This window comes from Ambystoma mexicanum, chromosome 3p (genome assembly GCF_040938575.1).
Source record: "Ambystoma mexicanum isolate Mex_15411 chromosome 3p, UKY_AmexF1_1, whole genome shotgun sequence".
Taxonomy (NCBI): Eukaryota; Metazoa; Chordata; class Amphibia; order Caudata; family Ambystomatidae; genus Ambystoma; species Ambystoma mexicanum.
Genome location: NC_090925.1, coordinates 232,070,589 through 232,142,677, shown reverse-complemented (window position 1 = coordinate 232,142,677; position 72,089 = coordinate 232,070,589).

Here is a 72,089-nt window from a genome sequence, read left to right as displayed (position 1 = left end):
CAGTCAATTAGACAGCTAATGTAGTCTCCTGTAAATGAGGCATTTCAAATAAGAGAAAAAAGAAAACAAATATGTATATATTCTGGTGCTTTTAAATCTGCAGCCTGTCTCTATTTGCATACCCATATGTTACACTAGCGACATAGGGCTGGCTATATGTGCCACATTATTGCTGGCAATAATGTTATCATATTCAGTGGCGCTGTACTCCAAAACACAATAATTTATACTACAACCCATGCCCAAAATGCAAAGTTCTGCTTGCAGCAAAATCAACACTATCTCTGTTTTGCTGAAGTCACCCTGAGTGGGATGGGTATGCCCAGACGTGGGTCCTTTGACCACAGTGCCGATAGACTCAAGCTACTGCTCACTGATGAGGCCCAACACAGCCGAAACCTGTTTGGGAATGCCTGTTTTCTCAAGCAGAAGTGATGTGATTTAGCATTTTGTTCTGGACTGCCCCTTTTAGGGTGGGACCAGGCCTGATTTTCATATGTTCTTTCCTCTTTCTGTAATGGCTTGGCAGGTGAATAACGATGGTCTAGAGGGTTGCCCAGAGCAATGCTAGATGTTAAGATTCACTCTAAATCTTCCAGCTATCATATCTTTTGTTTTTCTGAAGTCACCCCGAGTGGGATGGGTATGCCGAACGTGGGTTCCGTGCCTGCTGGGCATAGAGACCCAAGCTACTCCTCACTAATAAGGCCCAACAAGGTCAAAATATGTTGGGAGATGGTTGTGGTCTCGAGCAAGGATGTGATTTAGCAGTTTGGGCTGGACTGCCCCTTAGGGGGTGGCACCAAGCCTTATTATCATATGATGTTTCCTCTTTCTGTATTGGATTGGCAGGCGAAGACCGATGGTCTGGAGGGTTTTGCCAGAGCAATGCCAGAGGTTAAGATTAATTCTAAATCCTCCAGCCATCCCCTCTTTTTTTTGTTGCTGGGGCCAAGATAAGACACCACAAAAAGTACTAGAGGAAGCATTGAAGAGAACACACAGAGAGTAGGCCATGTGGAGAAGAAAAAGGAAAGAGGGGATGGACAAAAGACACCTATCCGCTTGGACACATAGAGGGCAGGGGAAATTTGGTTCAGGATCGACAGCACCACCATCAAGGACATGCACACAGAGAAAGAAGACAGGGGGGAGGGAGACAGCAAGCAGGAAGTTTGGATTACAGGACGGTGTGGTCGTAGGATGTGATGGGAGCGGACCCAGGAGAGGAGTAATGGGACACTGTAGATGCTTATTATATCACCATGAGTGGAACATTTTTGGGGGATGGAGGTTGAGAAACTGGTATGGGCACATAGCAGTGGCAAAAGGTAAAGTGATGGAGAGGAGGAAGGTGCAGAAGGTGATGGGGACGCAGTTACCCTTATTACATAAAGGACCTGCGAAAGTTCAGTATGTTCCGCACATGGAAAATAATAATCTAATTAATGAACTGCCGTGCAGGGGCAGTGAAATGGATCTACACATTTGAAAAACAAACTCCTGGTATTACTCTGTGTGTAGGTGATTTAATGATTGTATTTGTCGCGATACTGGGAGGCCTGTCAAACAACATATGGATGAAAGCAGGGTACCTCATAGTGTGGTTGTGGGATGACATTCATGATGTGCCCATTTTAATGACATCACTTCCAAGGTGTGGGCAGCTTTATGCTGCGCCTACCTTGACACCCCAGATCTCCAGTCCATCATACAACACAAGGTGCAAGATGATGAAGACCCCTCCCAGTATATTTTACAGACACAGGAGATGTGAAGGGCAGAAACAGGTGGATCCTTGGATTGGTCGATACCATTCTTTTCTTTTTTTTATTAAAAAGTGGCTTCCCAAGGAAATACAAGGAAATCAACAAGATAGTGGGGATAGATGCAAAGGGGTGAGCAGAGATACAATCCATAATTATACATCATTGTGAACGGTTATGAGAAAAAGAGAAGGAAATGGACCAGTGAGTACAAACAAAGGAAGCAAAACTGGTGCAAAAAAGGTTAGTGAAGATATCAGTATAAGGTGCGGCAGTAGCAACCTTACAGGACACACAGACAGAGCACAGGATGGTCCAGACAGACATGATAATGGCACATGCATGGGCAGGAGAATACGAATGGAATGGTAGGTTTCAGAAGCAGTATCGGGGGGTAGCAAGGAGACTACCCACAGGGGAGAGGGGGATTTGCAGGGTCGCAAGGGGCGAGAGGAGGCTTTCGGACGGATGGGGCTAGGGAAGGAAACGCTGGTCAGTGATGTACATGTGGGAGGATAGGACATTTTTTGTGAGAATTTAGGAGCAGGCTAGGTGTTGCTGATAACCAGATACCACTCTACACCCCAGGACCAACAGCCCAGTACCCATAGCAGTATGCCCACCCATTTTCACAAGCCCCCCCTCCACCATTTCTACAATTGCAAGCACAGGTTTGCAATGTCCCGGCTCCTTAACCGGCACCTCCTGCCCCACCCTAAGCTCCTCAAATGCCCAACAACAAAGCAGTCCCTAATGGTACTGTCATGCACTATCATGGGTCGAGCATGATGCGATGAAATCCTTTTGTCTTTCCCGGGATGAATACATATCCAGATTAGGACAGCCCACACAGAGCCTTAGCATGTCCAGTCCTGTCAGTCACCACCAACCCAGAAGACAAACCTTTGGTGGGTGAGAAACCTTTTATTTTCATGGTGGACACAGGTGCAACTAAATCATGTATCAGCAAATGGAATTTGCCGCTGTTAGGTGTGGTTATAGATGTGCAGGGCTTCTCTGGGGGAGTGAAATTGGTTCCATTCACAGAAGAATTGGTCATCAAGGAGGGGGGCAAGGTGGCTCAGGCTCTGTTGTTGTTTTCAACAACATCCCCTGTCAACTTGCTAGGATGAGACGTGCTCAGCAAGCTGAACATGACAATCTCATTTACCAAAATAGTGGTGGTGTGTTCAACCCCAGTGATGTGCCACATAAGGTTATGGTGATCATCCACTCCATAAGGAGCAATATGCCTGCCTGAGGGATTCCAGTCCACCCTGATCTGTTCATTTACAGCGTTACAGTTTTTCTAAATGCAATTCCCGAAGTAGGTAAAGAGTTTTGCTGTATACCTTTCAATTTCATATTCAGGGCCACTGTGCCCCAAGAACACGTAGCAGGGACTATTCTTACCTTGGACATAGAGGGGTGGCGGTGTCAGAGAAATGAATTGTCCTAACAGGGGCAGAGACTGATGGAGGGGAGAGCAGCATGGTGCTATGTATAGTACTAACTCTACCATTGAATGAAGTGACTGATGCTGATTTGTTTGAGGATAAGGACACTGATAGAGACATTTTGCTAGCATTATGTGTCCCATGTGAGATTATCGTACATTATCTCCAGGTTCTGTTCCCCATGTCTGTGGCAAAAAATGTCCCATCCTTTTCCCAAGAAGACCTAGCATGGGTTCCTGACATTTTGTGGATGACCAACCCACGCGATGTAGGGCTCTTGCAGAGCATGACTCCAATACAAATAACCCTTAAACCAGCATCAGTATTGCCCTGAGTGAAGCAGAAGAGGGAATACATGACACCATTGCTGCCCTCCTACGCCAAGGCTTTATTGGACCCAGTAAATCCCTCTGCAAAATGGCTTTATACCCCATCAAGAAATCAAAAGGGTCTAGCTAGAGAATGATTCAGGACTTGCGCCTTCTAAATGACATAGTGCAGGCTGAGTTTCTAGTAGTTACCAACCGTTCAACAATACTATGTAATATACCCGCAACAGCAACCCACTTTACTGTCATTTTTCCCTCATTATAACTGTGCCGGTCCGGAAACAAACACCTTTGTTTCCAGAATGGCACAGTAGGGGTTTGCCTGCCGGAGCCACTGCGCTCGACAGAGCAGACCCTGCCGGACACAGCGGCCATGGTAAGCAAGCGGTAATGGAAGCACCGGCACCGTTATTAACAGTGCCTGTGCTTCTGTGTGCCTTATTCCCATTGAGTCCTATTTGGCTCAATAGGAATGGGGAATTACAATTTTCCAGCGTCTGACTTTCCGGAACGCCAGGGTTGTAATCCCCCGGTGTTACCGGCAAGCCAGGCACCAGTAAATCTTACAAGTCAGGTGGCAACCCGCCGATAGCACCGGCTGGGTTACCGCACTACTTGTAATGAGGCCCATTGACTTAAAAAATGCATTATTATCAGTTCCATTACAACCTGGCCAATATTTCACAGTGTTCAAGCATTGTGGGAGGCAGTTACAGCACACACAATTTCCCCAGGGGTACTGTGGGTCCCCAGTATCTTTAACATGGTACTACATGCCGACTTGCGGAATATACACATGCTGAGTACCATCATTCAGTACATCGAAAAGTGTTATGTGTTAATGACCCTATATAAAGTAAGATCATGGACTTTAATGATACTTTTGTGACTATTCTTCAACGATTTTACCTTGGCACTGCAAAAACTTCACAACACACACACAAATTGATCAACTTCAACAACCCAAATTTTGGAAGGGTTTGCTGCTAAAATGTTTACAGCCTGTTTTAATGTTATTTTTCCTGCACTGTTTCCATTATACAGCACTTTTCAGAAGGCAAGTGCACACTATTTTCACTACTGCCGTTGGATAACATACATATTACTATGTTTATGTTTTGGTATTCTTCTAGGAGTTAGTATCTACATAAGCATGGTGGAGCCATATAAAATGGGGGATGATACGGGTGGGTGTGTGACTATGAGAAGGAGTACATTTTGGAAGGACACCATGGAAACTGACAGCTATTCAGGCATACTTATTGATGTACAGGAGACAGAAGTGACTGGAAATGCTCACCATCCAGAATTCAGTAATGTGTGGTACAGACACATGCACTCAGTGGGGAAACAGAGGGCAAACAGAAGCTACCATGTCTGCTCCTTGATTCACCCACATGTCAGGAGCACCTATAATGTTAGTGCCCCAGGAAACAGTATCTTTAGATGCTCAATGTTTAGTCCATCTAACACTATGTCGAGTTTGCAACTTGTTCTAGGGGCACAGAGTATACCCTATGTTGATGGACAAGCACAAAGCAAACTGTGCCAAGAATGCGGAAGACCCACACTGCAAAGCACGCCCACTACTGAAAATGGAAGATGTGCTATTTGTATCTGATAGATGGCAAGAGGTGATGGTACGCTGCATGGCAGGGGTACTGTTGGGGATCGATGAAGAAGTAGTATGGGACGTTAATAACAAGTGCTGTGCTATCTGGACAGCATATGTTCTGAAGTTAACATTTATTGACACCAAAGAAACACCAGTGCAAGCACCAGAAGAATACCGCCTGTGCTTCCAAGGGCTCAGAAATACTCCAATGGGTACAAACAGTAAATGCAATAAGACTCTGTACATCCCAGACATAAGCAAGGGAACCACAGCACTAATGAACATGCACTGGCAATGCGGCCAGCATGAGTACTTGCACCTCCTACCATCCTGGAGTGGTATATGTTCATTGGTGATATTACATTCAGCCATACTTGTAGTTCCTGAAGCACACCTCACCATAGCACCAACCCAAGTTGGAACCCAGTGAAGGCAAACCCCACCCCCACAGATGATTAGAAAGAAGATGCTGTGAAGGCAGAAGAGGCCTGTCTGAAGATTCCTCCAACTTGTTGAAACAAATAAACAGCATATATCGGTTGTCCACCAAGACAGAGGTGTTCTTCACATCCATACTGTTACCTGGGGTCCAGGCCTCATCAAACTCAAAATGGTTCCAAATAGTGAAGTGGGAGATGATTCAGTTGGCGAAATGATACAGAGGAAGGACTGAATGAGATTAATAACAAAATGTCGGCTGATGACTCTGTGAGGGGTCCGAAATGTAAGATGGACAAGTAGATAGAGTTTTCTCACAGGTAGTCATTTTACTAAATAATAAGTGTGATATAGATGCCTTGCTTTCCCTAACCGTACCAGGATTTCCCTACCTGTCAAACTAAGACCAAAGGATAAAATTCAAATGTAAAAGGTATCTGTTTCTCGCATTTGTACGAACAGCAAAATCATACAGGTAAATATTATACACTTTTTTACTTTGGCAATGGTGGTTATAATGTTTCTCCACTCAGTCGCTCTCAATATGAGTGGTATGTCAAAATTGCTTAAAGTCTTTAGTTTGTTATTCAAAAAGGTTGCTTTGATTAAGTGGTCTATTGCGGAGCGACCCAGTGTTACCTAGTGATGGCCAACTCACTGGTCTTTGCTTGCACTTCTGTCTGACCAACTGCTACTTTAATTTCTTCTCTCTTCAGAACTTGGGTGTCTGACAGCTCCAGTCACACTCTCTTTGCTCCCGTCTTCTTTAAAGGAAGCCTGCTTTGCTCCTCACATACTCTGGTGAATACCAACCACCGGAGTAGGAAACAAAATTAGGATAGCTTCTCTCTCTCCTATGGGGCAGCTAGTCTCAGCACTGCTTGCAGCTGGTGGATCTCTGAATTTCGGATTCCTGAGTCCTGTGACTCTCTCGACACCATATTCAGCTGGAAACACAGCAGCGCTTCAGACGTCGTGTTCCTTCTCCTTCTGCTTCTCCCACTACTGTTGTCTAATAGCCTGCACCTGAAGGGGCTTTCAATATCTTACGTGTCCCACTCAGGTATGGGTCATGAGAACCATTAGGCTGCACACTGCAGTTCTGCACCTCTGAGTGTCTCTTCTTCGTCTCAGTACCTAGAGAATTATGGGACGTGTAGTCCCTAATGTTCTGAAGCATTTCAGCCTTATCTAATTCACTCTGTTTTAATGATTTATATAATGTTCCTTTAGGGGAGGCTTTCAAAGTAATTAATGGTTGGTTCTTGGCTTTATAATTCCAACCTAAGGTGGAATTATAACTATCAGAGGTAATGGTATTCATCTCTGATCCTTACATATATCACTCCCAGGTTGACCATGAGGGTTTTCACCACTGAAAATGTGGGTAATCCTGAGAAGGGAACCCTTACTAAGACACCAAGCCATTAGATATTCTGGTTTTATGGAAACCTGATCCTCCAAAGAAGATGAATACCATGACTCCCCTAACAGAATTATCCTGTATCCTTGGTGGTCTTCTACTCCCAGGTGATCCACCCAGCTAATACCACCCCCAGGGTTAGGATCAGGTAGTGGCTTCCTTCCCCAGACCACCTGGGAGGAGACTTTAGGCTGGGATTCTGTGAGGGATCCATAGGAATCATCACAACTCTCAAAAATCAATATGTTGTGGCTTTGTTGATGGCCATGGAAGGGGGGTATGTAAATAAATTGAAATGTCCTGTTGTACCTACCTACCCTCAAACAATGCAGAAAATGAATGTCTGTTACACATCATAGGGGCCTTTCACAGGCTGAAGACTGGCACGGAAAGTGAAGGCAGAGTTCAAGTGGACGATTGTTTCAATACAGTGTTTTCATGGGCACCATCATGGCTGGGAGCCATGGTGAAGATTTTGGTCCCTATCATACTGCTCCAGTTGGTGATGTTCTGTACGTGCCAGATGAATTTTCGATCTTGTGTAAAGACTCTCCCGTATAGCGTGATGATGATGATGCTTTCAATTGGGGCAAGTAGTGCACTTTGTGGTACAAAAGGTGGGCAGGCTCCAACAGATAATACGAATAAACCCTATGGATGGTGAGAATTGAGAGAATCATAGATCCTCCTGGGACAGTGGCCACACCACCACCCAACCCAGAAAATTATATAGTATACTGGGTCACACTATCAGGTGATGGAGAGTGCATTTACCTTACATGTACCCAAAAACAGTTTGGCCAAGAGGAGAAAAAGTTTGCGTGACATATGTAGAGTTTGTGTACCAGCTGAATTAGTTAATGTAGGATTAACTAAAGGGGGGAATGTTGGGATGCATGTCCAAGCACCCTAGCCCCCCAACACAATTCAGGTTGAGGAAAATATATCAAGTATCTGCAGATCCGGAGAAGGTCAGATGTAGGGGGGAGAAGATAGGCCATTGGTTATGTAAGGGTAAGGAATGGAGACAGGTGTACTGAGGTGGGGGGCCTAGGAAGGACTACAGGGAGTGGTTAGGGAATACAGTTGGAAGTAGTGTGAATGATTACAGCAATAGTTATCCCCAGTTCACAGTAGAACACACTGGAGCTCCACAATTTATTTTAATATTGGAGTTTAGGAAGTCCCAGACCACAATAATAGCAATAGCATGTCTTGGCACTCAGTGAAAAAATACACTTCCCACCCCTGTCCCAGCCCAAGCAGTAGATTAAAAAGGCCATCAAGCCACACTAACATACCTGCTATTGCCTAGTGTTGCAAGCCCATGTAATAAGAAAGGAATGTGAATAGCTCAGTGCGAGTAGGGATGCACCTGTCCCTGAAGGACAATCTACTGGGAGCAAGATCAGAGGTCCAGCACAGCTAAAACAGCCCAAACACAGATTTAGGACACTAGCATCCCCCAAGATAATGGTCTCTGTATTTGATCTGCCAGATGCCCACACACTGAACTCTTAAATCCCTCACAAATTGACTGATTAATGGTGGCCTGGAGAAACCCAGGTGAAGCTTTGGGGAGGGGGCATCTGCCAAGGGAGGAGGTCTTGAAATTTGTACTGTGAGGTGCATGGGGCGATGCCAACAAATCTAGGTCAGTGCCAGGGAGGCACGCTGGTGGTTCCTGTGTGTCTGGGATCCAAAGTAGCTCCTCTTCTCTCAGAGGGCCAATTTGTATCCAATGAGCTCATGTCTAATTCCCAGGTGCACATCACGTGAGGTGTACGGGGTGAAATAAATATTCTTAAGCGGGCCATCAATCATATCTCTAGAACCTATGGTGGCAAGGCCGAAGACCATGTGGAAGGGGATTGGCACAAATGAAACCACGACTAATCATCAGGCATCCCATATGGAGTGGTTGGTTTGTACATAGGGTTTGTCCAATGAGCGTTGGGAATGGGTACCCCATATTGTATGCATCATGAGGGACTAATAATGTCATTATAATGCGCTGCTTTGTTTGAACTAACCATTGCACTCCATGGCAGTCAGATTTGAATGCCCCTACTGACATGTAATTTTGTTTCTTCTGTATGAGCAATTCAATTGTATTGGTCTGGTTGTCCAGTGGTCTGTCTTACATTACAAAAAAGAAAACTCACACACATGGCACGTTAAAATGTTTGTAGCCCACTTTCTTTTCCATCACTGTTTGATGAGTCCTTGAAAGGCTGCACATAGCCGTGACAATACCCTGAATATAACATCTCATTTCAATGGCACTGCTAAGTTCATAGTTCTTTGTATGATAGTTAATGTTGAAGGATACCATCCTCATAATGAAGTAGATACAAGGGCCTTCCATTGTGAACAGAACATTGCCTCTGCCACCAATCGGCCTGCACTTTGTTACTTTTCACATGCACTCTGCCTTGCCTCTACTAATAATTGAATTTAGACTGTGTGTAGATTTCAACAGCGCACCGCTCTTGCAATATGCTTGTTCTTCCGATAAAACTCATATTTAGGTTGTGTGTACTTCTACAACCATGCACCTCTCTTGCATTGCTTTTCTGCCTCCTTTAAAAATCGAAATTAGGTTGTGTGCACTTGTCTCCTGAAATTCTATTCCTCTCTGGATTGCATGTTTGCCTTGTGACTATTCCTACTTGGCCACCTGGTGAGTTAGCTAGACCTGCGCTGTTCTGCCTCTTTTCTCTTCTTTCATTCCTCGACTAACCTCTAGCGCTCCTATGGTCAGTCCATCTCACCCATCTTCTCTTACTGCTACACTATCAGATAACCCCCTCTCTCACAAAGTCTGGTAGGAAAAATCACAAAAAAGTCATCATGAGTGCAAACCCTGGACTTCCCATAGCAAACACCTATGTCAATGGTTCCGCCAGAGAGTTTTTCACAGATATCCTCTTCTCTGTCCCCTCTCCAGATCTATGGACACCTCAACTCTTCTTCACTCTCTCTCCTTCCACATCCTCTACCATTAACAGTGGCACCAGGTGGGAAGTCCTCTTGGCCAGGCTTCTCATGTTCACGTTGCTTTGAAAATGTCTATCACACAGGCACTACCTTGGTTCAGGGCCCACAACCCAGTCTTCTTCGCTTTGAATGGATCCTGCCTTCTCTCATTAACTTGCTTCCTTCTCCTGCATCTCCCCCTTATACTCGCTATCTCCCTCCTCTAGCTGGCATACAATGCCTCTGCATGCCACCTCATAAAACCTTCCAAGTCAGAGACCTCCTCCATCTGGCAACTGTTAACTCCTGCTCAGCCAACAAACACTTTGCTGACATCTGCCCCCTTCTTGAAGACATTGACCCTGACATTCTCGCTCTTACCAAGACCTGGTTCAATGCTTTTGACTCCCTCCTCCCTGACAGCTTCAAAATCATTTCAAAGCATCAACCCCACTCCACTGGTGTGGGGGGGGGGGTTGCCTTAATCCTCCTTGAGTGGGTTATTACTTCCATCCAACCCATCCAGCTCTACTCTTCCTTTGAAAGCCTGGTTTGAAAGTTGGTCGTCTCCCCATCTCTACCCTGACCAGTGCTACCATGTACAGGCCTCCTGGTGCCACCATCCTGTTCCTCTCTGAATGGGCTTATTTCTGCTCTTCCTTAATTTCATCCACCTCAAACTTCCTCCTCCTGTATGATTTCAACATCCAAGCAGACTCCCGAGGCTCTGCATCCACTCATTTCACTGACCTCTGCACCTCTCTTTCCCTCTCCATTCTCCCGACCCGGCCAACCCACTCAGCTGGACACACTCTGGATGCCCTCATACACTCTGACCTCTCTCTCTCCACTCCACTAGGCACCCCTCTCTCCTGGTCAGACTACTCTCTTCTCTCCTCCCACTTGGGTCCCTTTGGCCCTCTGACCACCCCGAAAAAGCCCTGCCAACCTCGTTCACTAACACCCACCCAGTGAAACGAGTGTCTGCCACTGCCTTCACCTCCACCTTCATCCCCCCTAAACCCCTACCCTTGGTACTACCTCTGACTCTGCTCTCAGCACCCTCCATCTTTCCATCACTGAAACACTCTTGACATTCTTGCCCCAATCATGAGTATCTGCCTGAAACCTGCCTCTAAGCATAACACCTGGTATGACTCCAAACGTGCAGCCCCGAAACAAAAGTGCAGGGTGGTGGAATGGAAGTTGCAAAGCTCAGGCTCATCCTCTGACAAACTGGACTGCCGCCTGCTCCAAAGGCAATACAGACTCCCATCCATGCCAAGAGAAGAGTCCACATGCAGGCACGGATTTCCAGTGCATCCAACAACATGGCTGAACTTTTCAAGATCTGCAGGGAATGAGCCAAACCTTCTGCAGTCTCCTCCTCCCCTCTTCTTACCAGGCCCTATGCAACGCACTAGAAACACACTTCATCACCAAATCTCAGGACATCCTGAACACCCTTGCTACCCACCCTCCCAAACCCCCCTGCTTCCCTTGGCCCCTCACCCTCCTTCTTCTTCCTTCTCCTCCTTCTCCCATGTCACACCTAAAGAGGTTACCAGAGTTGTCTGCTCCATCAAGATCTCTTCTAAACAGGTTTCCCCTTGCTCATCCAGGACCTTTAAGGATAACATTGTCTCTCTTGCCCATGAACTCACTGCTTTCAGCAATCACTCTTTTGACACTGGATCTTTCCCCTCCTGCCTTAAGCACTCCCTTGTGTGACCACTCCTGAAAAACCCTTCGGCAGACCCTACCTTCCCTGACAGCTACCACCCTTTTTCCACCTACACCTTGCCGGGGAAGCTGCTGGAGAAGTTGACATTGCCCCAATTAAACTATCACAATGAACTTGTTGATGGTCTCCACAACCATCAATCTGGATTCCGAGCATCCAGTGGCACAGACTCTGTTCTTCTGAACACCTGTGAAGAACTGCTTGCGTCTCTGGACTCCCCTGCTGTCGTCATCCTTCTTGATCTCACCACTGCCTCTAACACAATCAACCATTCCATGCTCATTCAACGACTCCACAATACCCTGGGTATCTCGGATCGGGAACTGGACTGGCTGACATCCTTTTTTACTGACCGCTCTTCCAATCATCTTGGGCACCTTCTCCTCTCCTACTGACTTCTCCACCTATGGTCTCCCCAGAGTTCTATCCTCTCCCCCTTGCTCTTTAACATCTACCTTGATCTGCTTGACTGCCTCATCTCCTCCTTCTCCTCCAACTTCCAGTGTTACGCAGATGGCACATGTTAGGAGGAAACCTGTGCAGTTCCCTCTGGGACCACTGCAAAAGATTTAGGACTACAGGTGTTTGGCAGTAAACCAACTTAGTAGCAGTCTGTACCACACAGATTCACTTGGTAGCTGTGGCTGAGCAGTCAGACTTCTCTCAAGAAGAGTTAGGCAGTATGTGGAGTATACAAAATAGGGCAATTTACACAGTAGAACAAGCAAACACGGAACAATGCTTTGGTGTAAAGATATATAGTTATTTATTTATAAACACACATCTATGAAAACACACTGGCACAAATACGGTAAACACTTCAAGCACAATTACTATAAGAAAAATCAATCCGCCTAACAATAGTTCGACAGGTCTAGGTTCAACGGCACCACTTATTTGCAGGCAGAGGTGAATGCTTTAACCTAGATGGCACTCTAGTATTCGTTAGGACGGGAGGGAAAAGGCAGGGTATGAAATCAACTCGGTACCAACACTTTTACGAACAAATGCAAGGCAAGTAAGGCACGGTCTACTGTGGATCGCAAAGTTCAGAGGCCAGGCCCACTCGGAGAGAGGCAAGGCGATGTGTCCAAAAAAGGTATCACAGTGGAAATGCACTTCAAGTCTTTGTCGCAAATTGTTATCGAAAGATTGGACCAGTTCAGAACAGAAAGATGAGAAAGCTTGGAGGCGACCCAATGGAGAGGCGAGGATTCAGACACCTCACACTAACCGACACAAGGGAAGCCAGGCGGACACGGTACCTTGTTTGTGGAGAGACAGCTCCGGCGGGGGCAGTTGTTCCTGGTGGTGGATGCACGTCGGGTCTTTGCCAAGAGAAGAGATGATCTCGTCGTCGAAGGAAAGTTGAAGATCGTTGCACCACTAGGGAAGAGACCAGCCGCGGAGTGCTCCATCACAAGGCACCACCTTTTGGTCGCGGTACAGGGGTAGTGGCTATCCGGTTGCCGGGGTGCTCTGCATGGGCAATTCAACCACTACGTCCTGGAACGAAGAAAAATCAAAGGGGACTGGTTGTTCCCACCAGTCAGGGGAAGAGACTCTCCGGCGGGGAGATCTCCTCTGTCGTCGGGAAGTGGTGAGTCGATTCAGCAGGGCTCCACCGGAGGTGTCGTCGTTGCAGGTCGGCTCAGCTTTACCCTCGTCGGATTCTTAGGTCCTCTGGCGACTTCTGAGGATCCAGTCCCAAAAGCCCTGCTTTTATGCAGAAAACCCCCATTCATTCAGCCTGGCTGTCACTCAAAACACGCTAAGTGGTGATTGGGGTGGCTCACCACTTGGGCCAATCACACCAGAGTGCGACTTGAGTTGGCAAGGCAACTCAGTCCAGGGTGCCTAAACCCCCTCCCACACCCCCTGTGGTACCCAGACAGAATGGCACCACTTTGGAGGGCCTCTGTGTAGAGGCCCGCCAAAAGTGGAACAAAGGGCTCAACCTTTGGTTTAGGAGTCACAGAGACGAACACAGACGCCATTTTACAAACCGAGTTCTGGCAGAAAATACCAACCGATAGATTTATTTAAGATAAATAAACCGGTGGTATGTTAGAGATTAACGAGAAAAAGTATTAACCTCCAACAATGGGAAGAATCCCATAGGGTTATATTCGGGGTCGAATGTAACAAGTAGTTTCCACTGCCACCAGCCAAAACTCGACGAGGGGGGACGGGACAGTGCCCCCTTGAATAACAGACCCAGGAGTAATCGAATTACCCCTACTAGTATGTCCACAATAGGATGGTTTGTACTAGTTCTGTTAGTAAATTTGGTCTAGTAAAGCCAATGGTGACTTTACATGCCCGGGGAGACAGTAGTCAGTCCCCGGGTATGGAGTCTATGATGGAGGTCCGCTAGGACGCCCCAGTGCTACGGCACGGAGGGTGTGGTGTAACACACACAGAAAAACATATGAGACCCTAAGGAGTAAAAGACCCCATAGCCCATAGAACACATTGACATTCAAAGGAATTACACACATTCATGTCCAAGAGTGGGAGAAAAAGAGTCTCACTCTTGGCAGGATGGAAAAAAACAAACTCCAGAAATCCAGCAAAGCTGCTGGGGGACTCACTAGGTTAGGAAATTCAGCCTAAACAGAGAATTCTCCCTAACAGCACACAGCTCTTTTTTAAACTTCCTGCTGAACCTATTGCACCTTCTGTCATCCCTGACTGCCTACCTAGAAGTGTTCTACTGACTTTTGCATCTGTACTCGCTCCCCCCTCTTCTTCTCTGCTCTTTCCACTGTTTTACTCTCCGTCCTCCTTTACTCTCCCCTCCCTCCCCCTTCTTTCTGTTTCCTCCCCCTTCCTTACTTTTTCTCTGCACCTGCTATATTGGAATTGTCCCTGGAACTAGCTTGATGGTTAAAATTGCTTTACTCCCCCCCTTACTTAGTCCCCTGCTCCCCCCACCCGCACTGCCTGAGGTGTCGTAGGGCCAGTGGGTTGTGCCTGTATTGTTCCTCTCCCTCCTTTCTCCTCCCCTCTCCCTCACCTCGTGTGATTTTCCGTAGATGTCCTCAGGCCTAATGCGGTAATCGCCTGATATGTTCCTGTTTCCCTCCTGTCTGTGTCTTGACACTTGCACTGTCTGGGTTGTTGCAAGGCTGCGTGCGATGTTTGGCACTCTTGCTGTTCATGGCCTGTAGGCATGTTTCTGTGTTTTCCCTTGGTCCCTCCCTTGTCGTGGTGTACGTTGAAACACATTGTGTGTGAGTGCTGTATAAACAAACCATTATATCATATCACTATGCTTACTCTCTACTCTACACCATCACACAATTAGAGTGCAGCTACCCCCCCTCGATTAATTCGGCCTAGCTGCTCACATACGAACACTATCCAATGAACACCTCATCATACTAATAAAAAGCAGCTATATCCCACGACAAACCAGCCGAGCTGCACACATAAGAGTCCCACAGGCCTAACACAGCCAGAATCCAGTCTTGGTATCCACCTGCGTGACTGCACACATTGAACCGATATCAATATCACCACGCCTAATGCTAGGATGCAGCTACCATCAGACAACAACATCAGCTGCACACTTAACTGGTGCACTAAAGCACCCTTCAACACCCACTCTCTCAACTGACCTGGACTACGGTCCCCGAGGGCGATCAAACTACCAGCGCTTTGAGGTCATACCAATGATATATAGAGCGCTACATAAATGCCAAAATAACATAACTTAACATACCATCTGCCATCCAGTCCTGATGCACCTCCAATGATCTCCGCCTCAACACATCTAAAACTGAGATCCTTCCCATCGGGATCCCTGCTCCTTCCAACTTACCTTCATTCTGGCCTTCATCATTGGGCTCTCCCCCTGCTCCTTCTTCTGAAGCCAGAAACCTTTGAGTCATCTTCGACTCCTCTCTCTCCTTCCACCCTCAATCTCAGGACATTGCCAAAAAGTCTCACTTTCAGCTCTTCTTTCTCAAAGGCATTCTCACTTTTCTCAGTTTCCCCAGAGCCTCAATGTTACCCAAGCCCTGGTTCTCTCTAGGCTTGACTATTGCAATAGCCTCCTCCTGAATCTACCTTCTTCCACTCTGTGAGCCCTCCAGCTAATCCAGAATAGGGCTGCAAGACCTATCCTCGCCTTGATCCCAGGGACTGCAACTCTCCTGCACTAAAAGGTCTTCACTGGCCCCTGGTTGCTGCACAGATTACATTTAAATCCCTCTGCATCATCCACAAGGCTGACTGGGCCGGGGGACCACACCACCTTCAAATTTATCTTACTACATACTCTCCCTCCAGACCACTACGTTCCACTGGCACCAACTCTTTGTGTGTAAAGTGTTTTGTTAAACAGAGGGTTGGTCGTCGATCAGTTTCCTCAGCTGGCTCCCTTCTATGGAACAGCCTCCCCCTGCCTCTGCACCTTGAGCAGGACTTCCTTAAATTCCAAAAGTTGCTCAAGACTTTCCTCTTACATCCTCCTTCCATTCTTCTCTTCTCTTCTAATGGCACGATTGCTTGATTGGGGTCCGGGACCATTATACATCCTTGGGGCCCCAGACCTCCCACACCCAATCGGCCCAGCTCCTGTCTTCTTTCAGGACTTGCTTTGGCACACCTTCCACCCTGGAGGTTTCGCGCTTACCCCTAATGTGGCGCCTGGCTGTGTAGCAGTCAACAACCCAAGCACTTCATCTGTGATTCACCCATCAGCCCGGAGTCCCCAGCACTTACGCCCACTTCCCTCTTCCTTGCTGCACTTGAGCGTTGTGAATACTCACACAGCATAGTAGGTTCATCCTTCCATCCTTTTCCCTTCACTGCTCTTATTAAATATTGTGTCTTGTAAAGCATTTCACTCCCGTGTTTCCTCCCCTCGTGCTGTGGGCGCTTTGAAATGAAATGGTATTTTACTTGCTGTATATGCGCCTAACAGGCAAATAAATAAAAAAATAAAAAATGGATGTACTCAAGTACTTTATTGTTGCTTCCGTACCAGCTGAGTACTAGGACATGATGCAATCTGATGTAAACTGCTCTTGAATAGAGGGGCCTCTACAATATTGATGAGCTCCTCTCTCTAGGTCCTGTAAGAGAGAGGCACTAGTTTTTAGAGGGAAGAGAAAAAATGCACAATTTAAAAAGTGAGCTGTTGGTGCATGCAGATCAGTAGCACCCATATCTGTGTGCTAATACGATTATGTGTGATTTTGTTGCAGAGGTGAGTACCAGGTATTGTTGATCTGCGCAGTTGCATGCTAATGTGTTGTACCCTGCTAGCATGGCTTCTATGGGGGGCTAGCCTGTGGTCAGATAGTCCGAGAGGGATAGATTTCAACATCTCTCCTTCTACAAGCACTTCTCTCTTTCCCTATAATGCTAAAATCCTTGAGAGGGTTTCTTTCAACTGCAGAGTCACCGGTTCCGAAGTCATGTATCTCCCCGACGCCAACACCCATAGGTGCTGAGGAAGGATCAGTCTTAGGCCACCTCGTCCTTACCATATAACCCCCTCACACCCTGCAAACTAATGTTCTCTTTTGGTTTTAACTTTCACCACTTCACTGATGATACTCATAGTTTTCTCTCCTCTATTAACCTACTGCATAACTGTCATCCGACACTGTATATGCTCAACACATTAAATACATGTATCATCTTTCCAACTACCTCCAGTTCCAACCATCACTCTCCCTTCTACCATGTATTTCTCCCTTAAGCTCTTCCAAACCTCACCCTTACCCATGTATGTTGCAACCTGGGTTGCTCTTCGATAGTGTTCTGAAACTTTTCCAGTCATGGCCACTGCAGCCAGACTGAAGCTTCTAAACATTAGGAAAATTCACCAACACCACACGCACAACTCCACTAAGACCCTTAGATGGGTGAATACTCTGTAAGTCTTCCTCTTGATCTACCTCTCTTTTCTCCCCTCAACAATGTCCTCAACCTTTTGGCACGCATCCTTTTCAACCAACCAGGATCTTTCTCCACCTCTCCATATTGTCATCACACTAGACTTCCTGCATACTCACTCGCTCTTTATAATCCTGCTACGTCTTTAAATTCCTTGCTCTGCACTTCCTTGCTGAGTGCATGTCGCTATATTCTCCCACTCAAACTATCTTTTCCTCATCTCTATATGATATAAAAGTCCCTTTCCCTGTGCGCCATCTCTCACATTTGCTCCTCTTCCTTACTTGCTCCGCTGAAATTCTCTGGTTACTCTTCAAAATAAGCCTCAAACACTATCTGCTAACAATCGAACGTTCCGCTCAAACTTAATTTGCCTTTGACACAACTAACCGACAAACGCACCTCTGCATATATCTGCTCTTAGGGCTACTCTATGCTAATTACATATAGATCCTGAGGTTCACAATATAATAATATTGGTGTGATGTCCCCCTGTTGCTGGATTCCATGTGTTAATAACCCCACAAAAATGTCACCATTCAAAAATATTGTCATATTTTTGCTGCAATATTAAGGCATGGAGCCTGCGAGGGACACCCCGCAACCCCCTTATTATTTTAAAAGGAGCAGGGGGACTCCCCCGCAACCCCCACTCCCAAAAAACCCTAATATTATCCCCACTTAAAATATTGCCTATGGCCCTTCCCGACGACCATATATATGATGTTATTTTTGGTGGGGATAACATTACCTGATACCCTGTCGCTGGCATAGTCCCTCACTTGCGCCCTTCCTTTACCCAGATTGCTCTTTCAATCAAACAATGTTTTGTCTTTTGTGAATTCATCTTACTCAAAGACTACCTCTGATCTCTATTACCACCTATTTTGTATGTCATTTCTGTCCTAAATGACTCACGGATCTTCATTCAATGCATAGATAAACAGAGTACTCTAGATTGAATCAGTAGCATGCTATGGCTTGGGAAGGTGTAGCGTTAAGAACACAACATGCCTCCAGCAGTGGTGTAAATGTGGCCAATGCACATTGAACAGCATGCTTCCATCAGCACTTTCTCACAGAGTATGATTTTAGGATATTGATGGACATAACATTACATAGAATGGGTCAATACCTGTGTGAAAACCACATTTGATTGATCCTCTGCTATACCGAAAGAAAATCATTGTGACAGTTTTAAGTCAGGCTATCTGCTGGCAGTCCCAAAGGCCCTCTTAGTAGAGTTGTGTTGGAGAGTGTCACCGGTGCTGCTTATTGCTCTCCTCTTTCTGCAGCAATCCATCCACTCTCCCACTACCAGTAGCTTATAACTGGCACTGCTGCAACTGCTGGAAAAAGAGCTGTGAGAGGCAAAGGACCCATCACACCTGAGAAAGGAATTCTGAGCTAGTAAGCATTCTTTGCATCTACACAGTTCCTATTTGATTAACTATCAAACCTACTGGATGGTAAGATTGGCAACCACTGTTCTGCCAAGTATGGAAAACACACACCAATTAAGCAGCATTCCTTGTGATTCACCTCTGCATGTCATCAGTTGTAAGGATGTTTCAAAACAGATTTTAAAAACCTTTTATATGCTCACCCAGTTCACGATGTAAGAGTCGTTAGTTGCACACTATTGGATTGTGCACAAAGGCCTGCCAGCCTCTGCACATTTGGAATGCACAGTTCATCTTCCACCGGGCGCTTCACCTTGTGTCCAGTGCTTGTGATGTAATAAACATTTTGACGAAGCTTTTGCTTTGACCTTGTAGATCAGGTGTTTGCAAACTTTGGCTAACAAGATATGTTGAACTACAACTCCCATGCTCCCTCGCGATTGCCTATGCTGGATATGGCTGATGGGAGTTGTGGTCCCAAACATATGGAGAGTCAAAGGGTGCAGACCCCTGTTCTATATCATGAACTATTTCGGATCATTCAAAAACACTGACCCTATCATTCTAGTACAGAGAGATGCAGGACCACGTGCCGCAAAAACAACTCTGAATTGCATGTGTTACTGTCATCTACCGCAAAAAGGTCAAGCCTGAAACCCAGGGAAACTTATATCAAGATTTAATGGGTGGTTATCCCTTGATGAGTTGCAAAAAACACGAATCTCCTAACTCACTCTCGGTAATGACACCATATATTGTATCTGACTAATCTCATCTGAATGACCTCCTTGACAAACCGCTCCTGGGAAAGGTTACCGGTGGCAAACTCTGAACCTGTGTTCCAGGAATATCTGTATTATTGACTCCCGCTCGCCCAGAGCTGAACATTGCTGAAATAATGAATGAACTCGGTGTGAGAAAAGGCTATTCATCAGGGATACGAAATTATTGGAAGAATGCGATTGTTAACCCTTGATCTCCTCGCAAAAACCGAGCCTTCAGCTATGGTGTGGCAGAACATTCGCAGCCATCTGCAATCATACAAACATAACTTTCCTTTGAAACCCACATTTCAACCTGGAACATGGTGACTTCTGTGCCTTATGATGTCATAAAACATGTACTGTTTCTGTTTAAATGTTTTAAAAGCTTTATGAACAGTGCCTAGAAGCAAACATCTTGATGTTAGGGCCCTGAATGTGTGAAATTACCTAAACTAATGATTTTATGCCAACACCACTAGAAACATGTTTATGGAATTTATTTCAAAAGAAAATTATATTCTAGAGAAAGCAGTTCAGTAGAAGACAATGCTGCCTGGCAGATAAGACTGCTTTCTTATCAAAAGAAAGCACAGCATTTTGGAGTTACAGTCTCACAGTGCCACCCTGCTGGCAAGGACCCATGCTTACAGGCGACGTGCACCGAACCACGCCGGCTCAAGCTCCTATACAAGGAATACCATAAAGAAAAATGGGAAGGGTCAGGTGCTGGTTTAGACACTCGATAATGCCAGTGTAATCTGAGCTAAATCATCAATTTCCTTATAAAGTGCATGCAGTTGTTTGCATCATCACTCTTTTTTTAACTTAACCTCTAGCCTATTTTGTTTTATTTTTTTTAATGTTCATGTTTGGTGCTACCTAATGCTGGGTGTATGAGTAAAAGGTAACAAGTTTGGCAATTTCACGTGGGACTATTTTCATGTTAACTGATTTCACTATTGTATTGTAGTTGTGATTTATATAGAACCTTTTACCATTATTATAGCCTCAATGCGCTGGTGGTGGGTGCGCCCTCAGGGACCAAAGTCCAGAGTGTTGGAGGTCGTAGAGTATGGTTAGAATGCATGTGTGGGGATTGTTTCCAAATAAGGCTTAGCAGGGCTGGCCAGGCTCTAGTGGAAAGCAGAGCATGAGGTCAGGCATGGGGATCGGATTGCTGAAAGGAGTCAGGAGATGGCACGAGTACTACTACATAATCAAGAAAAGAAAGGGTGACCACACGCACTTGTGCACTCAATGCTTGTGATCAGTCGTTCAAAAAATGATTATGTTCCCTGTTAGTTTTACTAGAAGTGCTTATTTAATCCAGTAACTTGCTATGAGAAGGTTACACGTAATTATCAGATGTCTACTCATGCAATCACAATCAGCCATTGCATAAAATGCAGTAAGAAACCGTCAACAATATCCTCTTGGTGCATGTGCTTCTTGTTTCGCCAAACAATGGCTTCCTCTATGCTACATACACAATATATGGCTCTCGCCAGGTTCCTTCCTGAAATTATGGTGTGTTATCTTTTGTTTGCTTACAGTTTCATAGTAACATACAGTAAAAGAAAACGTTCATTTTATGCTTAGAAATGTATATTATAGAACAATCTTGGAGTTTTTGGTCTGTAGTGATAAGGGAGAGAAGGAAAATGGTCCAGCATGAAAATAAAGAGCATGGTTTCATTTGAGGGTGTGGTTAGAACTGCATGCTATGCTAAGTAGTAACAGTTATTTCATGGTGTGACGGGCTGTTGTGCATCACGTGTTTAGTTACACCCCATAGATAGTGAAGGGGGAAAGGTGGATGGTGTGGATGAACTAAAGTTTTACACAGAGTGCCTGAGGGGGGTGGTGGATTAGGGTGTGGGGGTTTCGTGGTATGAGCAATTGTGAGAGTTGCTGTGCTAGGTGACTAATGAGGAGCTAAGGTGTGGAGATTGATGCTGAACAGTGTTTACATGAGATTGAATGTTTCATCCTGTCAATAAGCATTCCAGTGCTAGAGCTAAGCGCAGTGCCACTCTTACCTTGTGTGGGTTAAGATTGGGTGTATCCCTGTGAGAAAATAAAGAGGCCATTTTGAATGATCACATGGGAGTAGTGTGAATCATTGTGGGGATGAGTGCCCACAAGTGACCATCATTACCTATACAAACTAACACATTTCATTCATGGTATCTCCTAGTGAGTCCTCCGGGTATCTGTAAGCAAGGTACTCCTGTTTGTTCAATATGTGGGTAACAATATGTCTCCTGGCTTAAGGTGTGTCTGTGTTTCAGGTTTCTATGCAGACAAATGTCAGGGGTCAATTTCACTGACAATAGGTGTGCGTGGCTCTAACCGTTACCTGGACAATGGACCAGGATTGGTATTCTAGAGTGAGCATTGACCAAAAAGTGAAGGGGGCAAAGTTTTACCTCAAGAAGAGCTGTGAATAGAGTGTGTATCTTCTCCTAGAAGGCGGCTGTGTTCCACTTGGTCATTCTGCCGGCATCAGGTAGCTGGGGAGCAGGTGTAAGTGGATCTAGGTCACCTGGCTTAAGCCCCGCCCACCTGGTGCCTTCCTGGTTGCGGCTCTTTTTCACCACTTAGCAAGCCCCACCCACCTGGTGCCTTCCTGCTTGCCACCCATTTCCCTACTTAAGGAGCCATCCAGCCTCTTTTCCTTTGCAGCTGGGGAGCAGGTGTAAGTGGATCTAGGACACCTTGCCTAAACCCCTCCCACCTAGTGCCTTCCTGGTTGCCGCTCTTTTTCACCACTTAACAAGTCCCACCCACCTGGTGCCTTCCTGCTTGCCGCCCTTTTCCCTACTTAAGTAAGGTAAGCATGCACCAACATGTGTTTACACCCTCTGTCCCCACGGGCCATCCCCACCCTCTCTGGTCCCCCTGTGTTGTTCGCTTGTACCCCGCCCCTTCCTGCACACAGGAGTCTGTCCTGATAAATTCTGGTTTCACCATCACCGTCTTGTGGCCAAGGCTGGATTTTACTTTTACGGACTTCATCGATTCACGGTGCGTTACCCTTTCTGAACTCTCATGCTTGGGCTTCCTTTGCATCTTGTTCTCATGGTGGCCCTGAATCATGCTGTTCTCATCTTCATCTTGTTTCCTGGCTTGCAACATTGTGTGTTACTACTGGCTTCTGCAATTGTATTCGCTCTCCCCTCTTGCTTCTCCACTCTTTTTGACTGCTTACTTTCTGTTCTCTCTCCCTCTCTGTTTTCCAATCTCCTCCCCTCCTCCCTTTACCTTCTTCTATGCACTTACTCTATCAGAATTGTCCCAGGACCTAGTATGTTAGCAACCTTGTCTGTCGCTACCCCATGCCCTTACTGTTCTCCCCCCTCCCTCCAGCACTATCTGAAATGTTGTCAGGCCTAGTACGATAGTCGCTTGTTTTGTTCCTCCCCTCCCTTTCTGCACCTCTCTCCCTTACCTTTTGTTTTTCTCCGGCTCTAGCAGAAATGTTGTCAGGCCTAGTACGGTAGTAGCCTGTCTGTTTCCATTTCCTTCCCACTCTCTCCCTCCCTTCCTTATCTATGTCATAGCTCTTGCACTATCTGAAATGTCATCAGGCCTAGTATGATAGTTAATTTCACATCCTTACTGTTCATGGCCTGTACGAATGTCATTGTGTTTTCCCTTGTTCCCTCCCTTGCCTTGAAGAGCTTTGAAACACATTGTGTATAGGCGCTATATAAATAAACTATCATATCATATCATATCTTGGAGTAGTCTATTTATGCTGAGTATGATCCGTGATGTCATATTGGCATTAGGACCCAGGTATAGGCTTCCATTGCTAGTGCCTGTCTAATTTTTCTAAGGATGGCATTAAGACCCGGAAGTATGCTTCCATTGCTATTGCCTGTCTAATATTTCTAAGGAAGATATTAGGACCCGAGAGTAGGCTTCCATTGCTATTGCCTGTACCATTTTTCTAAGGATGGCATTAGGACCCGGGAGTAGGTTTCCATTGCTGTGTTCTGTCTAATTCTTCGAAGGATGGCATTAGGACCTGGGTGTAGGCTTCCATTGCTATTGCCTGTCCAATTTTCTAAAGCAAGATATTAGGACGTGGGAGTAGGCTTCCATTGCTATTGCCTGTCTAATTTTTCAAAAGATTACTAACATGGGCAAATAGATTGGCATACTGATAGTTGGCAACCCACACCACCCATTTCTTTAGCAATTACTACATAAACAAGTATTCATTAAACATCAAAGGTAGTATAAAGGAACCATACTGTCCAGATGCATACACAATTAGTAGGTGGTGGAGGGTAGAGGAGAAATTGTTAGGGAAAACAGCAGGTTACATGAGTGGCCTTAGAAGACTGAGGGGTCAGTGGGATGTTGGCAGTGGCCAAGAGTTCTGAGGCTGCCTTGTAAGACATGTTGGATGGATTTGTGTGCCTTATGGTGGGCATTGATGGTTTTCTTGTATGTACAGCCTAAGTCATTACTGCTTGCCATTGTTACAATTCCATTCAGTTAGGAGCAATGCTGAAAAAGAATGTTTGTAACTATGGGACTTCACCAGGCTTCAACAGGGGGATCCCACAATATTATCGGGAAGCAGAGGGTAGGTTGAGAAGGAGAACAATTAATTTGTAATTGCTCCCCCCATATAATTTACCCATGATGTTGAAAAAACAAATACATTGGCTTTGCCGCAGGAACCCTCCTCCATCTCACCGTGCCCCATGCACCTTCATGCACCTTCACATAGACACACACACACACCTCTAACCCTTACAATGACTCCCAGACACATGAACCTCTCACGCTTGTCCACCTTTTGGCACAGTCCTTCTGCTACTCAGCCCACATCCAGTGTCCCTTGAACAGGAGCAATGTGGTGTTAGCACAAGGAAGCCATGTTTCTGAGCCCCAAGCACGCAGAGAGTGCATATGTCAGGATTCTGCAACTTGCTGCTCTGGCGCTTCCTGATCAATGCAGGTGCATTGTCCACTGACAGTTTAGAGAAGGGCTTTTGGATTTTTCTGGATCCAAGATCAGGGAAGAAATGATTTGTTGGATCCCAGATCCCAGAAAATCCAGCCCAATTCCAGCTCTGGCAAGGAGAGCAAAGGTTTTCTTGGTCAAAGAACATTAGGAACAAGTAGTCAGCTGAATGCAAATGTTGCTGCTGACAGTGGGTGGGTGGGTGTCGAGGGGTATTCAAGTTATTAGCTGCTTTGAATCAGTGTATGGAGAAGTTTTAATAGATAGTTCAGTTTCTGCTGAGAGTTCCTGACTGATTGTGACAGTATGTAATGTCCTACGAACATTAAAGCGGGTGCAAGTGGCAAAACAAAGAATCTGTAACTGGTAGGAAAGTTATGGGTGCACAAAAAAAATCATTTTAGTTGGGTTTCGCTCCTGTACATGAAAACAAGGGACAAGTAGTTGCCAAATGCTTGGCCTCTGCAAAGGGGAGACATAGTTGCAATATCGCTGTTAGTTGTCTCAAAGTAATGTATACTACATCCAGGGACCAAATAGTTCCAATAACACCCATTCTGTTGCAAACTATGCTTGACTGCTTCTACAAGCCCTATATAGAAAGTCACAGAAGAAACCGCAGCAGGAACTGTACATCTATTATTCCAATCCTATTTTCAGATTATGGTCATACTTCTAAATAGCTACACCTGGCATAGCATTTGCAGATCTATTTCTCTTGTTCTCTATGTATTATTCTCTCTACCCAATGTAGTTCTCTCACTATGCTCACTCTGCTTCACTCAAAGTTAAGGCCTCGTTCCAAGTGTGGCAGTCCGGAAACAAGGGTGCTGGTAAGATTACTGGCACCCTTGTTTCCGGGCGCCACACTACAAGTCTGCATGTTGGGCCAATGGGCCTGGCAGATCTGACCCTGCTGTGCGCAGCATCCCCGGCATGCAGAATGAACATGGAAGCACGAGCACCGGCAGTGCTTCCGGCACCATTAGTGAACTTTCCAGAAGATCTGTGACTATAGGAACAAGTACCTCTCTTTCTAGGAAGGACAGTTTCAGCATCATTGGGCCTCATTATAACTGTGCTGGTCCGGTAATAACTGTGCTGGTAAGCCTACCGGCACAGTATGACTCTGCGGGCGGGTGCCCTGCCGCCGCCAGTTTTAGACCTTCCGGGCGGGGTGGCACCTGCTCACAGAGTTCTCACAGGAGCATTGTCACCATGGTTAACGGAGCCAGTGCTCCCGTGTCCCCATTCCCATGGAGTCCTTTTTGACTCCATGGGAATGGGGACTAACAAAATTACTGGCGCCTGACTTCCTGGCCACCGGACATGGAATAGCCCGGTGGCACTAGGAAGTCAGGCACTGGTAATTCATTACAGGACGGTGGCTACCTGCTGGTTTTACTGTTACGGCTACCGCTGGACCCGTAATGAGGCCCATTGTTCCTTTAAAGTATGGGAACTGAACACAGTCCCTGAAAAACATAGAGGACACCACACAAATAATCAATGTCGTTTGCTAGAGCCAGAAACATTATTGAAGAAGAGGTTCTGTGGATACTTGTTACGACTTTGCTGGTGTGTTTGTGCAGACCTCGGGAATATGTGAAAAGTTCCTGTGTGGCCTACAGACAGACTTTGCAACTGTCCCTCTGACTATACCGACAACTCTCATTTTGTGAGTGCAAGAGATTAAATCATGTGCCCAATACTTTCTATATTTTCAAATACTGGACTCAATTAAGTAGCAGACCATAGTTCCTGCAGCTCATTGGAGACAACAGCAGTGATCTACATGCAACCAAGGTGGCAGTGCTGTGGTTACCTATGGATGTTGGGACAATCAAGCTGTAGGGAGTAGAGTTTAGTAGTTAATTGGGAAGAATGAGGTGGACTTGAGAAGAGGTGTGGCTAACACCAGGAGAAAATCAAAGAATGATTTAGGGACGAGGGTAGTCAACATCAGAAAGAGGTGGAAGGACTGAGTAGGAGGGTGGTCAACATCATTAGGAGGGGACAGAAAAGGAGGCTGTAGAAGCCCTGGGGCAGGTCAAAGAAGGAGTTATGGGGGAGCATGATCACCACCGGGAGCTGGCAATAGAAAGGGTGGTTGGTGGAGATGAAGCAGCAGTGGAATAAGGTGTTCAGTGGAAGGTTGATGAACATTATGGGGTATAATGAAAGGCGGTTTTTGAGTATCAGTATGTTATGGGGGGAAATCAGATGATTTTGATTAGCATCAGGAAGAATTGAAATAAGGAATTGCAGAGAAGGTTGGTGAACATTGTGTAGAAGTGGTTGGCTAAAGATCTTAAAGAGGTGATTGAGGTAAACCAAGAGGAGGTAGGAGGAGCAAGGCAGAAAATAGCCCAGGAAAGCATGAGGGGCCCAGTTGGGCTCAACGCAGTGGGTAGAAGGAAGACCAACGCATATTGGTTTGGGTCATTGGTGGGAGTAGGCATGAGAGCATGGGCAATATCTAGGAGAGTCAGGCTCAACATAGAGACATTGGAACTTTCATAATTCAGCAAATCAGAGACCATTCTGTGTGTTGCTGGAATAGAGGATTCTAGACCATGCTCCTTAGCTCTACCTAATGCTCTGTGAGTTTCTCCTGGTGATTTTCCAGGCTTTGATGGCAGAACCCTATTGCATGCGACAATACTTGAGCACCAATTAATGAACAGAACCAGAAACAAGAGATGAGAAGGAGAAGTAGTAAGAAACTCTTAAGCCTCACAGGCTAAAAGAGAGAGAAGGATGAGGCAAACCCTCAACTCCAAGTCTAAGAGAAAGTATAAGGGTACAGAATGTCCTGAATCGCGGGTTATGGCAGTCAAGGAGACCATAGAGGGAGATTGGAATAAACAATGCAACTCATTCCACTTTTAACCTGAATTCCATGACACTTTGGACAGTGTTAGAATCCGCAGCCTTGAGTTGGCTATCTTTAACTGTGCACCATTGTTGTTATTTTGGAACATACTGTTTTGAACCAAAGGTTTGTTCTCCATAATAAAGTTTTGGTATGACTTCTTATATCTGTCCACCTTGTGACGGGGATTAGTAAAAACTAGTGCAAATATAACAAAAATAGGACATCTAAAACTAGGATGATAAAAAAGTGTGACTTTATAATATATTGTGAGTCTAGCAAGAATATTAAAAAAATAGTGCTGTCCTAAAATGGAATAGCAGAAAAAATATATCAAGAAAGCCAAAGGTTTAAAAAATATTTAAAAAATATCTATAGGACCTCATTACATGTTTTGCCGTTCCGGAAACAAGCATGCCGGTAAACTCACCAGCACCCTTGTTTCCGGACTGGGTGTCTTCCTGCCTTGCCCGCTGTGCCCGATAGGTCTGCACCTACCGGGTGCAGCGGTCATGGTAGGCAGACCTTTCACGGAAGGGCCGGCACCATTAACAAGGATGCCGTCGCTTCCGAGTCACCACTGCCATGGTGTCCCATGGGACTCTATGGGAATGGGGGCTGACTTTCCGGGTCGCTGGACTTGTAATCTCCCGGTAGCACTGGGAAGTCAGGTGCAGGTAAACCATTACGAGTCCGACGGCAACCTCATTACGAGACTGGCAGGATTACTGCCAGTCTCGTAATGAGGCCTTATATCCTAGTAATAATTCTCATAAGATGTCTGGGAATTCACACAGCTCCATAAATGTACGTACATCCTTATGTGGGACAGGGCTTGATTGCACATGCTGCCCTCTTCTAACATTTAGCATGGCTCGCAGTTTAGGGGAGAGGAAACTTTATCTCCTGAAACAAGAACAAGCACAGCATTTTGTACCCCAATAGAGTGGTAGATTTCACAGCCATTTTATCCCCATATCCAAATTCAGAGGCAGCCTGAATTAGCATCTACGGTTCTTTATGGTGAGTGTTGCTGTGTTATGAAATTGACACCAAGCCCTATATTCATTGTGTCCTTGGTAACTGTCTTTTCATCACAGACATGTTTGTCGAATATAAAGGGCTACAGTCATTATTATGTTCTCAACATTCTTTTGATGTTATGCAAAGCAACCAAGAACCCTCTTTGATGCTATTAGGCCCCCACTCACTTTCTCATAGGAGTTTTTCAAAAAGGACTAATCGGTTTAATTTGTCAAGTTATTCAAGGTTGTATTAATGAAAGAGAAAACGTTAGAAGGCATTGTATGGCGATATACCAAAATTACCAAAAAAGGCCTTGGCACTGGGGGGGAAACCCATGGCATTTGTGCTTTTCTCATTAAGACATGTGTAGCATTCTTATTATAACTACAATACATATAGGCAGTGCTCAATTGAAATCAACTTTGTGCGATTTTCAAATAAACTGATTTAGAATGTTTGTAAAATTAAAGAATGTCCATTGTTAAAAGCTTTTTTATATTATCACAATGTTGTTTTCTTGGAAAGGATTGTGCGCAAAATCAAAACAATGATCTATGTCTTCGGTGAGCACCAAGTCAATGCTTCCTTTTCTGTGCTGTGTTGATAGTGATGCCGACCCTGTGTATTTGTTACAGTATGCAAAAACCATGAGTTACAACAAAGTAAACAACAAAATTAGTTGTAGAACCTGTATATTGATCCACTGGTGCATGCAAGATATGTGTGACCCACAGCACCAGACACATAGTCTATACGAATAGACGCAACTTCCCTTGCACTGAAAACGGGTCTTTGGTGTGATGGTGACATTCCTGAATGGCACACGTAATGATATTGTATGTCCCCAAAATACCAGACTGGACCCATTTTGGGTATGCCTCTTTCATGGCAAAACTGAAGCTCTCTCCCTTTTTCAAGATATCTGTGTATTTGTTCTGGCCATACGGCTGTTAGCAATGGCTGTGCAACCTCTAGCAAACAAGGAGCAAGCAAAATGTAAGGAGATTTGGAGACACTGGAGAAGATGGGAAGTGGGTGATTACAGAAATCTTACCCTCCCACATGAAACCCTAATGATCTTCCCTGAGTGGATTCCTGCCTCTGGGACTCCTACACAGGCATGCTTCTGGTACATCCTCTGACAAACTGGCCTGCCGCCTGCACCAAAGGCAATACCGGCTCTCTGTCCGCACCAAGAAGGGAGCCCACATTCAATCCGTGCCTCTGCGGCATCTCACAACTTGGCTGAGCTCTGCAAGGAACTGTCCAATCCTGCTGCAGTCTCTACCTCTCCTGTCCCCTCCCATGCCCTCTGCATGACCCTGGCTTCTCATTTCATCTCTAAAACTCAGGACATCCTGTCCTCTCTCTCTCTTCCTCTACCCCTCCTCCCTCTACTTCCTGCTCTTCCTATAGCCCTTATTTGGCAAACTATCCCCCCTCAACGATCACATTGACAACCGGGCTCCTGCTCTGGCTGACTTCTGCAACCACTCATTCACCGGTGGAGTCTTCCCTTCCCCCTGAAGCACTCCCTTGTGCCCCCTCTTTTCAAGAGAGCATCTGCCGACCCTTCCTGTCTGGCTAACTGTCGCCCAATCCCCATCACTCCTTTCCTGGGCAAACTCCTGGAAAAGCTGGCCATCTCTCAGCTTAATCTTCACACTGAATCGATTGGTTGTTTCCATAACCACTAGTCTGGCTTCAGAGCTGCCAGAAGCATGGAAACTGGTCTCCTCAACATCCGTGAAGATCTGCTCTCCAACCTTGATTTCAACACACCCTGTGTCCTCATCTTACTTGATCTCTCTTCTGCCGTTGACACGGTCAACCATGCCATCATGCTCAATTGTCTCTGTGATAACCTGGGTATCACCTATCAGGCCCTCGATTGTTTGACCTCTTTCCTCTCCTATCGAACTTCCCAGGTCTAACTTTGGTCCTTTCTCTCCTCTATCTCTATCTCTAATTGTGGTGTTCCCCAGCGGTCTAAACTCTCTCCCTGGCTGTTCAACCAATTCCTGGCATTTCTTGCCCACCACCTTGCCGCTCTCTGCCCCAACTTTCAGTGCTATGCAAATAACACTCAACTCATTTTCAGGCTCCCTTCCGCCACCTCTTCTCCATCTCTCATCTCTGACTATTTGGCTGCTATCCAGGAGTGGTGTACGGCCAATGATCTCTGCATTAATGAAAGTAAGACTGAGATTTTCCTCATTGGCACACCTGCTCTCACCTTGCCCGTCACTCTCTGGCCAGCCTCTCTTGCCCCTCTTCCTGATCCCACCTGTGAGGCTACCCACCCTAGGGGTCATCTTTGACACCACCCTCTCTTTCTCTCCTCACATCTCTGATGTCTTTAAGAAGTCACACTATCAGCTGCACATCCTCAGAGGTATTCTTCCTTTCCTCTCCTTCCCCAGAAGCTAACTATCTCCAGAGCTCTGGTTATCTCTAGGCTGGACTACTGCAACAGCATCTTTCTAAATCTGCCTGCCTCTGCTCTCCGTCCTCTGCAACTCTTCCAGAACAGGACTGCAAGCCTTGTACTTGGCCTAGAGCGCAGGTATCATATTTCTCCAGCACTGAAACTCTGTACTGGCTCCCAGTGGTGGTGAGGATTACGTTCAAAATCCTGTGCATTGTCCACAAGGCCTTCTGTGGCCTGGGGCCTGAATACCGTCAACTCTCTCTTCCTAAATATCTTCCTTCTCGAGCTCTTCGCTCATCTGCCTCCAACTCCCCCAGGGTCGTTCACTTCTTCAAGCAATGAGTTGGCGGTAGATCTCTTACTTCTGCTGGGGTCTCCCTCTGGAACAGCCTCCCTGCCTCTCTGAAACTTGAGGAGAACCATCACTGGATTCTGAAGCACATCAAGACCTTCCTCTTTGCTTCTGCTCTCCTCATCTCCCCAGCTGATGTACTGGCTGATAATGAACTGGTTACCTGGCTACCCTCTGATCTTAGGCCCAGGTGCCCTCACCGCCAGTTGCACACATGCTCTGCCCCACTGGCAACTCTTGTGTATAGGGACAAGCCCCCCTGACCCCTCAAACTAAATGTATAAAAGATAGGCCCCACGCCCCTCAAACCAAATGTAGATAACCTGTTGGGTTGATCAATGACTCTAACACTGCGAAAATCAGAAATATAGTGCTTTTCAGAAAAACACTTTAAAGGTGATCTATTTTGTGGGGTCAGAATGTCGTGCATAGTAAAGTAGTACATGTTTATCATAAATTATCAAACAATCTAGATTCCAAATTGAGCAGGGACCCAGTTTTGAGTAAAAATAAGTTGGTCTGGCATTTCGTAATTTGGACAGGGCTTTTCGATAAAACAAGTCAGGCTACTCTAAAATGGATGCTTGAGCATACAAAATGGTCGATTTCTGCTAGTCATGATGAGGTCAGTTGATAATTGTTTTCATAGAAGTTCATGAAGAGGCCACTGGTTTAGAATGAGTTACTTAAATCCTGTTCAGACTGGGTCTGAGTGGATGTAAACCAACTAATCACACGCAGGAAAAGGGGTTGTACATTGATCGTTGTATTACCTCACCTTTCTAGATTGTATACAAGGGGCTCAGAATCTAGGGAAAGTTGGGAGTTCCAGAATTTTCTTCAGTTTGCTGTATGCTGTGTCCTGCTCTATTGCAAAGAAAAAACAGATGACTTTTGAACTCCAGTTTGAGTGTCTTGATGTGCTTCAACCTCCCTTTCCTGATACCAGGGTGCATAGACCCAGAGAAGGTGTTGGTACCTTCTGTTCATTTGGAGAGCCATAGCCAGGAGTCCTAAGATCATTTTTCTGCAGGACCACGAATCTGGAAATACAGGTGCATGCTATCAGGACTGAGCGAGAGTGAGAGATAGGGGGGCACACTGCAGGTCCTGGCACATCACAAACGTAGAGGGAACTCACAGGCCTGATAGCATGGGAAGGTGCCTTGGCACCAGGGGATTGGAGGGGGCTATTTTTTGGAAGTCTTCCAAGAAAAAAAAATATATGTTATTTTTTGAAAATCTTCCAAGAAAAATTATTGTAAGTTAATTTTTGGGGGTGTTCCGGAAAATTATTTAATTCATTGTTTCATCATTTTTGGGGACCCCTCTTAGAAAGGTTATTTATTATTTTTTTTAATTTTTTGTTTGAAGGATTATTTTTGGTGAATGTTTACAAAAATGTTTTTTTTTGGGTAAATCAAGAGTTTAGAGTGTAATTTAGTAGTATTAGAAGTAACGGGAAGGTGGGGTAAAGTAACTTAAAAACGATGAGTGTTGAATATTAAGCAATTGACTTGAGGAGAGGCCAAGTCATTGAGTTATGGAGTAATTGACTTGAGGAGAGGCCAAGCAATTGAGAGTTATCATGAGGAGAGGCCACGATAAAGAGTACGCCCAGGTTTCCTTTGTTTTAAAGAACTTAACAGAAGAAGTCGCTCCTAGAGCCCTATGGACGGGTGACGTAGACTATGAACTCGGTTAAAGGCGAGTTTGAAGAGGGCGATTTACATCCTAATCGGGATATTTTTAGGGGTAGAAAAAGGTCAGTCTTGAGGAGAAGACTGAGCTATGTGTGTCCAGCTATTCTGTTACGTTTGTCAAAATTGTGTTGTGTTGTGCACAGTACATTAGTTTATATTGAAGAATTAAGAAAATGTGTTTTTATTGAGTTGAGAATAATTGGCACCAAGCCAGAAATTAAAGTGATCAATTATGGAGGAAATAGGACATAAATATGAGCTAAGCATGAGGATGTAAATGCAGGGGTCATTTAAATCATGGAAATATATAATATTAGCTGAAAAAAAATGGGGAAACGTTTGAAAATGTGTTCATTTTATTATTCCTTGTAAAAACAGGAATATGGTAGATACAGGGTTCATTCTTGTATTTGCCAAAAATAGACAAGTTAAACTATTTAATTAACTTCACATGACACTAAACCGCATTAGCTTTACTGGAAGACCAAATAAAATTTGACAAGGTATGAAAGATGGTGGCCTGCGTTAGGCTTTTTTGCAGCAAGCTGCTTAGCTGACAAGAAGGGGCTGTACATCTGCCAACACATGCCTTTCTTGTTTAAACAAATGCAGATAAAAAGACCGCAGCACATAAGATTGTTGGAGATTGAATATATTCTCTTACAAAGAAAAAAAATGAAGTGTGTAGCTTGGCTGAAAGTAGGACAGTGTTTGTTTAAAGAATTAAAAGATAACAGCCAACACAGTTCAACAAAGTGATTTATGATCATAGTAAAAGTTTTCCTGAGTAAAATACAATTCAGGTAATGTGTGCGGACAAACATGACAATGAATAATGGTGAAATGAACAGATGTGAGCAAAGGCCCTTGTCTGAGAACAGAGCAAGTTAACTCTTCAGTGATAGATATGTTGAAAAAGCTGACGTTCTAAATTGAAGGGTTGAAAGTTCTGTTTTGTTTAGTATTATTGGAACACTTTTTTTGCATGGGCTGTGTCCCATTGTGAGAGAAGTGCTTTGGTCATTTTAGCTAGTTGGTGAAAATGATTTTTGTATGGGTGCACTTTGAGAAATGTCCCTAAAGTTATTGGTTTTATATGTGGCAACAATCTGGGACATTTAGAAATGTCCATAGGTTATTGAGTCATGCACTGGTTGACTGTGTAATTTTGTCTTTGTGCCATGGAGAGGAAAGGCAACAGATTGCCAAAAGGAAACAAGAGGGTGTTTTAGATAACTAGAATGAGGAGAAGACTGGGGGTTGGGAATAGAGAAATATTTCACTGCAATGGTAGCATGAAGTATACATGCATGCAATGGTTAAAAAGTGTATAAAATAAGTTTGGGACACAGTAGACAAGTGCCAAGCAGGGGAGTGATGTTTCAAGTGCTGTACATTATGTCTGTAAAATGTGAGGACATTTGGAGGCAAAATCGGAAATAATGTATTTAGAATCACACAAGTTGAGAGAAGTGTAGCTGAGATTCAAATGTATTTATGTGTGCAAAATGCAGCAAAAAACAGACCAAGATACTAGGAAATGTTTCTTGAATTAGGCACAGTGGATGTTTGTGGGAAATAATAAAAAATAAATGAGAAAACACATTGTTTTGACCAACCTTTTTGAGATACATGACAACATTGGAAAACATTGAATTTAGCTTACAGAAGTGGTAAAGCATTGAAGGAAGTGCTCACAAGCTGGTACGATATGAGCAGGCATTCATGTAGATGCACTGACATAAGAGAGAATGCAGACACATACACACACACTCATACAACATTGCTTGTACAACACACACACACACACAGGAGGCAACAATGAAATGTGAGACTAGGAACAGTATTTATATTTTACTGTGGTCATAAGCAAGGACTGTTTGAAGTAGATATGAAAGCATTTTGGGAACAAGTAGGAGTACTGGTGAGATCACCAAAGAAGGATGCAACAGTTATCATACATTTAAGGCAGCCTTGAGGAAAGTCTGCAAAAATCAGGGCTTGCAAGTGATGAAGAAAGTTGGGAATTGGGCAATCAGTGGGCATGCCATGGGCAAATAATTAAGCACCAAACGAGTTAAGGAAGGGATGGGTGTATGCTCTAAAGCAAAGGGAAAAGATTTGAAAGGTGGAGATGGTTTGCAAAAAAAAATCAACATAGATTTCAGAAATATGCAGAATGATGAATGTGCAAACAGGGCTAACCAAAAGAATTGCTCCTGTGCATTAAATATATGAGATGACTGACTGCACAGTGCATATGCATATGAAAACTAAGAATATGATATGCAGGATGGAAACATTTTAAATAAGAGAGTCTTCTTCTGCCTTAAGCATAAGAGCCTTGTCTATGGAGAGGTTGAGTTAAAATAGAGACTAGAATGGTGAGAGTGACATTAGTTGGGGACATAAATATGTCAGCCCAAGTAGGGGAAACCTTTCAAGAAAACAGGGCTAACCAAAAGAATGGCTCTTGTTCATTAAATATATGAGATGACTGACTGCACAGTGCATATGCATATGAAAACTAAGAATATGCAGGATGGAAACATTTTAAATAAGAGAGTGTTCTTCTGCCTCAAGCATAAGAGCCTTGTCTATGGAGAGGTTGAGTTAAAATAGAGACTAGAATGGTGAGAGTGACATTAGTTGGGGACAAAAATATGTCAGACCAAGTAGGGGATACCTTTCAAGAAAAGCAGGGTCCTAGTGCATGTAATCCCAAGGGGAGGGGTGTTCTAAATCAGAGAAAGAAGTGAGATGTTCAGATATAGATCTACCCAAATTGAGGGCATCAGAGTCCCTGGTGTAACTAGATCAACCTAAAAGGCAGTCCCAAAGTGAGAGGCAAACTCACCACCTTATGTACGCAGGTTAAGATCGCTGCCAGGAAGGAAGCAGTGCAGAACCATTGTCCCTGCTGTGGACAGACAGACAATGGGGGATTAATGTGAGTTTGGTAGCTCACAGTTTCCCTTGTTAGAGAAAGGGGGAGCCAGGCCACAGTATATACCATGACCACAGATTGTCTCGGGAGAATAGCTCAGTGGCAACATGCTCATCTTGGAAGCAAGACGACACAGAGCAACACAGGTTAGATCCCCCGGGTCCGCACTTAGAAACCTCTGAGTATTAAGCACATTATAAATAACCTATCATAGCATATCATATCAAGGATAATTTAAGGTGTAAAATCCAAAGACTAATTTCTGGCACTGGGTAATGGATACATAAGTTTGAAAAAATGACAGGAGGAAACACGTTAGCTATAAGAGAAATGATGGAACACTGTTAAATAAATGTAGGGCAGCAGTCTGGAAAGCCCTTAGAGTACTTCATCCGGACACGCCAGATATGGGAGCTATAATGATGTCAGGGATTGCCAGACCTAGTACAGAAGCAGTTCATGAAATTAGTCCGTATGGAAGCAAAGCCATGGTCAGAAATGTAGCTGACTATTGCGTATTATTGTAGATTTTTGCAAAAGAAGAATCGGCAGAAAGATGATGTTTGGGAAGGTAAAGAAGCAAAATTAGTGTAGAAATAATTGTCAAAATACGCCATAAAAGGGGCGATGTTGACTAGTGGGGAAAGGTCAGGTTTGTAGCAAACTAGGCATGCCACAGGTGAACAATGAAAGGCAGTTGGATCAAGGTAAAAATTGATTCATACAACGAGGTAGGGGAGGCCACCGAGGTACAGGCTTCCAGGATAATCAGGGACATTTCCAGAATAGTCAGAGTGGATTTTTAAACATGCAGAATGATAATCAAGGCATACAGGGAAGGCACATTTGGGGACCTCCTTATGTTGAACATATGGAATGACAGGACACATTGTATGCATGTGTGGAAGTCAAGGGCTTGTGCAAAACTGGCCATTCTAAAGTGGGGGGACCGCATACCCGCCTGAATACATTCCAAAAAGTGGAGTGGGGTTTTTGCCGAGGATCAGACATTTTATCAGACATGAGCACTGGGAATGCAGCAGGTACAGCAGTTTAGGAAAGGTTAGGAAAGGTGCAAACAGATTCATTGCAGAAGGCAGGTGCATTGCGCCCATATACAGACTCAGCAATATGTAAACATATATACAATACAATAAATAGTGATACACAGGAATGAAGGTGTCATTATGAAAGGAAGAAATGCTTTCACAAGAACAAGGTTATGCATGCACCCACAGTGGGAAAGCCTCATAGGGTGACTTGGTGTGTTCAGAATTGTTAATGGCACGAATCCTCAACAAGTGCCAAAAATGGCACGAATCCTCAGCGAGTGCCGAAAATGAATATGGCAAAGGGAGAACAATTTTTGTTCAAGTGGTAGACAGTAGGACTGTATGTCCATACAGCAAAGACAGAAAAGTGTTGAATGATTATTAAAACAACTGAGGATTTTTTTGAAAACTAAAAACACAGTCATCCTTCCTAGTGATGAATTAGTAGTCTCTGGAGGAGAGTGTGTTATGACACATTTTGTTACATTTGTCACAGGCACCTGTCAATGTTTTGAGAAAGGGATTGGATGATACAAGCCTAAACATGATGATTTTGTTTAGGTGATTAAGGGAAAGTGTGTTTTAGGAATGCACTATTTGAATATGGGTGAGTTCATAGAGGCAAGTACAGGGCAAAAGGCATGATGACACGTTTCTGGTAGAAGCAGAGGTTTTTACTGTTTTAATGAAACCAAGTAGATAGCTGTGTGACCTAGTAGAAAAGTGATGAGAGTATTTGATGAATTTAGTCTCAGTCCACAGATATTTATGAACAAAGAGGGGGGACAGATGGCCCCCATAAAATTAGAAACAGCGATAGTATAACGGACATGGCAAATGATCAAGGAATGAATAATAAAAATGGACCAGAGAGCTCAGTGGTGGTTCTCAGGGGAAAAGTCCAGGTTGATTAAACATCACTATTGATGACATATTTAGGTAGGGTTTACAGAAGGATGAATTGGTGTTTCTTTAGGAACATCACACACTAAAAAGAAAGGAAAGAAAACATTTTTATTACATATGGCAATAATGTAGCAGCATTCAGTATAATATAAGGAAGAATTGGAGAGAGTGTCAAAATGTCAGGTGGACTTTGAGCCTTTTTGGCATGGGTCCAGAAAAATGAATTAAGAGAAGAAAAAAATATATACATATATTTTTTTAAACAGTATGGGAATAAGGAGCTCAGTAAAAATTGATGTCATTTGGATTGAATAAATAAATAAATAAATTTAAAAATTAATGAACGGAAAAATGAATTAAGAAATGATTGGATAAATAAATGAATATATAGTAGAGTAACAGGGAGCATAAAATAAGCAAAACATTCAAATTTGGAAAATAAACAGCAGCAATGAAGATTAAAGGCCAAAATTGAAAAAATATGCATTTCAATAAAAAAGAATTATGGGATTAGTAAAGAACCGAAAGGGATATCGTTGACCAAAATCGGGTTAACCGTACCAGAAAAATGTTCTACAGAGCCAATTCAAGAAGAGCATACAATGGTAAGTAAAATATCATAATTTGACAGTATGTAATGATGTTGGTTTATTTTTAAAGATCATGGACACTTCTTGAACACAGGAGGAATATCTGCATGGCCTTAATAGGGGAAGATACAGTATATCATGACACAGGTAAGTGCTAGTGAATAGGGAGAAAAGAAAAAATAGCTACGAACTGGTTCAAACCACAGGGTGTGGACACATTGTTGATCAATATTAGGAGTATGAGAATCCAGGTGAGTAACAGAAAAAGAGGCAGATATAGACATAGTGTTTCAATTTTGTAGCCATTTTTCCCCACGATAGGTGTAAATCGGTTTGAATAGAGTACCATATAAATTTAATTATGGCCACCTCAGACAAACTCAGGACATAGAAGACGTCAATTAAAAGGTGGGTAACATTTTCATTTTTTGATATCTGGCAGGATGCCAACAAGGGTAGATTTGGCAAATGTATAAGAAATGTTTAGAATAGGCAAACAATGTAATTTCATGATAAAATGGGAAGGCACATCGTAAGAATTGGTGCCATAATCTAGAAAAACTGAGGTAGGCTAGATTAGTGTAGTGGGCTAAGGAGGAGATAATGCGGAGCGAGATGTTTATTGTATCTCAAACAGGATAAAAATACAGCACAGAAGGAAAACGACCATGGTCCAACGCGATCGAAAGGAAGATGATGAAGAAAAGGTGAAGCACATGCAGCAAAGCAGGTGGAGCACATGCAGCAATGCAGGTGAAGCACATGCAGAGAAGCAGAATGAATAATTTACGGCAGAGCAGATGAAGACCATTCAGCTGAGCTGGGAAAAAAACACCAAGAACAGGTTCAAATATTGTATAAGTCCAAAGAACATTATTTTAATTTGTATGTGCACAAGCGAGTCAGGAAAAGCCTATAAGTTAAATGGGCTAAAAAAGCTCAACTCAAGTCTAGTAAACATTTTTTGTTAGCAGCACAGTGAATTAATTTAGGTTATGAAGAAACTTCACCCTCTTCCCAGTCCCCTATTATTTTTGTCTCTATTTCAATTTTCTACAGACAACAGATGGAGAAGACGGCAACATGTCTTTTTAAATGTTGTTTTTAAAATGTGCGTGTTTGTCATTTATTATTTTTAGCACCTCTACATCTGAGAATGTCGATGTAGAGGGAAAATGACAAAGTCCCCTGAAGGGACAAATATATTCGGTAAAAACAAGCCCAGAAGAAATAAGGGCAGAGATAAGACAGGCACATATATTTATTGTCTAAACAATAGATGCAGCTGAATATGTTTATTGTAAACAAACCAGGTCAAGAAGAAAAGTAAATGTGTATGCTAGAGATAATTTGCAGAAATCTGCCAATTCCCTCTACCTTAGAGACCGCAAGCAACTTTGCTGGATTTTGAGGACTTGTTTTTTTTAACCTGTAGAGAGTGTGACGCTTTTTCCCACTCTCTCATGTAGTTTAATGTGATTTTGTACACTGTGTTTCTTTTGGTTCTGGAGTCTTACAATCTCCATAGGCATCACCGTTTACATTGTGTCACACAGCACCTTCAGTGCAGTGTCACAGGGAAGTCTTTCAGATTTCCCCAAGGTTTAAACTACTGTTTCCCAGAGCAGTAAAGTGAAATTGACTTTACTTACATTTGCAACTTTCTAGACCCAGCACACACTATCTTACAATCAGGTGCTAGATGGGTTACTTAGTATCCCATTTGTCTAGCTTCTCATGTAAAATATTTATAATACTCTTTCCTCGAGGAATGCCTGGTGGCAGTGGTTTACTTTTGACTACCATTATGTGATTTTACCGCAGGCTGCGTTCACCTGCGGTAAAATCACATACATCACGGTAAAAAGTGACCAACAAGTTCTGAACAGCCTACCATCCCCAAACCAATGCTCTTTAATAGGTTTAATAGGACAATGAAGAGCATGATAGGTGCTTTAGAAGAAAGTGGGACGTTCTACTGCCATCCCTTCTCTTTGCTTATAGAGAAGTCCCTCAAGAAAGGGTTGTATTCCGACCGTTTGTGCTTCTCTATGGTCATCCAGTTAGAGTTCCATTGGCCTTTATCAAGGAAGGGCTGGAGAGTGCTCCTTCCCACAAGCCAGTGTGAGTCACTATCTATGTGTTAGGTCTCTGAAGGAGAATGACACACATGATGACAGAAGCTTCTGAAAACTTGAAAAGCAGGTCAGGCTCTGGTGAAACATTGGCATGACCAGAAGGCCAACATGGATGAGTTTACTCAAGACCAGCTAGTTCTAGTTATGGTACCTACAAGGCATAAGGCCTTAGAGGACACATGGATTGGACCCTTCAAGGTTGTGGGAAAACCTGGAGAGGTCAATTATTTGGTGGACTTAGGCAATCCTAAGGAGGCCCCAGGGTCTTTCACACCAACCGACTAAAGGCCTATGTCTCTCGACCAGAACTATGAGCTTTGCTTCTAGCATCTGCTCAGGAGGAGGAGAATGAGCCTCTACCTGACCGCCTCAGGGTACAACCTTTAGATGGGAAGATAGAATGAGTCAATCTCTCTTCTGATCTGACACTTTGCCCTCTTTTTTCTCTAACACCAGGCCTGATCCCTTGGGACCAGTATGAGATTTTCACTGGTGACTGTTTACCTGTTAAAAGCAGTGGATACAGGATGTCAGACCATGCAAGAACCCCCATAAAGGAAGAGGTCAAGAAGATGCTTGATCTTGGGGTAATAGAGCCCTCTACAAGTCCATGGGCTAGTCCAGTTGTACTGGTGCCGAAGCCAGGATCCAAGGAATAGAAATTATGTGTGGACTAAAGAGCTCTTAATGCAGTCACCACGCCTGATTCCCAACCTTTACCTAGAACAGATGAGCTGGTGGACAAAATTGGTTCAGCCAAGTACCTCAGTACATTTGACCTAACATCAGGCTATTGGCAAATAGCTCTGACACACCATGCCAAGGAGAAAACTGCATTTTCAACCCCAGGAGGCCTCTACCAGTTTAAGGTTATGCCTTTTCGACTAACGAATGCACCTGCTACATTCCAAAGTATGGTGAATCATGTTCTGAATGGGATGGAGGACTTCTGCAAGCCATACTTGGATGACATTTCAGTGTTCAACCCTACTTGGAAGGAACACATTGACCACTTAGAATATGTATTGCAGGTCTCGAGCAGGCCAATCTGACCATAAAGGCAAGGACATGTCAAATTGGTCAGAGTAAAGTGGTGACCTTGGACATGCGGTAGGAGGAGGTGAAATAAGGCCTTTGCCTAGCAAAGTACAAGTTGTACAGGACTGGTCTACCACTACTACTCAAACCCAAGTGAGAGCCTTTTTAGGTCTCACAGGTTACTATAGGAACTTCATTGAGAACTATGGGACCATAGCTTCTCCCTTGAATGTGATCTCCTCACCCAAATTCCCCAAAAAGTTCAGGTGGAATGAGAAGTGCACTAAGGCATTTGAAAGACTTAAGAAAGCCCTTTATCAAGCTTCAGTCTTAAGAGCTCCTGACTACAACCAATCCTTTATTGTACAAACAGACGCTTCCAATACAGGTATAGGTGCAGTTCTGAGTCAGCTGGATGAGAAAGGCAGGGAACTACCAATCTGCTTCATTAGTAGGAAACTGAAAGAACCTGAGACAAGGTGCGCAACCACAGAACATGAGTGTTTTGCCATTGTGTGGTATTTTAAGAAGTTTAGACCATACATGTATGGATCTACTTTTGTGATTCAAACAGACCACCAACCCTGAGATAGTTATTGAAAATGAAGGGGGAGAATCCGACATTGTTAAGATGTTCAATCGGCATACAGGGGTTTGTTTTTACCAATGGAAACACGTCAGGGTGTAATCACTGAAATGCTGATGGCCTCTTCAGAAAGATTGACCTACTGGAGAAAGGAGATTCATCCGGGGGTGGGTTAAAACCTCCTGTCCCTTAGTCTGGGGGGGGGGTGAGTGTTAGGGAGAATTCTCAGAAATGTGTCAATTCCCTCTACCTTAGAGACCCACAGCAACTCTGCTGGATTTTGAGGACTAGATTTTTTAACCTGGAGGGAGTGAGACCCTTTTTCCCACTCTGTCATGTATTTTAATGTGATTTTGTACACTGTGTTTCTTTTGGTTGTGGAGTTGACAATCTCCATAGGCATCACCGTTTACATTGTGTCACACAGCACCTTCAGTGCAGTGACACATGGAAGTCTTTCAGATTTCCCCAAGGTTTAAATACCTTATCGGGGATAAACTACTATTTCCCAGAGCATCAAAGTGAAACTGACTTTACTTACATTTGTAACTTTCTAGACCCAGCACACACTATCTTACAATAGGGTGCTGGAGGGGGTACTTAGTATCCCCTTCGTCTATCTTCTCATGTAACATTCTTATGTTACCCTTTCCTTCGAGGAATGGCTGCTGGCAGTGGTTTACTTTTTACTACATTATGGGATTTTACCGCAGGTGCGTTCACAGCCATGATAAAACACCCATGGGTGCCATTTTTGTCAAAATTGCCCCAGTCTTCTTTGTTCGCCATTTATTTGTGGAAAGGTTATTCTTGAGATTTACTCTGCGTGCCAAACCAGGTTTGGTCCTTTTGTTTGCCTTGTATTTGGCAGACTTCACAAGTGAAACCTGCCTTTGCTCCAGGGTGTCTGGCGGGGGCAGGAAGTGAGGGAGGTGCCCAAAACTCCCTGTGATTACTCTCCTAGGGGACCCAAATGCACTCTGTGCTGATTAGCCGGCTAGCTGTCCAGAAAGGACTGCCACCCTGCTGGATGTCTGACACCTAGGCTGGAATGAATGTGAACACCCTGCATAAAAGATGATGCTTTTTGACTTGTGGGGTCAGAATGTTGTGCATAGTAGAGAATATGTCGAGTAGTACATGTTTATCATAAATGATCAAACAATCCAGATTTGAAATTGAGCAGGGAACATGTTTTGAGTAAAAATAAGTTTGTCAGGCATTTCGTAATTTGGAGGGCCATTCTTGATAAGACAAGTCAGTCAACTCTAAAATGGGTGCTTGAGCATACAAAATCATCAATTTCTGTTAGTTATGATGAGGCCAGTGGATATATATATTTTTTTTCATAGAAGTTCATGAAGAGGCCACTGGTGTAAAATGGGTTAGATGAAACTTGTTTAGACTCTGTCCGAGTGGCAGGTAGGCCAAATAATCAAACACAGGAAAAAGGGGTTGTACATTGATCATTGCATTACTGTACCTTTCTAGATTGTATAAAAGGGGCTGAGAGCCAGGGAAAGTTGAGAGTTCTAGATTTTTCTTCGGTAGGCTGTGTCCTGCTCTGCTGCAAGGAATAAACAGATTACTTTTTAACTCCAGTCTGAGTGTCTTGATGTGCTTCAAACCTCCTTTTCCTGATCCTGGGGTACCGAGACCAAGAGAAGGTGTTGGGACCTTCTGTTCACTTGCACTCGGGGACTGTCTCTGTATCCCTACAGTGCCTTACCAGCACTTGACACCTGATGTCTGCACTTCCCTTGCACTTGCCACCAGCTGGCTGCACCTTTTATTTATTGTATTTACTGCCTTTATGTATTGTCTTATTTATGTTACTGTTTATGTACTGCTCCCTCCCTCTTTCAATGACACTTTTCCCCTTCCACCCTCCCCCCTGCACTTGCGCGATCTCAATGTCACATGGCTCAGTAAGATTGTAGTCTCTGTCTTTCCTTTGTTACCCCTCCCTTTCCTTGTCGTGCCCTGAAACACTTGTGTATAGGCGTATTATAAATGCCATATCATATCATATCAATCAAGAACTAGTGCTCTGAGTTGCTTTCTGACTGCTCATATTCCTGGAAAACTGGCAACAAAGAATCATACACCAGCATATTTTAAATTAAATGTATTGCAGCACTGCTTTAATAGTATGACTTGCACTAATAACAACATAACATCAAGGACATTCTATGCTTGCCTGCAGTGGTGATGTTTAGTCCTAGCATTATGTTGGTGATCGTCCCATTTTTATTTTTTTAATTTAATGTATTTGAGTTTTAATTGTATAAGCAGTTCTAATCAATCACTGAGATTTGACAATATAGCACCAAGACCAGCATTATGAATACAACAGTGCACAGAAGATGCAAGGATATCATCTCAACTAGTCCATATCCTAAAATCAGTGAGCTCAAACCACTATTGAATAGGTTCAAGAAAAGGCACATGAGGTGGGGGTAAAGTGGTAACAACAAGAGCATGACCAAATATGTAAAAAACACCCGCACACGCACCACAGCCAACAATGAGTGGTGGTTAAGCATACAATTAATTGCACCACGTCCAAACTGATTTTTACATGTCTATGCATGATTCTCATTTGTAGACAATATCTTCAACCTTAGAGGTCACCAAGTCTTTCATTCAATTATCTACATCTGCCTATCGCTTGTCTTCCAGATTCACAATATGCATCTCTTCAATGCTACCGAACTTCTCTGATGGAGCATTGCCTCACCCCGATCTGGAAGTGGTATTCCTGCAGTATGGGACAACCTAGAATATTTTTAGCCTAAGACCAGGTCCCACCTGCCAATAATCCTGTTCCAAAACTGGTCATGCTTTCCCCATCCCTATAACAAGTGCATTAAGTTGCAAGGATCCAGTGCAATATAAATAGAGTAATTTCGAGGATAAACATCAGCTGAGATCCAACTGAAACAACCATTGCAATTCATCTCACTTTTTCACTGAGATTGATTCTTCTGGATCACTTTTTCAATCTTCTCTTAATATTTCCGTGTATGAATGCATCCATCATCCTAGACTCTTCACAAAGTGGCTACCTTTGGCGGTCAGGGGGTACCTGAGCAACACACCCAGAACTGCCTCTTCAAAAATGTCCATTACAATGCATGAACATAGTTATTTCTAGTTCACCCATTAGAATTGTATCCCTTTCTGCTTTGGTCAGAAATCCAAACCACAATAGGAACCAGCAAATGAAACCATTGCCTCACACTCTAATACATTGGCAAGTCTCTATATACTCGATATTTGCCAGGTTCTGTACCACATCTTTCTATTTTGCATGTTAATTGCTGGGTTCCTCTAAAAATTAACAAGTGAGTGAAGCTAGCAGTTTACAACATTTGCCATGTAGGCTCGTGTCAGCAGTCTCCCTCTCCCTAAACACTTCCCCTTCATCACGTAGTAGCAGTAACGTAGTACAAACATGTATTAAGCACAGCAAATCAACAGAAGATCCTGGCCCAATGGATTGCCTAAACAAAATGTATATTCCCTTTTTATTGTGCAGTTAGTTCATTACAAACGTTAGACGCATATAAGACTAGTGAAATAAGAAAGTGGCTTTTAAAAGATGGTTGAGGAAGTCAGAAGACTTCTGATTTCCACCCAGTTAATCCCATATCCACTTAATTTCCCAAAGCTCGCCACCATCCTCATTAGAATGTCAGCAGAAACTTCAGGATTTTGTTTACAAATTCCATATTGCCCATATAAAGTAACAGTGTGCATCGTGCCTCTTCATTTCCAACTCCCCTTACCCACTCATATGGCTCTATCCATACCATGAGAGGGTCAATATCTATATCATATAGGAAGGGCGAAAGAGAGCATCTCTACCTATAATATCAATGGGGCAGTCACCAAAGCATTATCCAATCTTCTGCCTCTGGTGTTGCAGGGGCCCACTTACCCGAGCTGGCCATTTAAAAGGGACCACAGTAAAAGATTGCTTTTCCCAATGAACCATCACCACAGAGGGAATGTAACAAGCGAACAGGAATGTTCTGCTCAGTGCAAGGCTCACAACCGACAGAAGAGCATGTCCACAAATAGATGTTAGCGTTCTCAAAATGCTCCTTCATGTTAAGACAAGTGGCTAGGAACTATTGTGCCATTTATTCCCCAACCCTTTTTCACAAGAGATGTTTTTTTTTTATAGAATGAGGGAGATTTACTCACTTATTGAATTGTTAAAATACTGACCATGGGAATAGTTTATGAACACGGATTTATATACAAACTGAGCCAGAGAAATGTATTTACATATTCAGAGCAACCAAGATCATGCTGAGGGACACGCATAATTGCATTATCTCATTATTATTGATAGTTGTATCATTATTATTATTATTATTATTATTATTATTATTATTATTATTATTATTATTATTATTATTATTATTATTATTATTATTATTATTATTGTTGTTGTTACTATTATTAGTACTGGTATTATCATTATTGTTATATTTATTGAGCATGCACATAAATTTGGGAAGCAATGGAGTGCTTTTCAAGTCACAGGGGGAAGTATACGGTGAGTGAAGCAGATCACAAGGGATCAAAATAAGAGTGGTGAACCAACAAAGTGGGCGGCTGGGACCCTATGTCTTAAGGAGTAGGCACTCCTTGAACAGGAGGGCCTTGAGTCATGTTCTGAAATGTAACACTAAGGGGCCCAGCTGGTGTTGATGGAGAGGAGGTCCCACAGTCTAGCGGCATAGACAGAGAAGGCCTTTCTGGTTCTTTCCTTCCTGCACCGGAGGAATTCACGTCAGCACATGTCCTCACTTTTGCCTTTGATTTATTGTGTGAGCGACGTTTGTATGTGGGGATTGTGTGTGTGTGTATCTGGGTGATGTATTTGGGCATAGCATCCATGTGACCTCTTATGCCGAAGACAAGGTAGCAATACTTAGAGGTGGATGGGGATGCAGAAGTTACTCAAACATCAATAATCAAAATGACCCAGGGAGTTGGCAAACTGTGTTTCTGTTTTATTATCAATTATCTAAAACAGGTAGTATAACGGGCATCATCCGACACTGCACAGCTGGATCTCGACACATTTCAGAATAAAACAGCTCTTTTATATCAAAAACCTGTCATTACTGACATCACACTATGTGGCAAACTACAAAACTTAAGAATGATGGTGATTGGATCTCAGTGAACATCTACGTATAAGTTCTATATAGCCGGAGGTTATAATTGGGTACCTAAGTCAGGTGGGCATCTAAGCCCATTCCAAATAACTGGACATCATCATCATCACTAAATACACAACAATCAATTGGTTCGACAAACTATAGGGCTCTTCATTACATGACCCTCTATGGTTGGTTTGGCACCCTTGTACCCTTCTGGAATATTCCTCACGCTAGCAGCATGCAGGCTACTATCCAAGACGCAGGGAGGCTTGACGTGATCATGCCTCCCCATCAATTAGCCCACCATCTATCAACACTCCTACTGTCCGTCAGACAATTAGGCTTTGAACTTGCCCTTGTAGATGTTGCCTTTGTCTGGGAAACAAAGGGAGTTTAGCTTTTCTCTCTCCTCTTGGTTTCGGTACAGCTTGACCCAAGCTATTTCAATCTCACCTATGTGACTTGGAGACCACTTTTTTGAGCTTTTTGCAGCATTTAATCCTACTAAATGATGAACTCTTGATGCCTTCAGTGGTTTTTCATATTGCTTCAAAAAAGAGCATGTTCTTTTCTCACGTTCATCGTCATATTTTATCAGGCATACATTTCACTGTGGTCTTGTTTACTTGGTGCTGGGCCAACCCAACCTTTCTTAAAACTCACCTTGCCATCAGTAATTTCCAACTGCGCCACGCATTTGAAAGTCCTTTTTCAGTTCATGGAGTCCAAGAGCCCGCTAAAGTGTTCTGTGGAACATCCAGGTCCTATACATTCCTATGTATATACAATGGCGCATCGTTCTAATTCACAGCGCAGCCAGCCATTAAGAATTATTTTCCCTACTTGCATTTCTGCAACTGTACATGTGCAAGTGATTTACATAATCTTCAGTGTTTCTGTAGCATGGGTATCTTCACCTCGAGCCCGAAATGTTGCTAATCTTTACCATCTCATCTTCAATTCTTTTCCTCATTTGTCTTCTAACTGCATCAGCTCCTACTTCGTAAGACATCATCAGGCTCCTCTTCTTGTTCAAATTCACATTTCTTCTGGTACCTCATCCAAAAGAACACTATTGGCCTCCGTCTGACCCAGGCGGAATGGGTTTAACAGCGCCGGTAAAGGTGCTGGCGCTGTTAAACCCATTCTGCCCTATTACGAGGTTACCTTGCGGGACCTGCTCTGGACATCCGGTCAGACCAGACGTGCTTTGCGGATCTCGCGAGGGGACCGTTATTAACGGGCCCGTTGTTAGCTCCCTCCCCATTCCCATTGAGCCCTACGGGGGCTCGAATGGGAATGGCGATGGGTACATTGAAGGAGGAAGTACTGGGTCCTCCAAGGTTGGAATGGCCCGGTAATTCCTCATTCATGGAACCTGGACCCGAGTTTGGGCATGGCTGCCTCCAAACTCGTAATGAGGCCCAATGACTTTGTGCATTTATTTAGGGTTTGCTCAATGAATACTTTGTCTTGAAGGTTCTCTGCTGTATTGGGAGTGAGCATGCCTGACTTCACCTCTACACATGTGTTTGGCAACAGCAGGCTATATCATGGAAATTATTGATACTTACAATTCTGGCTTAAAGTGTATGTGCAACATCATTCAATATGTGATTGTGGGTGCAGATTCATCAGCATGATTTACAGTGATGATAAATGCCTTGATTTTGTTTGCAGGTTCAAAAAAGTTATTTTCTGTGACCATAATGTCATAGGTTGTGTTGCCCTAGTAAAAGTGATTTACACAAGGAATGCTAGCATTCATTAAGGAATCGACTTCATGAAATGGTTTACACTAGCAATGCCTGGATATATCATGGACACATCTGCATATAAATGACTTACAATGTCAATGATGGCATATGCTGTGAATACAGGGATCATGGACATGTTGCCCCTGTGTACTGCTGGTGACATGACATCTATGAAATGTGTTCAAGCATTACCCTAGATTACTAATTATACATTGTATGACTTTTTAACCCATTTTTCTCAAAGCATATGCTGTGAAATGCACCATTTCCACAGATTTCTTTTTTAAAACAAGAAAACACCTGATGTCCTCTACATTACCAAGGGTTCGCTTACTATGCTAGGGCTAATTTGGATAAGATGTTAATGCCCCTGCACAATTTATATTCACCTGCTGCCAATGACCTTGAATTGTTTACACTGCCAGTACTCCCTCATGAGCCACCCAACCACCTTGCACCAAAAGCTATCTTTGCTACTGCCATTGGTTAAATAATATATTCAAGTTAAATGAGCATACGAGTCCTCTTTTTTATATAGGGGGCTATGTCCATGAAGACACCCAATACAGAGAACCAATGTATAGATAACTGTGTAAAAGCAGTCTCTCACTTTTGTTACTAACCTCACAAAAGTTACCCTCAATAAAAGAAAAGTGATGAGTCTTTACATGTGTGTCATTGAACATTCATGTGGAACTTTTGCATGGATAAAACTATTTGTAGTTCATTTTATATTTGTTGACAAGTGTTACACCTATATACAAATTAATATATATATATATCTCTATTGGCCCAGTGTGTTATTGCCTAAACTGCATGTAGCTTAGATAGAGCGCATGATTAGTGGGCTCCCTACAACCTTTGGTGTCTAAAAGCAGGATAACTATTTGTGAAATCTGTTTGTTGGTTGGATGTGTTAAATAATGTAATGGTGTCGGGAAAATGAAGGTGCCTGGAGCCAGGCACCACCCGCCTAGGCCCCCATCGTTTCAATGTTAGTTGTAAGATATCAGATTTGATTCTAAACCTTACATCTTTCCCCTAGAGCAGCCCCATCACGCCACTGCAGCAGCATAAGCATCACAATCATTAGCAATGACTGGTGAATCAGACCAGGCTGTGCAGAATAAGCTAATTCGAGGAGCTTGGGAGGTGCGGGGCTTAGCTGGGCTAGAAGGGGTCCTCTGAATTTTCGGTAACACCACTGTAGTCTCAGAGTCACTCCTGTACAAAGCCCAGAATAGATTTAGAGACCTGAAAACCCTGGGATACATTGCCTAACACAGTAGCAGGTCATATAGAAAAGTCTGTTCCAAGGGGACTCCCCGTCCGGTTGATCTGCCCATGTTCTTCTGCTCCACGTCAGGAGTCACCTCATGCATTTCAAATGAGCATTCGAGATAATCAGTCAGAGTCGACATCTAAGTATTTCTTTAAAAAAAATCTAGGTTCCTCCTGATACGACACAGATATTCATGCATATGTTTGTAGAAGCACCTACCTCTCTCTTCATTTGCAGTTATCGAGCACCCTTATGATCCAGCAAAAAGCAATCAATCCAGATTTTCCTCATGTCATTTAGTACGTCAGAAAACTCCCCACTGTTCCCCCTGTTCCCCTTGTTCAATATTTGATTGGTTTTCAAAACTGATCTTTCTGCTTTGACGTTAAGTAGCCTTGACAGCTCGTTTGTACCTAGCACAGGTTTCTGTCTATCCCCTGCTTTCAATGTGCAAGTAACTCTTTCTCTATTTGTTTAACCTCAGTATCCAGGGAAGCCACCCTTTATCCTTTGTCTATTTGTGTGAGTAGAATGGCTCCCCCTCAACAAAACAAAAAACGTTCCTTGTTGGGGGTCCCTGTCCTCTAGGTGTAGGCTGAGCTTACATTTCTATTTAAAAATGTGTTTTTAAAACAAACTTGAATCCCCTTATCTACATTCTGCCTATTCTAAGGATGCTTCAATAAGGTTTCTTGAGAACATGCCATCATTCCAGTGACATGTCATTTCCGAGTTATCATCAAGGTCATCCATCCAGGCATGATCAGAAACGATTTCCTGAATCTCTTTCTTCACCACGTCATTTTCAAAAGACCTTGAGGTCCAGAGAAGGTGCATCAACGAGTATGATGTATGCATGTTAAAATGGTATGTGTAATCTCCCTTTCCTGGGTGAAGAACTCTACAGATATCCTTCATGGGATGAGTGTTCAAAATATTACTCAACACACTGGTCACGTGTGATGCTTCTGATCATGACATGTCCATCCCCGAATGCAGCATCACATTAAAATCCCAACCCAGAATAATTTTTGTGCCATTCAGTTTGCCAAGTCGAGCCATATTGTCTTATAAATCTCCTAAGGGACACTATTGGGCCAATATATGCAGCTTTAAATGAGTTGAACTTCACCCAGAACATATCGACCTTCCGGATCAACTATATTGTTCACAACTGAGTATCTTAGGTTTCTGTGAGAGATGTCACTCACACCTCTGGAGTGGATTTCAAAGCAGCTAGATAGGGTAATGTCATATAACCGGTTCAGTATGTATTCCTTGAAGCTGTCCAATAAATGTGTGTCCTGCAAAACACTGTTTTCCTTTTTATCGTGTTGTTTAAGACATGTACATTGCATATGAGCAATGTAATTGTTCCCACCATTTTCAACTTTTATGGTTGGAATTTCTCACCAGAGTTCTTCTCAATTCTTTAAAGAGATGATGCAAACAACCCAACCTTCTTCCGCTTCAATCAGCTTTGCACTTATTAGACGGAGGTTCCTGTATGCATGATTGCTGTTGTAGCTTGCCTCCAGCGAAAGCCGCTCTCTGAATATTCTCCTTAATCTACATATGTGATTTCCTCCAGCATTAAACAATAACTTTGAAGCTTAACTATCCACACCAAAGTCAACACAAAAGGACACGCTAGGAAACACATTGCATTCCAGAAGGCCCATCTGGTTCCCAAAGGGGGCCTCTGATATTGCCATCTGAATATATGTACAATAAAGACGTAGCAGTCTACAGTGTATCCTTGCAGATACCTGGGCACCACTATCTAACTCCCTAGCTATAACAATTATGATCTTCGTTATGTTAAAACCTATCCCATATGCTCCACTTTCACACATTTCCTCATTCACAGACGCACCGTAATTCATAAACTAAAATACACACAGGCACTCTCACTCATGCACAATCATTTAAAATGACATGTCATATCTTTACACAAAGAAGCAGGTATGCTGGTACTTTTTTTTACACTTACTCTGGCTCCATTTACTTGTAGTGATAGTGTGCTTTCACCCTCCTCTCAACCATCGCATGCCCCTTAAGAGGCAGTACCCGCATCCTGCAAGATGAGCGGTGCTTTCCATCAGCATTCCCTCTCCAGGCATCAACATCATGCCAGGGTTGGGATCAGAAATCTGCCACCCTGCACGGTGGTACATGTGCATACGTTGCCGGCTTGCAATTTTAGTCTGGGGATTTCTGGACTGACCCACCAAAGAAGCACACTTGCCTGACAAAACCGTATGGCTCTTCCAACCGGTCTGTCCCTCCCCTTCCACCATTAATCGAGCAATGGTGCTGCCTGATACAACCAGGTATGATGAGTCATTGTTTTCTGGACTATTTTGACGCTTCTCTGCATCTGTTATGTGCTATTAAAGAAGCCTTTTGTACATATAGGTTCATCTTGGCTGAACCATGTTGACACGTGTGATGGTGTATTGGTAATGTAAAAAATGTGATGCCGGAAGAAACTGTATTTTGAAAAAGATATTTGAATCCCCTGCTTCTCCCCAGTACCAGGATGCTTGATTCCAGGTTTCCCTGCCAAAATGACACCTCCTAATCCACATTGTATGGTGGCAACCAAGCAAAGTCGTGTAATTGGCTTGTGCGATCTGAATGACACAAGGCCTAGTAAGATTGTTGTTTTGTCCTCCCTCTGCACTCCCTTCCTTGTCTTGTTGCGACTAGAAACACTTGTGTGCAGGTGTGTTATAAATGAATTATATCATATATCATTGTCATAGCCCCAGTCTTTTGCGTAGCAGTGGGTGGTGCTAAACCTACACCTCAGACATGTCTTGGCCCCCTTAATTAGAGCTAATCATGCTATATTAAGGTTGGGCAGGGTGTAGAAGCAGCCCCCCCCACATTTCAACCAGTATCCTAGTGGAAGGAACCCCCGCTAAGCACCTTAATCAGTTTATCACCCATGACCAAACACATTGTCAAAAATGGAAGCACAGGCACCAGGCACACTCCTAAACTAGCCACATTTTATGAGAATGATTATTTATGTCTGAGCCAGAAAGATGCTTCTCATTTAATTGTTAACCTTTCAAAAAGTAATTATGATATGAGTCTGGGACTATTGAAAAGGACATTGTTGAATAGCATTTAAGCTAGAAAATTAATGTCACGTCGTTAATCTCGTACTAAATACTATTCGCTGTGTTTTTTTTTTCTCCCATGAAAGCAATCATTGTTTACCTATGAGCATAAGGGAAACAATATTTGTGCATGTTTTCCAAGTTTCCGTCCTTCTTACGCTCTCTTATTCGAATCGCGGGCGCCGGAAACCACCCCCCCACCACCTCCACCCCCATGCGATGGAGTGGATGCCTGATCATCGGGTATGTTCATTCGGCCACCTCCCGTCCTATCATCTGCATCCATACACACTGGTGGCCAAATTCTCAAAACTTTTTTCGGCGCAAGTAATGAGTGCACTTGTTATGAATGATGCCAATAAAAGGGGCAGCCTAATCCTCAAAGCGCAATTGAATGCGTGTATCCAAGACGCGCACATTAGGCTGTTGTAGTGCGATCGCGAGAGCCCCGCTCTCGCGAAACCTCACGCGTAAACATGGCTCCGCCCCTGCGCGCTACGCGCGCATTACGGGACAAGCTCAAGACGCGAGAAGCGTCTCCCCGGCTCCTCCGAGCACGGGACCGAAAAGCATCGCGTTTATGCAGCCTGAGGAATCCTGAGCCTCAGCACTGTTAGGCCCGTTGGCCATTGATATTGCAGCTTCAGTTTATCACTGCACTCCATCTTAAATAAACCACTGGTGCAAGTAAATTACGGCTCCTGTCTTCACTTAATGAGGCAATTTACTACATAAATTGGCGACGAGGATCACCACCAGAACCCGCACAGAAGCATGCAAGGAGCCACGCCACCGCCACCCTTTCTGCAAACGCCAGGTAGGCCTGCTATTCCATGGCCACAATGGCAGCCCCTGTTTATGACATACGTGGAGGCTATGGGCGGAGCAGGGTTTTCGGCGGCAAGACGCAGGGCGATGTTACTCAATGCCCTAGGAGTGGAGGGGCAAAGAATATTCGAGGGCCTTACCTCGATTCCAGTGAACGATGACAATGATGATGTGTTCAAAGAGGCGGTCAGGAGAATCATTAAGAGATTCGCCAGCAAGGAGAACACAGTGCTCCACAGAATACGGTTTTACACTCGGAAACAGGAACAGTCTGAACCCGTCGATGACTATGTCACCAAATTGAGGGAATTAGCAGCCTTATGTAACTTCGGCACCAACGCAGAGAACCGTATATGCGATATGTTGGTCGTACACACTAACAGTCGTAAGGTCCAAGATAAATTTATCCTCGAAAAGGAGCTACAGTTAGAGAAAGCCGTCGAGATCGCCAGAGTGGTAGAAGAAACAGCGGGAAGAAGAAAGGAATTTGCAGGGGCCCAGGGTCCCGCGGAAATTCAAGCGGTGGGCTTCCACATAAGAAAAGATAGGTCGACAGCGGACACGAGAGAGGTGAGAGGAAACAAGAAAGAACCACTCAAGTGCCACAGGTGCACCAGCACGAAGCACTTGGCGTTTGACCGAGAGTGCCCAGCCAGAGACAAGGAGTGCTCCATCTGCAAACGCATCGGCACTTCTCCATAGTGTGTCGATGGAGAAACAAGAAAGTCACCAGCCTCACCACAGATCGAACGGCGGTAAGAGAATCCTCCTCAGAAGATGAAGGAAGAACCACAGTCATTATGGTGAACAGCACACGGGCCAGGAGAGAGAAGCCCCATTGCCTAATCAAAATCGATGGAAAAGAGACAAGGGTCATGGCAGACTCTGGATCAGATCTCACCATTTTACCCCTGCGCACATACAAAGAAATGGTGGGAAAGGAGAAAGTGCAGGTTCTCACCACGCGACACAAGCCCACTGTGTTTGGAGGGGCGTCAGTTGAACTGTTGGGTTACATCAATGGAAAAGTCGAATTCAAAGGGAGAGAAACCACCACCCGAGTCTATTTCAGTCACGAAGGTCCAGCGGTCTTGGGCTGGGACGACCAAGACAAGTTAAAAATCAAACTAGACCCCAGTACAGAAGATCAGGTCCTGTCTGTCAGTGCAAGGAACGGGTCAATTGTCAAGAGCGATTATCCAACACTGTTCTCGGAGGAGCCGAGGCACATCAAAAATTTTCTTCACAAAATTGTGCTCAAAAGAAATGCAGTCCCATTCAAACACCGGGTGAGACCAGTACCAGCCACAGCAAGAGACACCCTAAAACAACAGCTGGACAAAATGAAAACGGAGGGGTAATAGAAGAAATTGAAGCGCCCGAATGGCTGAGCCCAGTCGTCCTCATTAAGAAACCCCAATCACAAGAATTAAGGGTGTGCATAGACCAGCGCAGTTTAAACCTAGAAGTCATCACGGACAACTACCCGCTCCTGAGCATTAATTAAATCATATTACTAATGAAAGAAGCCAAAATATTCTCTAAACTGGACATGAGAAATGCATACCACCAAATACAGCTGCACGAAGAATCAAAACCCCTTACGGCATTCATCACTCCTTTTGGTACATACCAATTCACCAAAATGCCTTTCGGGCTGTCGTCAGCTGCATCTGCCTTCCAACGCATGATGGACGTCCTGCTACGGAAAGTTAAAAACGTTGTATATTTCCAGGATGACATCCTGGTATATGCTAGAGATGAATAGACGCACAATGCCACGCTCAAAGTAGTTCTCAACAAGTTACAAGAAGCTTGAGTGCGCCTACGCCACGAAAAATGTTCATTCGGGGTGAAAGAAGTCGAATACTTAGGGTACAAGATATCGGAAAAGGGGATCAGTCCCAAACAGAACCTCCTGCAGGCCATCACACAAGCTCTGGAACCCTCCACTAAAGAAGAGGTGAGGTCATTTTTAGGATTGGCCGAATACTATGCGAAATTCATACCCAGTTTTTCAGAAATCACCACACCTCTCCGAGATCTGCTCAAGAAAGGGTCAGAATTCATGTGGCAAGAGCCCCAGAAGAGGGCGACGGAAACCATAAAACAGCACATAGTGAGAGCCCCATGTCTTCAACCTTTTAACCCAGAGTGGGAAACAGTAATCACAACAGACGCCAGTGCGTACGGACTAGGGGCAGTGCTAACGCAGAAGAGAGGTGACACCGAACATGTAGTGGCCTTTGCCTCAAAGGCACTGTCAGAGGCGGAACAGAACTATTCCACCATTGAAAAAGAAATGCTCGCATGCGCATGGGCAGTAGAACATTTCCGAACATACGTGTGGAGCACAAAGTTTAAGCTGGTGACAGATCACAAGCCGCTCATCCACATGCTCAGTCCAGGAGGCACCAAGGCATCCACCCCCAGACTAGCCCGCATCGCAGCTAAACTACAGGAGTACACATTTTAAATCCAGCACATCTCAGGCTGGAAAAACTCCCAAGCCGACTGCATGTCGAGGCTGCCGGAGGGCAAAGAGGAGGCTACCACGTTTCTACATGGGGAATGCATAGTTGCATCCATCACAGACCTAACGGCACCAGAGTACCTGGAACTCAGCGAAAGGCATTGGGAAGAAGAAGATGGGAAAGACTCCACCATGGCAAAGATTCGCGGATGGATCAGGGAAGGGTGGCCCGATGAAAAAACGCTGCCCGAAGGCATGAAACCATATTGGAAAGTGCAAGATGAGTTGTCGGAAACAGAAGGGATAATCTTAAAGACAGACCAAATGATCCCCCCTACAGGAATGAGACGCACCATCCTCTGTAGGGCCCATGCGGGACATTTGGGGAACACGATGACACGTCGCAGGGTGAGAGAAGCCTACTTGTGGCCGTCTATGGATCAAGAAATTCGTGCAATGATAGAACGCTGCCACGAATGCCTGAATAGCGACAAAAGGCTTAAGGTTCGCCAGGCACCCCTCATACCCACAGAGATACCAGAAGCAGTATGGTCCAAAGTGGGCATCGACTTCATAGGGCCCCTGGAGGTGATGGCGACTGAACACAGATACGGCATAGTACTTGTCGACTATCTATCCAAGTGGGTGGAAGCAGAGTTTGTACCAAACATAACTACTGAGACAGTCATAGAAGTACTCACAGAAATTTTTCAAAGGGAGGGCCTCCCCAAAGAGGTCGTCACAGACAATGATGTACAACTAGTTTCCAAAGACATGGAAGAATTTTTAAAAAGGAACCACATCAAACAAAAGAAAGCGGCACTATATCACCCCCAAGCCAATGGACTCGTCGAGAGGGCAAATAGATTCATAAAGGGCGCCATCCAACTGGCCACGGCTTCCGGCATGGACCCGCTCAAAACCACCAAAGAAGCCATAGCGGCCCACAGGCTCACGCCAAACGGAATTACACAAGTATCCCCGTTCAAAATGTTGAGAGGGAGGAGTGCTGCATCTACGCTCATCCCACCATGGCTGTCGAAAGTAAGGGAAGATGAAGCAGTGAACATGGCTGATGTAGTATGGCGCATTGAGAAAAACAAGTCACGCATGAAATCGTGGAGCGACGAAAGAAGGCGGACGAAGCAAGCGCCCGACATAGGAAAAGGGGACTGGGTGAAAATAAAACTACCAAGAAAAGATCAAACCACAGGATCCCGGTATAGTCAGCCCATAAAAGTAACTCACAAAGGGACCAATCATGTCCGTACAGAAGATGGGCGCACATGGAACGTTGAAAGAGTAGCATTATACCAGCGGAGGCAAGAAAAGGCGAGAACCCCAGAGACACCACATGTGGAAACCGAAAAGGACTATGGGGGAAACGACGAACGAGAACCCGAAGGAAACGACGGAGAAAGAGAAGAAACCGAGACAGAACCTGAAGAACTCTATCTAAACCCAGAACCTGAGCAGCAGGGACCTTGCCCTGGAATCGGTGAGAGACCCAGAAGGGAACACAGAAGACCGGTGAGATACAATGACTATGTATTACAATGAACTCGTTCTGCTTTGAAAAAAGGGAGGTGATTAGTGCGATCGCGAGAGCCCCGCTCTCGCGAGACCTCGCGCGTAAACACGGCTCCACCCCTGCGCGCTACGCGCGCATTACGGGACAAGCTCAAGACGCGAGGAGAAGCGTCTCCCCGGCTCCTCCGAGCACGGGACCGAAAAGGATCGCGTTTATGCAGCCTGAGGAATCCTGAGCCTCAGCACTGTTAGGCCCGTTGGCCATTGATATTGCAGCTTCAGTTTATCACTGCACTCCATCTTAAATAAACCACTGGTGCAAGTAAATTACGGCTCCTGTCTTCACTTAATGAGGCAATTTACTACAGCTGTGCAAAGAGAGTGTAAAAGCGCAACTGAATGCTTGTATCCAAGACGCGCACATTAGGCTGTGCAAAGAGAGTGTGAAAGAGCATCTGAATGCGTGTATCCAAGACGCGCACATTAGGCTGTGCAAAGAGAGTGTAAAAGCGCAACTGAATGCGTGTATCCAAGACACGCACATTAGGCTGTGCAAAGAGAGTGTGAAAGAGCATCTGAATGCGTGTATCCAAGATGCGCACATTAGGCTGTGCAAAGAGAGTGTGAAAGAGCATCTGAATGCGTGCATCCAAGATGCGCACTTACAGATGCTCCTTGTGGATTGGGCTGCATCTTTTTTGCTGCAAGTGATGGCATGCACTAAAGCATCTCTTGGACCTAAAAAAAGATTCGAGAGTTTGGCCCACAGTCTCTAATTTAACTATTTTACAACAATCACTCTCTGAAAAATTTCACATTTTAATAAGGAATAATAGCCAATTAGCAACGCCTGCAATCCAAGTCGACCAACTGTAGTTATCAAGAATTAAGAAACAAAGCAATATGTGGGTAAGGTTGTTCCTCCGCCGAGCTAAAACCTTTAGAATGCGTGTAATTTCTAATGTTCTGTATCCCAGTAGAGGTGTTTCTTTTTGAGAGATGCACGTGTGCAAACCACCTCTTAATCTAGAAAGGGAATCATAAAGTGACATGTTTAGTTAAGGCAAAAACAAAATATAGCATTAGAGTAAATGGGGCACATCCACCACCCCATTTTCATTTTCATGTATTGCTCCAACTAGCACTCAGTTTAGGAAAAACACAAATGCATGTAATCTGCATATTCTAGTGATGACTTCATGTTTCAGCCTGCTTAGAAGGGTAAACCGAGTCCCTATAGTCATGGTAAAGAGGCAGTATGGAGTTTAGCACATTTATATAACTTCTGAATAACGTTATTTGTGACACCTAGAAAAAGATATATTACTTAATTAGGGATCATACAAGTGAAGCAGAAACCTCATCTCTCCCTTTTATACACAAGTCTATTGTGAGGGGTCAGAAATGAAAGCCGGACACAACGTTGTCATGTTTTTGGCTAAAGACATTGTTTAAATAAAAATGGGTTGGAAAAATGCCTATGTATCTGCGATAACGAGGACCTTCCCTACCTAGCAGCTAAAAATGAAGGATATTTCTGTGTCAGGAAGTCAATAACTGAACATCCATCCTTGTTTCCAAAACGCCCTGAACTAATTAGCAGGGATACATGTGATCAGGAACTGAAGTTCTCCTGCAGCGTGATCGCAGAAGGTTTGTGCCTAATAAACACATTTTTAAATGGATTTCTGAACTGGCAATACCAATAGGAAGACTGAATGCACCATTCTAAAGCTAACCAGCTATTTCTACTTTCCTGACTCATTAGCAATTTTCTGCGTACAAGCCAAGAAACGCATGAGTCCAGTTTTGGAGAAGTGTGCATACAGTACCTTTTTCCCAAGAGAACACTAACAGAGGTGCTTTGGGGGAAACATATAGCAGAGTGATTGCAGACTTGATGATTGTGGATTATTCCACATGGAACACAGACAGGCAACCAATTTCCGGTCACATGATGTTTACAGCCCTGATGAGTATCTTTTAGAGGTTGAAACACATGTTGGCTGTCCAGCCACCTTAGACTGGAAACCAACTACTCGCGTTTTCGCAAACAGGTAAAAACCCATATCTTCAAATAAACAGCCATCACGGCATATACCTCAGTTAGCTTAATTCTATGTGACTGTCCCGTCTGCTCTGTCTAATCACTATCTGTTCCGTCCGTTCTCGTGTCCGTGTTTCTGCGCCCCGAGGCTCGCGAGCTACCGGCGCAATATAAATATTAAATAAATATTAAATAAATAAATGTGTTGTGCATCTATGTAGAGCTTTGTAGTTGGAATCACAAGGAATATACTTTTTTTTTTAAATATATTTTTATTTTATTTTTAAGGTCAAACAAACACACTACAACCGTTTCAAAACATAGAAAGCATCATATTTCAACACATTTTCAAACTCCCCAACTCCCCCCTCCCCCTTTAAACTAGAGCCAGTTCTCACATATTATTTACGGGAACATCACTGGGTGGCACACTACCTAGACTAGTCCTTTGTCTCGTTGTCACCCTGGTGAGGGTTTGCCAACGAGGCCACCAATTGCCACCAGGCCAACAAGGGCCCTACTTCTTCTTCGCCCCCCCTGGTGACCGCTTCAAACCAGACTACGGATTCAGCTTCCGCCCATCTCGTGTTTCCACTACAACTCCAACCTGGGCCTATGGGCTGCCTTCCAGCCCATGGCGATCCTACGTTTGGCCAAGACATAGTCCAGGTCCTTCATCTTGCTTATGTGTTTCAAATGCCAGGGTCTAGGGAATAGTCCAAGCAAGCATGACCAGGCCGATTCCACATCCAGCACTACCCCCCCGCCAGCCAGTTTCGTCTTGACCTCATTCCAAAATCTATGCACCTCCGGGCAAGCCCAAAACATGTGTGGCAGTCCCGCGTTCACCTCCCCACACCTGGGGCATTGCTGCATAGCTGATCCCCCAAACTTTGCAATCTTCCCAGGGGTTAAATAAGCCCTGTGGGTAACATACAACTGAAGCTGTTGGAATCTCGCATTGAGAGACACCTTTTTATGGTACCTCTGGGCCCGTTCCCACTGCCCATCCGTCATGGGTCCTCCCACCTCCTCCTCCCAATCTTGTCTCAATTGGAGCAACTCCTTCCCTGCCCTTGCCCGCAGGAGCTCATATATCCTCGATATTTCGTGCCCGCCCTCCGATACATCGTACATGGTTTCCAGGGAGGCATCTGGATCCTCCGCGAGCACTGTCTCCGGCCATCTTTCTGTAGTCTTTTTCACCAGCCTAGTGTAGGTTATATATTGGACACCATGTACTCCCGTCTCTTCCTGCAGCTGCTGAAAGTCCATCGCCTCCCCTTCCAGCCATATGTCCCCGAGGGTGGCTAGGCCTACCTGTTCCCAATATCTGCGGACCGATTCAAGTAGTTGGGAGTCGCTCCCACACAGAGCCGCCAAAGGGGCTTGCTGGGAGTATGGATCCGGATCCCCCCCATCTTCCATGTCCTGTGCCAGATCTCCCAGCCCAACCTCAGTAACCGCCCCTTGCCCACCAGTTTATCTCTACTCAACCACACCACTTCCATCAGAAAGTATGGGGCTGTATCTTCGCACAGGAGCCTGGCTTCCGCCGAATCTTTAGTCGAGAGCCACCTGGCCACGTACTGCAGCTGCCCCGCCAGGTAATAGAGTTCTAAGTTAGGCGGGCCTATCCCCCACCTGTCGCACGGGTTCTGGAGCTTCCACAGAGCCACCCTATTCCTAGAGCTGCCCCACACAAAACCCCTACACATGCTGTGAAGTTTCGCAAATAGGCTTTGGGGTATCAGAAACGGGACGTTTGTAAAAAAGTGCAAGAGTCTAGGCAGGACCACCATCTTGAGCAAGGCCGCCCTCCCCATCATGGTCAGGGGCAGTCTGGACCAAAATACCATACTGTTCCTAATCCCCTCTATTGCCTTTTCCGTGTTGTGCTTGTGTTCTGTCTCGATCTTGTGGTAAATGTTTATTCCCAGATACCTAAATGTTACGGGCTGCCATGGTATTGGCAGAATAGGCAGCCTCTGCACCGGGACGTTCCTATATCTACCCAAAGGGAACAGGCTGGACTTTCCAGGGTTCACCGATATACCGGAGAGGATGGCGTACCGTTCTATCACCTCTAGGACAGACTGTAGGTTTTCTTCTGCATAGCGTAAATAAAGGAGCATATCATCCGCATATAATGATATCAAATGCTCTCCACTGGCTGTGTTTATGCCCACCTCCCCATATTGTTGGCGCAGGCATATTGCCAGCGGCTCTAACGCCAGTATATATAGCATTGGTGACCAGGGACATCCCTGTCTGGTCCCCCTGCCCAGTTGCCAAGAATCTGAGACTGTGGACCCTGTCTTGACCCTCGCGATCGGGGTGCTGTAAAACAACTGTACCCATCTGAGGTATCCGGGTCCCACTCCATACCCCTTCAGGACCGCTTTCAGCCAGGGCCATCGTACCAAGTTGAAGGCCTTGACCGCGTCTAACGACACTATGGCCAGCTCGCCCGTGTCCTCCTCAGTTTGGTCCATGACATGGTGTAGCCTCCGGTGGTTGTCGGTGATGTTCCTGCCCGGAACATATCCCATCTGACCTGGGTGTATCAGTTTCTTAATCACCCTTTTCAGTCTATTAGCCAGCACCGCCGTGAGTATTTTGCTGTCCTGGATGAGCATGGACAACGGTCTGTAAGACCCGCACTCCACAGCCGGCTTGCCTGGTTTCAAGAGTGGGATGATTACGGCCTCACGGAGAGACAACAGGAGTTCCCCCTTCTCATAGGCCTCGTTGAATGTGGCAAGCAGTGGCTGGAGCAACTCTTGCTGGTATGTTTTGTAGAACTCGCTGGGCAGCCCATCCGAACCTGGCGCCTTGCAAGTGGGCAGGTTCCGAATCACTACCTCCAGCTCATCCGAGGTGACGGGTGCGTCCAACTCAGAGCGTTCTAGATCGTCTAAGGTGGGAAGCTCAATGTCCCCCAATGTGTCTAGTATGTCTTGACCCATATCCTCCCCCGTATCCTCATACAAGTGTCTGTAGAACTTAAGAAATTCCTCATTTACCTCTTTCTGGGTGTTGCATATGCTACCATCTTCGCCCTGAATCTTGCTAATCACCGAGCGGGGGGTCTCACTCTTGTACAACCAAGCCAGCAATCTGCCTGGCTTATCGCCCCCTGCGTGTATCCGCTCCGTATATTTCCTGTAGCTGAGTCTGCACAGTCTATCCCAGAGTGCACCACAGGACGACTGTAGCTCCTCTACTTTAGTTCTGTTATCATGAGCGGCGCTCACGCAACGCGTGAGCTCCTCTAGCTCTCTTTCCGCCCCCGGAGCTCCCTTTCAACCCCCCCCTGTAGCCCTTTGACTTGGGAAATAGCTACCCCACGCACCACCACTTTAAACGCTTCCCACAGTGTGCCCACGGAGATTACGCTTCCCGTGTTTTTGTCAAAATATTCTTCAATGGCGTCTCTCAGGCCCTCCCGAAACCCCTCATCCTGCAGAGCCTCGGTCCTAAGTCTCCACGTAGGGATCTGCGGGCGTGGGGGCTGGTGTCTCCAGTCTACCACCAAGGGCAAGTGGTCTGACAGCACTCGGGCCTTGTATTCTGCTCGTTCTATTTCTCTCACTATCCCGGCTGTTACAAACATGTAGTCTAACCTTGTGTACAAATCATGTGGCGCTGTGTAGTGTGAGTACTGTCTATCCGTGGGATGCAGCCTCCTCCACGCATCCTCCAGGCCTAGGTCTTTCAGTAGGGTATTCAGCGCTTTAGCCGCCGGTTCCATTTTCCCTGCCCTATCCTTGGACCTATCCATACTGGGGTCTACGGTACAGTTAAAGTCCCCCCCACACTACAGCAACCCCCAAGTTTACCGTAGAGGGTCCTAAAGTAAGCCACTGTATCGTTATTGGGGGCGTACAAATTTATGATGTGTATTTCTCTGTTTTCCAAGAGACCCGTTACCACCACCATTCTACCCTTCGGGTCCACCGAAGAAGCAAGCACTCGAAACGGCACGTGGGGCGCCACCCAAGTGATGACCCCTCTGGCATACGCTGAGTATGCCGCCCCCACAACGGTGCCCTTCCATTTCCTCCCGACCACCTCCAGCCTTTCCCTAGTGAGTTGGGTCTCTTGCAGCAGGGCTATGTCTACGCGCATCCTCTTTAAATACATCATTACTTTGTTGCGTTTAAGGTAGCTGTTGAGGCCCCGTACATTCCAGGTCACAATTCTGAGATTACCCGATGCCATCTAGTCAGTCTATCTCCGTCCCATCCCTACCCATAATGTTCCCCATGCAGGGCCGTTTCCTGGCTCCTTCCCTACTATTAACAAACCGTGCCCCCCCTCCCCACCAACCCTCAACAATAGCCCAGCTCCATCCCTGGATCTCAGGCCTACCCACGTATGGACCCGTCTCGTAAGCAAGAACAAGGACCTCGCGGGGTGTCACCAATCTAACAGTGACCTAACTAAGTATACTACTATCGGGTACAGAGGTTGCTCCCCAGGAGCTCCCAGTCATCTGTTTAGGAGAAGTGAATTCAACGGGACCCGCCGGCAGATGCCGTGACTTCCCCCTCACAAGCACAATATCAAACTATATTCTAGTCCCAATGTCATAGCCACGGCCTCACGGGTGCCTCTGCAGCGTGCTACTTATCTCCATCCGCTTCTGTCTGGGCATCCGATTCCTGTGGTCGACCTTGCATATCGAGCCATTCCATCGCGTCGCTCGGCGTCTCAAAGAAGAGGGATCTGTTCTTATGGATCACCTTTAACCTGGCGGGGTAAAGAAACATGTAGCGGTGGCCTGCCTCTCTGAGCCTCCTCTTCACTGTTCCAAAGTTCATTCGACTCCGTTGTACAAGCAGCGTGTAATCCGGGTACGCTGTTATATTCGCTGACCCCCTTTCTATCGTGCCCCCTTTCCGGAAAAATTTGAGAATCTACTTGCGGTCACGATAGTTCAAGATCTTAGCAATCAACGGCCGCGGGGGGGCTCCTGGGGCCGGTCTCCTGGTCAGAGCCCTGTGCGCCCTTTCGACCGCAAACCCCTGGGTCAGCTCTCCGCCTGTGATCCCCTGCAAAAGCATGGTTTCAACGAAATCCGTGGGGTTCGATCCTTCCATTCCCTCCGGTACCCCCACTATGCGAATGTTGTTGCGCCTGGCGCGCCCCTCCGCCTGCTCTGCTCTGTCCTCCAAATTGCCCACTCGCTGCACAAGGGCATGAAGTTCCTTGGCGTGTGTATTGCACGCCTCCACAGTCGGGGCCAACTCCTGCTCCAGTTCCCCAGTACGCTCCGCGATCGTTCGCACATCCTGGCGCAACAGGTTCACTTCTTCTTGGACCGCTCCTATCTTGAGGTTTAGGCCCTCTTGCAACTCTTTCATGGCCAGGCCCAGCATCGTCTCCCAGGCCACCTTCAGGTCAGCAATTGCTGCCAGCACCTCCTGGATGGTACCCGGTGGGTCCGTCGCCGCCGCTGGGGTTTCTTTGCTCTTGCCCCCTTCCGCACCCGAGGGCGACCTAGCATAGGTCTCCATCGTAGGCTGCTTGATTCGGGGTCGCACCACCTTGGAAGACATCCTGTTGCGTCGATTGGGCCCACACGCCCAGCTGTATCCAGCGGGTGCAATCTGCTAGTCCGCCACAACCCATGGCCGCTGCAGTAGGGGCTCGTCCTTATGTGCTTGCTTTCGGCCCGAGGCGCATGCGACCCGTCTATCTAGTTGGGCTCGCCCACGTTCCGACCAACCTTGTCTTCCTCAGCTCGTTGGACCTTTTATGGCCCTTTGTCCACAGGCGGCCATCTTGGGTGCTCCCCTTCCTTTGCGCGACCGCCAACTTCTTCGGGGTCTAGTTCTGTGAATATGCAGTCCCGCCGTTGGGGAGGGCACGCACCGTGTGCCCCCCACTTTCATATGCCTTTAGATGCACCGTGGGCTCGAAAATCCACCAGAAACCATCACTTTTTTCCCAGGATCAGGATCGGATCATCGGGAGCTCCTCCAGGAACGTCCTCTCACGTAGCCATCAAGCCACGCCCCCCCATCACAAGGAATATACTTATACATGATATGACAAGTGAGAGTTAAGGTTTGCAAGGATCACTACTAATTAGTTGAGTGTAATTTTTTGGTTGACCTTGGGCTGAGGTCTATAGCAACTATTTGTTCATGTACCCTCCATGTAAATTTACAATTATCTACTCTAGAGAGAAAGAATTTGGTAGTTAGCTCAACTCGATAACAACTTATTGAAATTGCATTTTTTTCCAAAATGTCCTATCCTGACCCTCACACTAAAAACAACACAACTAAGGGTACAAGGAAATGTCTTTAACTTGATGTTAGCAAAAGTGTTCAAAACCAAAAGTATCAAAATTTGTCCAACAAAAATATTCTCAAATGTATAGACCCTTGAATTGGACAATCATGTCATCTTTAAGGATTGCGCTACTCCAAAAATAATGTAAAGTGGAATTTATTTCTAAAAAGTAGTAAACAATCAGTACACAAATTCAAGTAGCTCTATTGCTTCCCAGCTACTTCTCATGAACATTACACTACATTGGGCCTCATTACGACCCAGGCGGTAAGTTACCGCCTGGGTCGTACCCTTACCACCATGGTGTAAACTGCGTTTACACCATGGTGGATGGCGGATTTACCACCCCATTCCAAGATCAGTGGGGCGGTAAATCCCCATTTCCCATTTTACCCTTCCCCATTCCCATTTATGCCCCATAGGGCCTAATGGGAGTGGGGAAGGCGCTAATTACGCTACCGTAAATTACGGTGGCGTAATTAGCACCATGGTCCCTTAGCGCCATGGATTTTAACACCTGCAAAAAGCAGGTGTTAATATCACCATGGCGCTAACGGACCTTGTAATCAGGCGTTAAGGGTCGGCGCCGTTTACGGCGCCATTAACCCCTTAACGTCTGATTCGTAATGAGGCCCATTGTGTGCCCACGGAGACTACTAGTCGACACTTGTTTCGACTACTAGGCCTTTCTCAAGACTGTTGTACTCTTAATGGCACATTCTCTTAACATATACTTCAACTACATAAATATCTATGACTACATTCGTCATTGAAGATTGCAACAATACCAGGACTCTGTACTAATAATGGCAGTTTCCTGCATTAAAATGTCCAATTACAATGGTCCTTTATCATGATCACATAGGTTTAGTTTCTGTCTGTGCTGTCCGGGAATCAATTGTCCATTTGTCCAGGTTGACAGCTATTCTTTCATGGACTGCCCTACTTAAGGTGCAGTCTCTTCTGTAAACGGTTTTACAACAAAAATATTATCAAATGTATATACCCTCTGATCCAGAAGGTGGTCCCGTTCTTCTGGATTTGTAGAAAGGATTGCCAAAAATGTCTCTTTAGACAACAGTTCCTTCGAGTCTTCACTGGACTCACAAAATAAATTGTTTAAACCATAAGTTCTGCAAGAGTCATTTTTGTAGTGTTCCTTTGAAGTTGGTAGATCACCTGGTTTATGCCAGGAATATTAACACAAGTTCAACTGCCTGGTGAACTCGCCTGACAGGACTTCTTTTAGGGTTTTTAAATGCCACTTTGGCTTCTACACTAGAATAGACTGTGAAGTATTTGGTATATCTGTGTTTAGTAGTATTTGCTCAGCTCCAACTTCTTCCCCACATTGGCATTTCATTCATCTGTTCTTGATCATGGTTTGTCTTCATGCTTTGCATTGTCTGCAATTAAACATTCTTCTTATTGGATAACTTTTTCCCACTCTGGCATCTGATTAACTATATTTGATTAGGGTCCACTTTTGTACTTTGTCTTGACTGCATTTAAACAAACTTTGGGTATTATCTGCATCGGCACTCTCGCATACCTTAAACACTTGACGGAACACTTGTCAGAAAGCCCCGGGTTCCCCAGCTGCTTTAAGCAGACTCACCAGTTTCTTCCAGTGTCTCTGACTCTGCATGTGCCTCGGTGGGGTGACTCCTTCACTCCACTTTGGACACCCCCAGCATCCACGGTCACATGCAAGCTTTTCCTCTTGGCCTGGGCTGGAGAACGCTGCTTCTGCGAATGGCTGACCATCCATGAGCTCCTGCGCGGCTCCCTGTGTCTCCACAGCCCTTCTTGCTCACATGCAGCTTTCCCCCCTCTTGTTCCGGCAGCCTTCCAGCGTCCTGTGTTTGTGAGCCTCAGCAAGTGGATTGGCATCTTCTCCTGCACTGTGCTCTCCAAAAGTGCGGTTGCCATTTTTAAATGTGCTGCACTCTGAAGGATTGAAACAAATGAAAAAAAATAGTCTGCATGGTGTACTTGGAGCTCCTGTCACATTGTGCAAATTCCATCATTCTCTTCCTCATCTCGGCTCCTGTGTAGATATGGGAGTTGGAGTCCATGGATGTCAAGTGTCTTTTAACTCTTGGATGTTTTTTCTCAGAGGTTTCACGTAAAGACACTTTAGAAACTTAAGGTGTTATGTGTGAATTGCTGGTGTTTGAATCAAAGGTGGGGGCCTGACCAGAATAATGTAAAGAAAAGGGTGCTTGACTAGCTCTACAAGCAGAACCGTTAGCTAACAATAGGCCATTTTGGTTGTGGGTGTCATGAGATGGGGGGAACTGTGCCTCTTCCAATTAAGTCATGTAGTTGTTTCCTCCCATATGATCCCCTCTCATAAAACCACTCCCAGGGTCAGGATCAGGTAGTGGCTGCCGTCCCCTGGCCACAGGAAAGGAGGTAGATCTGGGCGAGCCTGGTGGGGAACTGGACAGCCCAAGCCCCACCTAGGGCTCTGGCCTGATCCCCCTCTCCGGCCATTGCCTGCCCAAAGCAGAGGCGTGCCAGGACCCACACTGTGTACTTGCCCACTCTGATTTAAACAAAGACAACAAAACAGACACACTCACGTCTGCCTTTCCTCTGGCTGCCTGACTGCCAGCATCATGACCCATCAATGATCGCCACTCTAATACTTTGCTGGCTCAAAGGGTGCAGCTGTTCAATGAACCCCCCCCCCCCCCCACACACACACCCCGACCACCTGCAGCATTTAATAAAGGGTGCTTTGCCTCCAGCTCACTGTCATGCAAACGTAAGTATTGTTCCGATACTTATGTTTGCACAACCTTGAGCTGAAGACAAAACACCCTTTATTTGCTATCCGTCAAGAGGAGCCATACGTGACTGTAAACAGGCCATAAATGTAGACACAGACATGCTCAGATTAAGGAGCAGAGGGGCTGGAAATATGTCTGGGATGTAATCAAAGAAATGTTTAGGGCCATTGTGTGAGGAGCACCCTGAACTGATACAGACCACCCAGCCCCCATGGCACTCTCAGTAGCACTGGCTGGCCTTCTCACTTTGTAATCAGAAGTCTGATAACCTCCATGATCCCAGCCCCCACAGATAACTAGGATGCCAATGCTGCGCTTTTTTTAATACACTTTTCCTGAAACAGAGTTTTCAGCAAAATTCACAAGAATGACAAATGTTGACTTTAAAGCTCACCCTTTTCATAATTTAACCAATACACCATGGTATTAGGTTTGTCACTCCTTTTTAGTCCCTGAGTGAAGTGAAACCTCTGAACAGTGAGAAAACCAGGCTTGACCGAGCAGAGGCAGAAAGAGGGAATTATATATCTTGAGTTTGGAGGAAGCGTAGGACCAGAATTCAAAAAGCAGTGAGAAATACAGGGCATTTTAAAAAGGACACACGCAGTAGAGCCAGGAAGGCATTGAGCAGCACAATCCAAATGAGCAGATCAGTTCTGTAAAACCTGATGTCGTAAGAATCGGAAGAGTAGAAGCCAAAATACAAAGAATTAGAATAGTTAAAACTTGACTGAAAAAGTGATGATGCTGTATAAAATAGTCATCTATGGACAGACAGGTGAACATCTCACTTATAAGCCAAAGTTTTAAAAAAAACAAAAAAAAACAATTCAACAAGGAATCCAAGGAATTCTCCAACAGAAGAGTGAGATTCAGGGGAAAGGTGCCCTCATCCATGCTGATCTGCCACGTCCTCCAATGCCCGCCAGTGGGTTGGCTCTGCAACTGTGATTATTAATAATAACAATTGCACATAAATTAGCTGAGTGAGCTTTGTTCTGCCGCCACTAGCTGCAGCCTATATGTTATTTACCACTGTTAGGCAATTGAGTATTTCCCTGCCAGCGCTGCATGTTCTGGCCGGGTACTTCCACTTCCTGTGGGATGGTGATGTCCTGTTGAAGATTGTCCCTGCTCCCCTTGTACCCCATTAGACTGGAGACAGAGAAATTCACTGAAGGAACAGATTCATTATATTCTTAAAAGTGTATGAGTGTGTGGCCCTCCCACTCCTGAGTCGTTTGGTGCAGCCATTTCCCAGTGCAGCTCGGCCCGTAGTGGGCTCTTAGAGCTAGGCCTGACCACCAGGCCCGGCCCTTGCTCAGCCCTACCCATGTAATCCCTGGCTCCCCCACCTCTAGGTTGTGGGTCCCGCCCGGGAATCCATGATGACTCCATTGTACTCATTACACTGTATTCCACCTGTAGTAGAGTACACATATACTTACCTCTATCTTGAAGCACAGTGTCTGCATTGTTACTCAATTTTGCCATTTCTGTTGGATCCTGGAATCTATGCTCTGAATGTTTACCTTCCCCCTAAAACACTGGCATCCAGAGCACATGCTCTGTATTTTAACTTTCTTCCTTCTTACACCCCAAACGCAGGTTACTGAGAAAAAGCTACTACCCCTTTAAATTCCATCTGACTTCCATTCCTAAACACATGCCACTGAGAAGATTCTACTATCACTGTACCTTCCATTTGACATTCTTCACCAAGCACAGGTGACTGTGTAATAAAAATGTGTTGCATGAAGGAACGCACTTATCAGCTGAGAGCGTAGTGCTATAAAAGGGGTGGTGGCTCTTTCTGATTTCTGTGAAACAGAAAGCCTAATACTACTAATGCATAAATCCTGAGGCTCAGGTGAGTATAATAAAACTTAGTGGTAGAATACAGCGCAGTAAATAGAAGCCAAAAAACACACTTCTGCTTTAAATGTGTGTAACCATTATGTTTGCGGCAAAGGCCACTGCAGCTGGTTCATTAGTATAGAGCATGCAATAGCAGGTCAAGCATTCAGAGAAGCGCACAGAAGTTGTTATTCTTTTAGGTTAACTGATTCATGCATATGTGGTCTACCAGTGAAAGAGGACTATATGACCATTGTATAATTCAAACTAATTTATTAAATGCAATATACTAGTGACGCATGCAAGACCCAGAGCATTTTCAAATTGCTGCAGAACATTTTCCCCAGGAAGGGGATTAGAATGTTCCTAATATGCAACAATTATTCAATAGTATATCCGTGGGTTAAGGCTCTGATGGTGTTGTGGTGGGTAGCTGTT